The sequence below is a fragment of the Mya arenaria genome, chromosome 14, assembly GCF_026914265.1.
Source record: "Mya arenaria isolate MELC-2E11 chromosome 14, ASM2691426v1".
Lineage (NCBI taxonomy): Eukaryota > Metazoa > Mollusca > Bivalvia > Myida > Myidae > Mya > Mya arenaria.
The window spans coordinates 54,048,433-54,120,521 of NC_069135.1; the positions used below are offsets into that span (position 1 = coordinate 54,048,433).

The window sequence follows — 72,089 nt, forward strand, 5'->3', positions numbered from 1 at the left end:
CGAGATCATGTATTTGCTACAGAAGGCTACAAGGAGTACAACGTGAAGATGAGTTCAGACAGATGTAACTGTGATATTGAAGGGATATGTGGACTGCCTGGTGGAGAGGTTGTTATTACAGACGGCACCAACAAGAAAGTGAAACTCCTGGACCAGGAGTACAGGGTTGTCGACCACTGTGATGTTCCTAAGTATCCACTTGACGTGTGCCACATTGGCGGGAATGAGGTTGCCGTTTGTGTTAACAATAACGACGATAGATGTGAACTTCATTTCATTAACATTACAAAAGGAAAACTTGTGACTACGAGAAAGTTAAGTTTCACCCATAGATGTTACAGCGCAGCTTATCACGGGAGCAACCTTTACATTTCATCACGCACCGCGCTGTACGTCTATACGATGACGGGGAAGCTGATAGAGAAGCTCTATGAGGACAAGTCGATGACGAGAATTGCCATCAGTAACGAAGGGAAGATTATCTACATCACAAACTTCTCAAACAATCAACTTATCACCCTGGACAACCTCGGCAACAAGCTGGCCACATTCACTGATCCTGACTTGTTGAAACCTCGGGGAGTACACGTGACAGCTGCTGGACACGTGTTCGTCTGCTGCCATAACTCCCACACAGTACTGCAGGTTGACAAGGACGGGAAGACGAAGTTGGCCACACTGGCAAGGGAACAAGACGGAGTGTACAAACCTAGAGCTTTGTTCTTCAGCAGCCGCTCTTCCTCTCTGGTTGTCGGCGGAATGAAAGACACGCTTCTCGTTCTTAATGTACGATAAATAATAGATCCAATTACAAGTGACAAAAATACAATTATTTTAACTGATTGATTTTTACTTTAACCTTTCTGGTAAATATAAGCATGGATGGAAAAATGTATATAATACAAGAATCCTATTTGCTTAAACATACATATACCTTTAAATGTTACGTATTTTATTTGCGTTTAGCTACATAGTTATAAAGTTTATCGTGCGCATGTTATACAACTATATCACTGTTGATTTTAAAATGTTATTCACATATGTTATATATCTGGTATGAGTGTGTATGTATATGTATGAATTATTCTCTCTTTAATGTGCAAATAAATACATAGTATACGGGCCGTTTTGTCCATGTGCTTTTAAGAAGCTTCAATAGTTTTACTACTTCTACAAGAGAGTCAGTTGTATGATTACTACATTCACTGGACACCTAGATAAATCCTGTAAGCAAGGGTCTTCTTCATATGTGGAAGAATCAAGCAGAGATGCTATGAAGTACAAATAAAAACAGCAGTTACCTTGATAATACATGTAGTTTTTCGTGTGTTTTTTCAGTTAAAGGCGCACAATAAAGGTTGATGCAAAAATATTTTTTATTATCAAATGCTGAATTGTGTTGAAGTCATAAGACTTGATGATCAATACATGAACAAACAGCATGCGATACGTGTCCAGTTAAAATAATAATACTATTTATACTACTAATATATTTAATTAATAGCTACGTGGTCATTAAGCGCCAAAATGTCGTTTATGATCTGTACACGAATCAGATGTTTCCTTTTTGTTTTCATCATTAAACTTGATTATGCATTAATATAACAATGATATTGAACCAAGGATTTATTATATTAACATGATTATTATGATTCAAAAGAAAGTTTTGGAACTTTGATCTCTATACAAATGCATTTTAAAGGCAATAAACCTACAGTTATGTCGCCAATACAGGTCTGCTGATCTAAATGAAATCCTTAAGGGACACTCACATTTTGTGGGAAGGCATACACATAATAAGCATGTGTAATTGAAGTAAAGGTATATAAAGGTCGATAAAATAAATTAGCAAGAAGTCAACTCTGGATGAATTAGCAATGTGATCCGAAATAAAAATAATGGGGTCACCTGCCGCACAGCGTTTCCGCCCGGGTCGGAATTCATTATTCGAGTCGATGGGGGGGGGGGGGGGGGGGGGTGAGCTTAACATGCTGCAAGGATTGTCCACATGTCTTGAGAAGGCATCACTAAGGGGCGAATCCACTATTTGACGTTAGGTTGCATAACTTACCTTCGCAACCTTTTAAATTGCGCCCCTCCTTCAGAAGAGACGTTTATTTGGTTTGAAGTGTTGGCATGGTGGGGGTGGGGGTTTAGGGGTATTCCCCCAAGAAACAATGGTGTGTGTAAATAGAGCGGGTATTGTGGGCATTGTTCTAAAATGCCACTCTTGTTTCATAAGCAATGTTGTCCGGAAAAAAGCACTTGTGAGTTGGGTCACATCCATAAAGCGTGTCTGGGTCATAAATCAGTACCGTCGGAGACAATAATGTGCGTTTAATATTGCAGGTACTGTTCGCAATGCTGTTAAAGCAGTGTAATTAGGAATAAAAATGGGGTTGGGGTAAGCGGGGGCTGCAGGTACTGTTCGCAATGCTGTTAAAGCAGTGTAATTAGGAATAAAAATGGGGTTGGGGTAAGCGGGGGCTGCAGGTACTGTTCGCAATGCTGTTAAAGCAGTGTAATTAGGAATAAAAATGGGGTTGGGGTAAGCGGGGGCCTGCAGGTACTGTTCGCAATGCTGTTAAAGCAGTGTAATCAGGAATAAAAATGGGGTTTGGGTAAGCGGGGGCCTGCAGGTACTGTTCGCTTTGCTGTTAAAGCAGTGTAATCAGGAATAAAAATGGGGTTTGGGTAAGCGGGGGCCTGCAGGTTCTGTTCGCTTTGCAGTCAAAGCAGTGTAATCAGGAATAAAAATGGGGTTTGGGTAAGCGGGGGCGGCAGGTACTGTCCGCATTGCTGTTAAAGCAGTGTAATCAGGAATAAAAATGGGGATTGGGTAAGCGGGGGCTGCAGGTACTGTCCGCATTGCTGTTAAAGCAGTGTAATCAGGAATAAAAATGGGGTATCAATGCCCGTTGTTTTTGCTATGTATAAACGTATCTTTCCCCCATAGCCATTTCTTTATTCCAGATTACACATGGTCATTCTTTCTTATTCCCGATTATAACGCTCAGGCACATGTCGTCTGAACAGTTTTGCACGAACAATAAACCCTCATTTGTACTATTACCAGCCGCTCCCGCTCACCAGACGCCATTTATTGTTAACCGGATCACACAGATAACGCACCAATAGTAACAATTTCAAGCACTGTGCCTATTCGCCTGATCAGTTAAAACACAGAACCGTCAACGCGTATTGATTGACACCCTAATCTCCCAACATAAAACGAACACAAATAAACTGAATACTAAATTGAGATACGCTGTGTGGCTGGTGCCCCGACCCCGATTTTTTAATTCCGGATTTCTTTGCTCGTGCAGCCAGAGTTGCATTCTAAAGCAATGCGGACGGTACCCGCAATATTTTATGCACACCATTGGCCCGAAAACCGAATTGAGACCGAGATATGCGGTGCGACTGGTGAACCGACCTCGATTTTTTATTCGGGATTTCTTTGCTACTGCAGCCAGAGGTGCATTCTAAAGCAATGCGGATTGTACCCGCAACAATTTATATTACGTTTTATCAAACACTTCGACAAACCTGTTTCCAAAATAATGTTTTGACAATGCTCCGTCAGACGGCCGTTTTGTAAAAAGGTTTGTCGAAGTATTTTAAGAAATTAAACACTTACTCAAACTCTGGTCAAAGATCAAAGGCGGGGCTCCGTTTCATTTAAAGTGGTTAAGTATAAGAAAAGTCTTCATGTTAAGCAACATGTTGCCTTCCGACGTAGCATTTATGACGCAATTTATCACGTGGTATACACACACTGCATGTTCAGTATAGCGATTACAACACAAGATGAACACGCTGATGCGGAAGAAATTTATTCGTTTCCGGATATATCAAGATTTTAAGAGCTACTTAAGAACGTACACCTTTATTCGACGGCATTTCGAAAGTAGGGATTATCGTTTGAGATAATAAGAAATAAAGAAGCAGAGTGATTGCGTTGAACGACTAGTTTCAGATGATGAACCTCAGTGTTCATCCTCGGATGTTCCATGGAATATGTCACATGACACTTCCTCAATGTGTCAACTGGCGCCAGAAATATGTTTGATGTAGACCATATCTGCTTTTCCATCACGCAGTTTATGGGGTTGCCTTTATATGGAATCCATCAATGCCCTGTATATTTACACCATGTAATGCCAGCTGGTCAAAAAATTATATGAAGACGTTTCAGCAGGGACGTCAGTAGTTTACATAAGTGGTCCACGCTATGCAAGGACAACTGCTTAAAAAGATATATGAAGACGTTTCAGCAGGGACTTCAGTAGTTAACATATGTAGTCAACCCTATGCAAGGACAACTGGTTATAAAGATATATGAAGACGTTTCAGCTGGGACGTCAGTAGTTCACACAAGTAGTTCACGGTATGCAAGGACAACTATTCATAAAGATATATGAAGACCTTTCAGCAGGGACGACAGAAGTTCACATTATACAAGGACAAATGATTCTTAAGATATATGAAGATGTCTCAGCAGGGACGAGAATAGTTCACTTAAGTAGTCCACGCTATGCAAGGACCACTGATCATTTATATATATGATGACATTTTAGCAGGGACGTCATTAGTTGTCATAAGTAGTCCACGCTATGCAAGGACAACTGGTCATAAAGATATATAAAGGCAATTCAGGAGGGACGGTAGTCTATCATATGCAAAAACAACTGTCATGCATATCTATGGACAAGTTTCAGAAGGGACTACAGTCGTCACCTTACCTTACCTTATGCCAATATGGAAGGTAGCTATACATCCCAGATTTGTGCCGCAACAGGCCCATTACAAGTGAAATAAATGGAAACATTAACGGTCATACTGCAATACACAGACCAGTTCGTGTACATGTTTCTGAGGATAGTTCTCTTTAGAGTGGTGCAGGGTGACTTACAAAGGGAAGCGATGCTAGACATTTTGTCGAACGAGGGACATAATTTTGGCTGGACACTAATATGGCATTCTGCTGATGGAATTTTATCAGTGATACACTGGAAATACTAAACGAAATAAAGAGCACAGTACTGCCGATCGGATGTTCGTTTATATATAATTATATATATATACTTCTTCTTGGTTTAAAAAGCAACAGCAAAACGTTAAAGTGTGTGTTTATTCATTTTTTTACAATGACTTTCAATAAAACAAAAGACAAAACTTTGTACCTTAAGTAATTTCTCATGCAAAGATTTAACAATAAGTTGAGAATTTGAGTTATGAAAAACTATATCCCTGTCCATACCTTTGCTCTGCTTTCCCATATAAATCCTTATAATTAATAAATGCTTATGTGCGTGGTCAGTCCTGCCTGTATGTCACGATTTGCTCAAACTTGTCTGAAAACTATCTTTGCCTACATACTTAATGAATATTAAAACTTCAACGACGAACGCTTTCGAACAAGAATAGTTTGATTATAACGTGTTATGTTTTGCTCTGGTGGCCTTGTTATTTACTGGACCGGAACCATTTAAACGAAATTGGTCAGGCCGAAGTTTGGCAAATTATTTTTATAGAAAATGACGTTTAAATAAACTTGTCAACGACCATCAATTAACTAAACGAAATAAATATACTTTAAAACTTCAACGACGAACGCTTTGGTTTGGTTTAACAAGTATTTATTGCAGAAGATATTGAATATTTTTATCATGTGTAATTTACAGCTCTGGCGGCCATGTTATTTACTGAATTGGAACCATTTAAACAAATTTGGACAGTGCTTCGTGTCGAAGTTTGCTAAGTTAATGTTATAGAAGATAACGTTTAAATAAGCTTATCAATGGCTTCAATTTGCTAACGACGAAGAATGAAGCACGACGAACGACGAGTGATCACAATTTGAATAGCTAACCAAAAACAAACATCATTGCATATTCTGCATGTATATATATACAATGTCATCGAAGGCCAAAATACTAGAAATGAACACAAATAAACACAAAAATGCGAAGCACCGAACTATCAGGTAATATAATTATGACTTAATCACTATCTGCAAACTCAATAGTATCTGCATCTCTGGACGAAGGGCTTCGTTTATAAGTTACGCCTTTTACAAACCCATTGTTTGTTCCTTTTAGAGAGGCGACAGTTTGTGTAGCACCTTTTCCCTTTGTACGAGTTCTATTCTCATTTTCGTCATTCGTTGAGCGACTATCATCACTATTACTTGATATAATTTCGATTTCATCCAAGTGACTACTCTCTCGTACAAGTGCTAAACGTTTACTTCCCGGCTTGACGTCATTTTGATTAATGGAAGAACACTTTTTCAGATTTGTCAAGTTTTGAAAGTCACTATCTAAGTTGGAAGCACCTTCTACGAGTTTTGTTTGACAAGAATTATTACCCTCTACGTCACATACGACTAAAGCTGAAGTTACTTTGATATGGTTATCAGGCGGTTTGGCACATGCTTGACGTAAATTTTCAGTCACTAAATGTTCATCTTCAGGCATTATAACGCATGTGCCAGGTCCAGCACTAATTTCATCTATTTGTTCGACCAACATGCCGTCTTCTTCCTCACTGCTTGTGTATTCATCCGCAACACTGTGATACGGTGGTGGTGCTTCGTCCATACCAACGACAACCTCATACGAAGGGGGAGCATATAGGCGAGTTAGATTTTCGGTATTCCTCTGTTTGCCTCCCTTGGCGGACTTCTTTTTTGTCCGCTTCTTTCTGAACTCCACTGTGACGTTCGTTGTATTGATGATATATCTACAAAACAAAGAGGTTTTTCGTTTGTATAAACTCAACACCTGCTAACAAATATAATATGAATCCACCCATAGTGCTTTAAATATAATTGAGTTTTGCAGTACGTCGTCTTCGGGCTTTTAACTCATTCAAATAAATGTGTGAAATTGCATCTTCAAACTGATCATAAGCAAAAATACATTACAGACAAGTAACTCAAATTCAGTAATAATACGTTTTGAAATAATGTGCATAACTACAATAATGGAATAATGGAATAAATACTTTTTGTCTAAAGACTGAAAGAAGGGCTTATCTGCATTTTATTCCAAATGCAAATAGTTTACTTTATTTCATGTTTTTTGGTAATTCATAGAGATTTATCAGTAGAATAAAAATGATATTTCACTTTTTTTTTAATTTTAGCCCGCTCTCGTTTCCAAATCAAACGTCAGCGCCGTTCTGAATATCTACCATTTACTAATCGTGTCATATCCTTTTGAGGCTTATCATAACACAGAAAATTTTCTCAGTGTAAGATCGTTATTTATTCCACCTTGTGAACACCAAAATAAATGTTATGACTCGTGGCTAGACCACTCGTGAAGTATAGCTTTAGTGTTCACTCGGTGCATGTATAACAATCTTACACTGAAACAAACACTTAACCTTTGTCAAGCAATCGTTGGACGGACTATTAGGGGACCGAAATATCAATACTATAATAGAAAAGAAGTCTGAAAGGACATGCTTTACCTCTTGTTAACCCGCCTGACGGCTAGGATTATTACCCCAGTTACGAGAATAAGCGTTGTTATAGAAACGGAAGCCGCCACCACCGCTGCAACCTGGCCGTCTGTAAGAGAATCACACACAGGTCATAATGGTCCTGTAGAACATACTTATTCACTATGGCGTAAAAAAAGCGTTTGTCTCCGGTTTCCCGACATACTCTTTTGTTCCTCTTTTGCACACATGTTGGAATGGTTCTGTACAGCGTACTTATTTACTTAGGCGTAAAAAGGCGTTTTCCTCCGGTTTCCCGACCTACTCTTTTGTTACTATTTTGCACACATGTTATAATGGTTCTGTACAACGTACTCGTTTACATAGGCGTAAAAAAGCGTTTGACTCCGGTTTCCCGAATTACTCTTTTGACCATAGGTTATAATGGTTATGTACAACGTACGTATTCCCTTAGGCGAATAAAAACGTTTGTATCCGGTTTTCTGACCTACTCTTTTGCTTTTCCACGCGCCCAGGCGTTATTGCCTTGAGAATATTTTTTGTTTTATTTGTTTTATTTTAATCGATTTAATGTTAAAAAGGGAGTGTTTTAGCCTGCCTGCCTGCAAGCTGGTTTGCTTGCTGATTACAAACTAACCATCCAACCTACCAACCTACCAACCAACCAACCAACCAACCAACCAACTAACTTAATAATAAGATAAATAAACAACATACCGACAGGCTTCCACGTGTTTGCCAGCGCCCTGCTGCAGTGTTCTTCGTCACTGGTGTCGTCATTTCCGCAGTTCTGGTATCCGTCACACAGCGTGCTGACCGGGACACAGATTCCTTTCTTCCGACACCGGAAGTAGCTACGCCCACAGTCGCCCGCTGTGTCTGAAAAAGTATGTTGTAAGTGAGGTTTTTTTTAAGAAACAAAAGTCAGCGGTCTAGTGTCGTATAGGTGAAGCTCCTCACCTAAGAGATTGTTGGTTCGATCCCCACCAGGGTGAGAGTGATCTAGTGTTTTAGTGGTATACATGTCCGCCTTCCCCTAAGGGATTGTTGGTTGGATCCCACCAGGGTGAGAGTGGTCTAGTGTTTTAGTGGTATACATGTCCGCCTTCCCCTAAGAGATTGTTGGTTGGATCCCACCAGGGTGAGAGTGGTCTAGTGTTTTAGTGGTATACATGTCCGCCTTCCCCTAAGGGATTGTTGGTTGGATCCCACCAGGGTGAGAGTGGTCTAGTGTTTTAGTGGTATACATGTCCGCCTTCCCCTAAGAGATTGTTGGTTGGATCCCACCAGGGTGAGAGTGGTCTAGTGTTTTAGTGGTATACATGTCCGCCTTCCCCTAAGGGATTGTTGGTTGGATCCCACCAGGGTGAGAGTGGTCTAGTGTTTTAGTGGTATACATGTCCGCCTTCCCCTAAGAGATTGTTGGTTGGATCCCACCAGGGTGAGAGTGGTCTAGTGTTTTAGTGGTATACATGTCCGCCTTCCCCTAAGAGATTGTTGGTTGGATCCCACCAGGGTGAGAGTGGTCTAGTGTTTTAGTGGTATACATGTCCGCCTTCCCCTAAGAGATTGTTGGTTGGATCCCACCAGGGTGAGAGTGGTCTAGTGTTTTAGTGGTATACATGTCCGCCTTCCCCTAAGAGATTGTTGGTTGGATCCCACCAGGGTGAGAGTGGTCTAGTGTTTTAGTGGTAAACATGTCCGCCTTCCCCTAAGGGATTGTTGGTTGGATCCCACCAGGGTGAGAGTGATCTAGTGTTTTAGTGGTATACATGTCCGCCTTCCCCTAAGAGATTGTTGGTTGGATCCCACCAGGGTGAGAGTGGTCTAGTGTTTTAGTGGTATACATGCCCGCCTTCCCCTAAGAGATTGTTTGTTGGATCCCACCAGGGTGAGAGTGGTCTAGTGTTTTAGTGGTATACATGCCCGCCTTCCCCTAAGAGATTGTTGGTTGGATCCCACCAGGGTGAGAGTGGTCTAGTGTTTTAGTGGTATACATGCCCGCCTTCCCCTAAGAGATTGTTGGTTGGATCCCACCAGGGTGAGAGTGGTCTAGTGTTTTAGTGGTATACATGTCCGCCTCCCCCCTAAGAGATTGTTGGTTCGATCCCACCAGGGTGAGAGTGGTCCAGTGTTTAAGTGGTATACATGTCCGCCTTCCCCTAAGAGATTGTTGGTTGGATCCCACCAGGGTGAGAGTGATCTAGTGTTTTAGTGGTATACATGTCCGCCTCCCCCTAAGAGATTGTTGGTTCGATCCCACCAGGGTGAGAGTGGTCCAGTGTTTTAGTGGTATACATGTCCGCCTCCCCCTAAGAGATTGTTGGTTCGATCCCACCAGGGTGAGAGTGGTCCAGTGTTTTAGTGGTATACATGTCCGCCTCCCCCCTAAGAGATTGTTGGTTGGATCCCACCAGGGTGAGAGTGATCTAATGGTATAGATGTACGTCTCTCACCAGAGAAGTTATGGGTTCGATCCCCACACTAGGGTGACAGTTGTCTAGTGAAATAGATGTCCACCTCTCACTAAAGAGATTCGTGGTCCGAGTGGTGAGTGCTAAAAGATTTACTGTGATCTACTATCGTCTCATAAGGTATAATTACCTTGTTTTCTGCAACTTTCTTTCAAATTAAACTCGGTATCTTTCATTAGAACAATTGTTTTTGACATTCATTTGGTATGATTAAACAAATGTATTAATTGTGGTAAATCTTATTTGGGAGTAAGAGCGCATCTTTAAAGATAAACTTTTATAAAATAAGAATACCTCTAAATGACGTGATGAGAATTTTAAACCCGTCATAAACGAGAGTCGGTTTTCCCTGGTAGTCGAGCTTCAGTCTGTTTCCGGTGGATCTGTAGTCGCGGACGCCCCCCGCAAGTCCCCGGAAGTAGATGTCGTAAAGGCCGTACAAACCCTGGGCCGGTGAGAGGCGGACTGGTCGGCCGTCATGGTAGTCGTAGATATGAAGTCTGTGATAGTATGCATAAGAGGATAATTAACCAGTCGTGTAACATTTTGCTTGCCTTTAAAGGCAATGTCTTCTCGTTCTTGTTGGTTCTGAATTCTTCCAAACCGTGAAAATTGCATTTGCCTTTTTGTACAGGTTATTGTTATTAAAATTGCTATATAGATATCTGGTGTCGTTGCTGCTGTTGCTGCTATTGTTGTAACTATGATTTAATATTGTATTCACCTTCGAATGCCAAAGTCAAGGAATGCGGTAACATATGTTGATAATGGGTCTTCACTTCAACGCAGATATCCGTTTCGTAATAAATATATTAATATTATTCAATGTACAAGTTTAATTTACCAATGGATGCAGCGTACCCTGATAACAATAAATTCAGTGTCATATTGGTTCTGAATATTTTTGCGCTTTTATTGCCTTTTGATGAGAAATTGTGAAATCGATATATTGAAAACTATTTTAATTTATTCATTTTCCCACCATATGCTAAAATATTTATGAAAGACAGAGAGAGAGGGGGGGGGGAGGGGGGAGAAGGAGGAAGAGAGAGAGAAAAGAGAGAAATTTTAGAGAGAGATTGTGTTTGCGAACGAAAGAACACATTCCGAGAAGGACAGAAACAAAGAAGCATTTGTACCGTTTCAAGTACACCACAAAACATCCATAAAAGTGACATATATAACATAATTATTCTCCTAAATGGATGAAGTGACAACCTATTCTAATACGGCAAGAAGTCGAGAAAATGTGAACTTAAATATTTACTCTCGGTACAAAATTCACCCAGGTCTAAATAAACAAGCTTGTCTTGTTTAGTTATGCAAATTTAAGAGTAAGACAAACAGGGGTGGCAGAACTTGAGTGGAATTTTATCACTCAATGGCTTAAGGTGTCTTAGAGTCTCTCAAAAATTGGCGATAAAAGGTTAAAAAGGCTTCGATATGGCCATTGAAAATTATCTTAAGATTTTTACAACAATACTGTCCGTACTAGTAAATAAACGCGGCTTAGAAAACTAGTTGGTAATATTCTTTTTATTCAATCCATCTAGCTTACATAACGGTTAGGGAATGCTATGTGTATATTTAAAAACATATATGTAGACTTTGTATAAAAAATAGATAATTTCACAGTTACAGATTATTTTAACTTTAAAGCTGCATTCTCACATAATGAACGTTTTGACAACTTTTTTCATTTTTTTTTTGTCCTGGAACGAGTCAAGTTTTGCGAAAATCCATGGAAACCAGTTGTATAAGACTGCTGACAAAAAATAAGATCGCTGATTTTTATATTTAAGTTCAAAAATTGATGTTTTATGCATTTTTCTTAAACCGTTAGTAATGGTTTAAGCCATGAAGCATTAATTTTCAAACGGAAATATGAAAATATGCGATCTGATCTTTTGTCAGCAATCTTCCATCATTGGTTTACAGATATTTACGCAAAAATTTGCTCTTTCCAAGACAAAAAATAAAAAAGTTGTAAAAATGGTATATTTGTGAGAGTGCAGCTTTAAGACGAATTTGTATTTATAGATAGTATTTTTTAATATTAACCACGTACCTGTATTTAACTATTTTTATGTAGTATTCGACATGTTTAATTGTCAAAAGCACCCAAGCTATGAACAAAAATGCGAAAGAAAGTTTTTAAGCTGTGTATATTTTTTTTTAAATCGTAGCGTTCTCACCGAATTGGTATTACCCGCGCTAGTTAAATAAGCTTCCCCCGCCCCCCCCCCCCCCCCCCCTACATCCCCCACACCCGCCATCAGCGCATATGAAATTGTGGACTTCGGATTCCACCCATTTTGAACAGCCCCATTGCATACCATACCCCGATTAAATGCAACATGTCGAATTTTAATCCTTAAATATTTACACCTCAACTTCCATTCCTAAAATGAACTGGCTTTCGGTAATTGCGATTATCATCCGATAAACGCAACAGCTTCGGATATGTTCGGATCGCGAATCATCGCATAACAATATACATGAAAACTGAAGTGTTTATCTTGTTATGGTTTGTATCGTGTCAGCAGGCCCCGAAATACAACATTTTAGAATGTGTAAATTTATGATATGTTGAATGTATTGTTGTCATTAGTGTTTCAATTTTAGGTTTAAAATTAGTTCAAGTGGTTGATCTTTTCCCGCGTTATTGTGACGTCATTGATAAACTGTTTCCGGTTACGGTGGTTCTATTTACATAATGGGTGAAAATGAATTACTGAAAGGTTTTCTGAAATGAAATGAAGTATTTTTTTAACAATTCTTGGATGAAATAATGAACTATTGGTGTAAATATAAGTTGCGGGGTGAACGTCATTATCGGGGATATGAACGCATTTGGGCTGGTTAAAGTACGCCTGGAGTCCTTCGGACTCCACACAATTTCACCATCCCAACTGCATTCATACCACGATAATTACATCAACCCAGCAACTCATTAGTAAATTGCTTTAAATGCGCATACCAAGCTACTGTTTGCATATGCAAAGGTGTAGTTTCAGTGTCAATGCTGATATAAATGACGTCACAAAATCTTGTTGTGGGGGATGGGGTCATGCAGTAATTAACAGGTCTTTAATACAGGTGCATGGCATAATTTTTAAACCTGATGCAATTTATTAGATAATTTCTTCATGAATAAGAAACTACGGTCGCTTCGCTGCGCTCCGTTTCCTTGTGTTACTTATTCACAAAGTAAATTACTTAATAAACTCTAACATACACACACATGGCAGCACTTTCAAAAGGGTTAAGATGTTAGGGTTTTTTTGCACTCACCTGTCTATAGTATTCTCATCAGAGATTTCCAAAGACAGAAAGTGCACCATGAGCTTTCGGTCTTGTGACGTCACAACATTGACGTCACACGCCAGGTAGTGTTGATCAGGCTCATCAGGTAGGAACCGGTTTGTGAGTTCAAGAACGAGCGAATCGTTCACGTGCGCGGGTTGTCTGCTGAAGTAAAAATGCGTCATGTATCCATGCTTCGGCTCCGCACATGCGCAGTCTGAAAAAAAATATAAAAAACATATTCTAAATAAGCAAAGATTGAATGAGACACTCGTTCACCGATCATGGGCGTACCTGAAGCCAGGCGAGTAGCTGCCTATGTGTGAGTACGCGGCTGAAACCACATGATTCCGACAAAAATATTTTTTTAAAAATCAGCCAAAGTTGCAGTAAGCGTACTTGACTCCATAATTCTAACACTGTCCATTTTCCAGTAATAAATAACGCACCTCAGAACGCCCAGAATGCATCAGATTGCAGCACAGTTTTCAAAATTTTCCGGGTGTGGGAGGGCATGTCCCCGGAACCCCCTAGCTCAATTATGAATCCTAGAGAAAAGATGGCTAGCTACGCCCCTGGAAGAATGTTGAATTGTATGCCCTCGTTACTTGAGAGGCTCATTGAAGTGTGAGCATTTTTCATTAGTTCTAAAGAATACAGTTATCAAAGAACCATTTTCAAGCATTCTGAACGCCAACAATCAGCTCAATGAAAATAAACCTTAACCAGTTAAGGCGACTATAAATTAATTACTACACTTTCATCCCCGCCAGTCCCCTCTCTTTCCGCCTCCCCTTATATTTTATTGACTCAAATTAAAATGTTGAACTAAGGTCTAATGAAGTGATTAAATTTTCACCAATGTTATCATTACGTCATATGATAAAACTGTTTCCGGTTTGTCGTGTATATGAGAATTCAATTGGGCCGGTCACGTGAGGCATAATAATAAAAGCAAAAATTAACAATAACATTCTTAGTGTTTGGCGCGAATGTTCATACCAGGTAAGTCATTTTACATTTGTACGTAATACTAATATAGTTTAGTTCAAGTCGACACCAGTGTAAAAGGCATTAAATCACGCTCGTCATATGGTTTAAATATATTTATCATTGAAAAAAAAAAAAAACGATCAAAGTATGCAAGGTCGTATAAGAAATATCAAAATATAGGATTATTATATTGCTCGACATGTTATTTGTAAAATGAAATTATAACATATGACAATTATGCAGTTTCAATGCGGTCTCTATTAACCTCTGAAACGCAGGTGCAAAATTGTCAAGCATTGTCACATTTTCCATTCTTTGATACTTAAGTAAATATTATAAAACTCATTAGAGTCTGCGAATATTTTGAGTTATGAGAAGCGTCCGACATTTGACAACGTGAAACGCAGGTGCGGATCCAGGATTTGACGTTGGAGGTGGCATAAGTTAGGGGCGTAACCATTTGACTTGCGCCCCTCTCTCAGAAACAAAATTAATTTGCTTCAAAGTGCTGAAGAGGGGGAGAGGCAATCCCCCAAGAAATTTTAGTCCAAAATGGTGCATTTTGGGCGTATTTCTTTACTCCTTTTCTCATATATTTAAATAAAAAGTAAACTTTGGTGATTTAAGCGGGGGAGGGGGCGAGCGCCAGGGGCGCCACCCTTGGATCCGCGAGTGAAACGTGTCCTGTAATCTACATTATGTTTAAAGGGCCAAACTTGCTCTTCTTGGTATATATGACAGGTTTATGCCTTTCTAAGGAAATATTTTATAAACAATACAGTCGAAACCCGTTGGTTCGATTTCGCTTGGATCATTTTCCTCATTGCTTCGAACTGGACGTTGAGGGCCGATTTTGTTTTACTTTTTGTAAGGATGCGCGCTTGGCATTAGTGGGGTTCGAACCCACGCCGGTAAAGGCAAGTAAAAAAGTAAAATATGGCCGATAAGTCCTCACGGCAACCGGGACATTGACAAATGATGAGGATATGTTAACATCTTAAGGATACATTGATAACATCACGTGATAATGTAAATCAACCAACACCACAGCCGTAATTTGTTTTTGATCGCGTTACTAACGCAATTGAAAATTGTGGTCTTCAAAGACGATACATGTATTTGAGCAAATATAAGCATTTGCTGTAGAGTTCCAGCTTTTGGTAGTTTTGTTTTAACTTTTAACACTCCTCGTGATTTGCCACTTTATTTCGTAATGAAAATAAGTGAATTTACGAACCATGAGCGAGTCCCTTTAAAACAAGGGTTGGGCCTTTAAGTCTTATTATATTACTAGTATATTCATACTGAATTGTGATCTGTCTTTATGACAGGTATTGAAAAACATCTTTGCTTATAAATGATTTAAATTTAATGACTTTTAGACCTATCGATTCTAATAAGCCTGTCATCTTCAAAGACGTGACTCAAACACTAATATGGTTTTCTTCCAAACAATGTGTTAAAAGTCATGAGAAATTAAGCGTTAAATTCTATACAAGGCTGTCGATGCATTTTTTTTTAAGAAAAGATGTATGGATATGTTTTGAATATATTATGGCATTGAAAGGATATCGGAAAGATGTGGCTTGTTGATTTGAGTTACGTGTATAGATTTATGAATTTGTTTCATAAACAACGATTCAATACTTTGTACAAGAGAAATGATAGAAAACACAAAAAGTAAACGAAGACTACGACGACGACGACGACGACGACGACGACGACGACGACGATGATGATGATGATGATGATGATGATGATGATGATGATGATGATGATGATGATGATGACGACGATGACGATTACAACGACGACGACGACGAGGACAATGATATTGATGATGATGATGATGATGATGATGATGATGATGATGATGATGATGATGATGATGATGATGATGATGATGATACTGTTGTTGCAACTATTTCTATAGGGCTACTGCTGCTGTTGTTAATGTTGTTACTGATCATAACTCCGATACTGCTTTTCCACTATTGCTAGTGCTGCTGTAAGAATGATGATGTATTTTGTTTTATTTTGATATTTGACGTTTAACCTAATAATCATTATAATCACACCTGTATTTATTCAAACAAGAATCCTACATCAATATGGTAATAATTATTAAGAGCCGTTCAGTTTTAAGCGAACAAATAAATCATTATAAAATTAAACAAATTACCCCATCAACCTCAAGTAACATTTGATGATAGATCATCTTTGTTTTTACGAGTAATTTGTACCTAAACAAATGACATGCAAATTGGAAAAAAGTTACATCTCAGATTATTATATTTAAGTTAAAAAATTGATGTTTTATGCATTTATTTCAAAAAAAGTTAGTAACGCTATTAGCCATAAAACATTAATTTTTGAATGGAAATATGAAAATCTGCGATCTGATCTTTTGTCATCAGTCTTTTATCACTGGTTTGCAGACATTTACGCAAAAATTTAGTCGTTCCAATGCAAAAAATAAAACAGTTTTCAAAACGTTCAATCTGTGAGAGTGCAGTTGTTAGAAAGATGAGTGTTTTGGCATGTTAACAGTAAATTTGGAAACCTGCGATCTGATATTATGTCAGCAGTCTTATATCACTGATTTTCAGACATTAACGCAAAAATAAACTGATTCTAAGACAAAAGAAAAAAAGTTGTCAAAACGGTCAATCTGTGAGAGAGCAGCTTTAAACAAGATTGAAATTCATTTAAACGATATCTATACCAAAAAAGGGAAGCCGCATTTGCACCGTCTTAAACAATGAAATAATTGAATACTTCACTTTTTTCTTCAGCTTTTAAGATTGTACGCAATTTTCCATACTCTGTATTATTAGCTAGCGTTGTTTACTTAACATTTTGTAAAATTAATGTGAAATAGTCCTGCCCTTAACCAATTAGTCTTTTTGAGTTTAGCAATCTTTAAGCCTTTTAAATTTCTAAGAAAGGTTTCCAAGAAGAAAATTGCTCCATTTAAATCAGGCGAACTGATTCCGTATAATCTAAGTTATAAAACTATTGTTAAAATGCCGCTCAGCACAAGCACGCGACTTGTAAATCATGCTTTAATTGGAGAAATGTCTCGTGTCACGTTAGTTTAACTACGAGAGAGTTTTCCGGACTAGATGCTGCCCAAGAAACGCTAAGTGGTTTCCATAGCAACAAGACTCTCTAAACCGGAAGTTGTATATTGCAGACGACTTCCGGTGCACGCGCTCACGAGCAGTTATGGAAAAGACTTAATTGCGAAGTCTTTGATCAATCATGATATATGACTTAATATGGACCGTCAGACTACGTTGGAAAGCAATTGATTAGAACATTTTGATTAAGATTTTTAGTAAAAAAAAAATCCATGAAGGTTATAAAAAAGGCCGAAGTATTGAACCATAGATTTTTTAAAAAAGTTATTTTTTATGTCTTCTGGAAATTCTTACATACATAAAATTATTCTGTATCCTATCGATTTGTATTTGTTCAAGAAATTTTAAGATACAATTCATGTATGCCTTGAATTGTTTTTATTTTATTTTTTAAAGACATCTTTGCATGGGATTTTTATAAACTAGTAAAAGGTGTTCATTATTAGAAAAAGAATTCAGAATATCTAAGAATATTCACATGTCTATTTTAGAATCAATCCCACGCGCTTCCTTTAATGAATTTACATGACAGACTTTGCTATTTAAGAAAACGTTGAGCTAAACTCTTAATGGAAGCTTTTAAGTACAATTCCGGGCAATTAGATCTACACTCTCCTGGCACCAACTTCTTAGAAGGCCCCAAAAAATGTTTGTTTAGGGTAACCTTCCCAAAATTTCTAGGTAGGGTAGGTAGGGATTTTTTTATTATTTTTTTTTCAAAATCTGTCGTAAGTTCAGAGTGTTTTCTTGCACATGACAGTCTTTCCTACATTCCTGTCATTGCCTGACTTTGTTTTATCATATAAACAATAATTCTGATTGAAATCTGCATTTATCCGCCCTTCGTAACTCTCTGTTCGCTAACGAATATTTTTTTTTGCTCAGAAAAGGAAAAAAATAGTTAGGGTCGTGCATATTTATAGGTAGGGTCGGGTTACCCGAAGCAGACATATTTTTTTAGGCCTAAGGACATTATTTCCTAAAAAAGATAAGATACTTGCATGACACCTAAAATTGCTAATTTAAAGTGACACTCTTATTCAAAATCAATACATAATATATGTTAATTAAACATATATTTTGAGTACTAAACCTTTAACAATTTACTAAGTAATTCATTAATTTAACTAGTAATTACTGATTACACAATTGTAACCGTGTATTTTATAGCTGAACACCCAAAAATATTAAATGATTGGTGAATTCTAAAAGATTTACTGTGCTTTACTATCGTCTCACATGGTAGAAATACCGTGTTTTCTGCACCTTTATTTCAAATTAAACTCGATATCTCGGAACCATTGTTTTCGACATTGATTCATCCTTTTTGGTATATTAAAACCTTTGTATTAATTGTGGTAAATCTTATCTGGGAGTAAGAGTGCATCGTTAATGCATGCAAATTGGAATCTGACAACGATCAAAAAAGGCGCCAAATGAAGTATTCATGCAAAAATATACACGCAAAAACATGACGGTATGAAGAAAAATAAATTGCGAATTCTTGAAAGCCTTTCAAGAAAGATCCAATGTATTGGCACTTAAGTTCAGTATTTTACCATTTGCTGTCTGGACCTTGGGCTTGAAAGAGCTAATGATGCATTGTATAAATCAAAAGACATCGTTAATGTTCGCCCTACGACCGCTTAATGGAATTTCGCTGTAAACTGGCGGGTCGTTCAAATCCCATGGTAGTGATTATTAGTTTGTTTATATTCTGGCCTTTTATTGCAAACTAATACACAGAAACATTATGCTGTCAATTATACGAGGTGTTGGATCGATTACCGATAGGTCTCCTGGGTGTCTAACTGACTCCACTTTATACGCGAGCATACGATACATGTTGAATGCATCCAATGTAGAAAACTGTCGGACTTTTTTTACCGGCGGTCGATCGAACACCTCGGATCGCTCGAGAAAAAAATCGTCCTGGGTGTATATCTGACTCCACTCTAACGCGAGCATACGATACATGCTGAATGCATCCAACGTAGAAAACTGTCGGACTTTTTTTACCGGCGGTCGATCGAACACCTCGGATCGGTCGAGATAATCGTCAGGTGGCACTAACTCGCTCAACATTATATTCGATCAAATGATACGAGATGAATGCGTTAAAAGTAGCGAAAACTGTGAGATTTTTTCTACCGGCCGTAAACTAACACCCAGATCTCGCCGAACAACCCGGATCGGTCGAGGAGATCGTCAGGATGGATCTTACCGGTCCTAATTTATATGCGAGCATAATAAAAGTGTTGAATGTTTCGAATCCCTCAAACACCCGGATCGGCCAAACACCCCAGATCGGTCGAGAAAATCGACAGGTTGGCTCTATTACTGGCCTCAATTTATATGCAAACATATGATACATGAATGTTTTGAAAAACAGTAACCTGTCGGATTTTACACACCAGCGGTTGCTCGAACACCCTGGTTTGGTCGAACACCCCGGGTCGGTCGAGAAGAGCGACAGGTTCTGAATGTCTTTTCTTTCCTTTGTCTATTTAATATTTATATTAGTATAAGAAGTTTATAAAGTAGTTCCATTTCCTTACGCCCTTTTTGCATAAACGCACTATCCATGTTTTGCCCAATCGCGATAGGGGTGGGGGATAGTGCATGTGTGTGTGAGGAGGAGGTGGGGGTTGGAGATATGTTTTAAAATGATCAGATGTCCTGTCCTAGGTCCAAATCAAATTCACTTCTTTTCAAAGCCCGCGTAATTATATAAGCATGTATCTCTACAGATATCATAAAAATTGTATTAAAATGAATGATAATTTTAAAGTGATGCATTTATGGAAACTATTAATGACTGATAACAAGATTGTAACTGAGTATTTAATAGCAGAAAGCGCAATAATATTAAATGATTGGTGAATGCTGAAAGATTTACTATGGTCTACTATAGTCTCATAAGGTGGAAATACCGTGTTTTATGCTAATCTCCTTTAAATTTAACTTAGTGTCCTTCAGAAGAACCATTGTTTTCGACATTTATTCATCCGTTTTGGAATATTAAAACACTAATATTAACTGGTAAACTTTATTTGGGAGTAAGAGTGCATCTTTAAAGTTTACTAAAAATACTATATACAAGAGTATAAAATTTATTACTTTTAAGACAGTTTCGATCAAAATGATCAAGTATTTTAAATAGTGCACGGTTTTTGATAACAGAAACAAAATAAACAATGAACCAGTTATTCGACAGCTGCAAATGATACTCAAATATAACCTTGTTTGAATTAACCATTTTCAAAGACAATAATTCATTCAGAGCCACGATGCAGGGCATATATTTAATTCGTGAGAATGTAGATACATAATGTAAAGACAATGGTCCCATCTATCTTGAAGCAATATTGTTTATTATGAGTAATGAGAATCGTGCTTTGTATAAATCTGATTAAATTTCACAATTGTTTAATTATTATGAATGTACATTTTGGAAGGCGTTCCTATCTGAAATAAACACAATGAACGAGTGTAGTCAGTTAAAATACCGGAAGGCATTTATTTACTTTCAATTTGTAAAAATACCCTATTGAAAAGCGTTGATGCTCATGCTGCTGTGGTAGTGGTGCTGATGTTGCTGTTATGCTGTTTTAAGTACCTAAGAGCTCTAGTTTTAAAGATTAAACCATCCGATGCAATTTCCTATACATGAAAACATTATTGCTATTATTGTTGTTGCTAGTGCTGGTGTTATTTCTACTGATGTTGCTGTTGTGTAAAGAGTTGTTGTTGTTGTTTGTTTTGTTTTTTTGTCAATATTTGTTGTTGTTGTTGCCAATGTTGTGGTTGATGATGTTGCTGATGTATGTTACTGTTGTTGTTGCTACTCCTGCTGGTGCTGCTGCTTTTTCATATTTTAGAAAAATAAAATTACAGTACAGAGAAAAAAGTACACAGGGGGCTCTAAACCACCTGTACGGTACACAAAGAGAATACATTCGCCCACAATGAGAGCAACAACATTACGATGATTACGACTAAATTCGCAGCAGTTGTATATCCTTTAATATCCTCTAAAACTCAAATCCTAGCATGAAACAGTGGATTATATCATTGTATTGCACATTTTTGAGTAGTTAATATTGAATAGTACGTAATGTTATTCTATTGATTATAATATTGATAACATATATTTCACAACATTCAATAATTCAACTATGATGCTTATAAAAGGACTTAAAACGATTATAATTTTTAAATATTTCTTGTATAGAAAGGATAATGCTTCTACTATAGGATTATCCCGCATTAATTTAAAGAAAATTAACATGTTAAGCCCCAGACAGGATAACCTTTTTAAAACAATTACTTCGTACAATCTCTTTTCGACTTCTGACATTATTCATTAACTTACTGTAAGGCTGATTCAAGTAGGTGAAAGTTTGGTGTTCAACATTTCTAAGATTGATTTTCACTTAGAAAACCTATTGATGTGTTCATTGATTGATTGATTAAGTGAGTGAGTGAGTGAGTGAGTGAGTGAGTGAGTGAGTGAGTGAGTGAGTGAGTGAGTGAGTGAGTGAGTGAGTGAGTGAGTGAGTGAGTGAGTGAGTGAGTGAGTGAGTGAGTGAGTGAGTGAGTGAGTGAGTATGTGAGTGAGTATGTGAGTGAGTGAGTGAGTGAGTGAGTGAGTGAGTGAGTGAGTGAGTGAGTGAGTGAGTGAGTGAGTGAGTGAGTGAGTGAGTGAGTGAGTGAGTGAGTGAGTGAGTGAGTGAGTGAGTGAGTGAGTGAGTGAGTGAGTGAGTGAGTGAGTGAGCGAGCGAGTGAGTGAAGGAGTGAGTGAGTGAAGGAGTGAGTGAGTGAAGGAGTGAGTGAGTGAATGGTGATGATGATGATGATGACGAGGATGACGAGAATGATGATGACAATGACGAAACTAATGACGACGATGATCGTCATTATCATCATCATCATCATCATCATCATCATCATCATCATCATCATCATCATTTTAAAGGGATCATCGAAACAACCAATCAAATGTCTTGTACGTACGACGGATGTATAACGCCTGATGCACGAGGATTTTTTTTTAAAGACTTTGTAAACAAATATATCTTGGAGGTGAATTTCTGAGTTTTATGCCAACATTTTTTGTTTATGTTTTGTTTATTATTTACATTGCATCCATTTTGACATTAAAATCGAAAACTTCCGTGCCAAGAAAGCTGACGCGCTATGTTATTGTTTTATTGTAAATTTAGTTTGTTTCAGCCGCTTTGGCAAAAGTGATTTTTTCCTCAATTTATATTTAACCGCAATTATTTTAACTAAAGACTCTAGTAAATATACATATTAGTAATCAATAACAATTAATAACATTTTTTTATGATTCAGAGAGGAAATATGTATTATTATGATGAAGTAGTGTTTCTTATGTACTGGTAAGAGTTAAAATAAATATGGAAATATGGGAATTTTTAAGATGGAAGATGTGGGGTTGAATATAATTATCTGAATATACAGGCAACCTAATGGTAGCATAGCAGAATTGATTATGATTTCTCTTTTTCCAGTTTAATATAGGGTATGGTAAAGTCTTCTTAAAGTACATACCGTCACTATAAGAACATAATTAAATGTACAAACTTAAGAAATTAACGTGGGTTTCAACTTGAAACTTTATTCAAGACAGAATACCTCAGTAGGTCTTCCCCCCGCCTCTCTCTCACCCCCCGCCAATCTCTCCCCCTCTTGTGCCACTATACTCTTTACTACCAATATAGTAGGAATGAGAAATAAGTAAAATGATCCGGTGTGTTCCTATGATTTCTACAATACTATATTATATCAGAATATTGTTAAAGTGATACTCTTATTCAAAATCAGTACATACGCATGTATAACAAACATACTTTTTGAGTTATACACCTTTAATTATTTACTAAATACGCATTTATGGAAAATATCCATCACTTATAACAAGATTGTAACCGTGTATTTAATTTAAAAGCACAATATTAATAAATGATTGGTGAGTGCTTAAAGATTTACTGCGATCTACTGTCGACTCAAATGAGCAGAAATACCGTGGTTTCTGTACCTTTCTTTCAAATTAAACTCAGTATCCTTCATTAGAACCATTGTTTTCGCGTTTATTCATCCTTTGTGATAAATCTTATTTGGGAGTAAGAGTGCATCTTAAATGATATTTTAATGTGATTACACATATTCTCCGTTTAACAAAATGTCTATTTTAAAATTTAGGCCTTCATGCACTATTAACAAATATTAACATTCATATTATTTCTTTGCCTCAGACATACCATCGACTTTTTTCATGATTTATTTCAAAACAGAAGATTCGAATCACGAGGATTTATTTCAAACATAAGATTTAAGTCTGAGGGTTTAAATAGCAGAATGAAACATATCTACCTCAAATCAAATTATTTATATTACTTCATTGACGGTAGAGTCTATTATATCTACCGATTAAGAACAAAAGAATTATTATTTAAATACCACAAAACAATGCCATTTAAACAATAGAAAAGACACGTATATGAATGCATTTAATTACAAGAAATAAACAATAGATTTATAGCCAAAAATTTAAAAGTTACCTTGAATTCCATGAAGAAGAAGAATTCCTTTGACAACCATAAGTATTAAAGACATATTCAAAATTATAATTCACTTCTCGAACTCCAACTCTCTCTCTAATACTCAATATGATATTTAATGAATCAGTTTATCATTGATAAATTCTGTTTAACCCGACTCGAGTCTTTAGCCAATATGATTATATCTTAAAAGGATTAGTTAGCTTAACATAGTCACGTGCGGTAATCAATCATGGTCACGTGATTTCTAAAAATAGACGAAGAATTATTCCTAACAAGAAACAAAGATATTGTTTTCTTTAGAATAATTCATCTATGATCAAAAGGACATTTCTGTCCCACGAAAAGGGTATCCTATTCACTAAATAGGCTTCCGTATTGTGGCAGTCAATATTTGGCCAAAAATGCATTATTGAAATTATCCAATGATTGATTGTTTGGTTATAGCCCACTAACTATTGGATTACAGAGTAAATATGAACTCAATGTTAAGGACTAATGTCAAAATGTTGACTATACACATTTTATTTGATTAATATGTTTGATTTGGTCATAAAATGTTTGTTTTACGGAGATTATGTCGATCTTCTTCCTTCTTAACTTTCCATCAAGTGAAATTCAATCGTTCATTTTAATTTAGATCACAAGGCTCTCAATAAAAAAAGATTTAGCATCTTATGATATCTCTTGGTACCGGAATTAAACGTAAGCCGGGTATACCCAGGGTGTTCCCCAACCCCCTTTCTGCTAACAAAATCGCGTACCATTCGTTTTCTATATAGCCCTAAATAATATAGAGATCGTGTATGTCTGAAACACCACATGAAAACACCTGCGTGCCTTTTTACTGCACATTTAAATAAAACGTACTGCGTACCACTCGTTTGCGTACATAATATTCAATTAAACATTTGGATACCGCATAACGAAAATGTATGCACAATGCACCTAAATTCTGTGTGATCTAGTACGCAGATTAATGAAGGCTTTGGGGAAAACAGTATTTTAAAAGGTTTATTTTTTCTTCCTTATTTTTGTACGTTTATTTATTATCTAAATACAATTATATCCCTTTGCAAATAATTTCTTTTTTCAATGCGTTCGAACGAAACAAACACAAGGGCGTCTGCTTCCCGTCACATGCTTAAGGCGAGTGATATTTTTATAGGTTTGAACATGGATTTCCAATTAAAATTGCATTACCAGATGATGTCACTCGGCCTAAAGGGAAACTCATGTTCAACGATCATTTTACTATTCAACCGTTTCAAAATGAGCATCGATAAATGTGATATATTTCACAATTTTGCAATACCGGTGCGAATGCTTGATTTAAGAATTTAAGAATCGACGCTCGAATTAACTCGCAAGATTTAATCGATCAAACAAGCTCCGACAAGATTGGTTTTTGATTAATTGATTATCAGGTTAAACATAATCAAACCAAGAATTTGAAACTCCTTCATTAAATTGGTTCTGAAAAGATTTAATTATTGAATAACTTCTTTTTTAGTCAGGAAAATTAATCTTCAGTTAAACATGTTGGCATCTTTTGAGAAAAATCAAACGATAATTGGAAATTCAAACAGTCCTTTCAATACCTATTCTAAACGTATATCTTATCCATGTTTGTTTATGAACAAAACATTGATTATTCACAATAAAAAGGCAAAGATACTGTGGAAAAAAGGACGCAAAATATTGAAATAAATTGCTAAACGTATGCATGTAACTATATCTAAAATCCGCAAAAACTTGGTTCTTTGCATTCATGTACATGTATATACATCAAAACTAGAGCAACGCGGAGCGAATGTTAATGCTCGTCTGTTTTAAAATAATGTCGAAACCGGGGTTAAAAGAAGGCAAAACCTTTGAAATAAATTGCCAAAATTATACATGTAACTAAATATAAAATCGCCACAAAACCTTGGTACTTAGTTTTCTGGTATATGAAAAAAAGAACTCGGAGCAAACGAAAAGACTCGTCTGTTAATTAGAGCCGAAAAAGGCAGAAATGGACGCAATTACTTGAAATAAACGTCTACACGTATGAATGTAACTACAGTCGAACCTCGTTGGCTCGAACTCGCTTGGCTCGATTTCCTCGTTGGCTCGAGCTGGATCAAAAGGGCCGATTTTTTATACGGAATGTAAGCATTCCCGCATGGCTCGAACTCCCCGAGGCTCGAGTTATTTCAGCCGGTCCCTCGAGCGAACGGGGTTCGACTGTATATATCTAAAATTTGCAAAAAAACCCTTGTTTCTTAGCTTTCAGCCTTATACGTCAAAACAAGAGCAACGCGTCCAGCTAACAACAGCGCTCGTCAGTCAGTTTATGCACCAGTAATTGTAACCAAGCCCCCCCCCCCCCCCAGGTCCGGGGGTATACCGGAAATAGCCGGGAAAATGGGCCATGTTTTCACCTTCCAAGTGGCCCTGCAGTGCTGGGTGAATGCGGTGGTTTTGTCTTCGTGCCAAATATAGCGGGGAATGGGCCTTATCTAGGGTCCCTGGGGTGCGGGGGCATTTGGCGGGGATTTTACCATATGTTCGTCCCCTGCAGGGCGGGGATTTTACCCGGGCTTTGCTGGACCGCTACTTTCAAAACACAAGTCACCGCTATTCCTCTGACCTGGTGGTGGTGGTGGGGAAGGTGGGGGGGGGGGGCTGTTGTTACAACTGACTGGTGCATTATTAAGAGGATAAAAGAACGCAAAATCTTGAAATTCATTGCCAAACGTATTGAACTACATCTGAAATCCTATTTAATCTTGTTTCTTAGTAGTCCGGTATATGGAAATTAGACAAGAGCAACGCGGAGAGGACGACACCGCTCGTCTGTTACTTTAGGGTAAAAAAGGTGCATAACTCTACCATCATTGCCACAAATGTACGTACTGCGGCGTATCCGTGGTCTAGTGGTAACTCTCACAGATTTACCGTTTTTCCAACTTTTTTATCTTTTTGTCTTAGAATTAGCAATTTTTTGCGTAAATATCTGCAAACTAGCGGTGAAAGTCTGCTGACAAAAGATCATCGCAGAGTTTCATAAAAAAATTGTCAAAACGTTCAATCTGTGAGAGTGCAGCATTAAAATAAAGTATTTTAGAAAGCGTTCGTCTTTGACTGACGTGAAGGATAATAATAAACTGGCATTTCTACAACATGTTTGATGTTCAGAATTCCTGCCTTTGTTTGGAGCCAAAATTGTTTGCGGTTATCAAAACGGCTTGTATCAGTTATGCTTAAAGAATCTTAACAACAAAAAGATGTATCGTATTCAACCAAGAAAATAGTCTGGCGTTATATAAAAAAAACTTTATTAAATATTCAAGAGTAAACATATCAATTGGCTATTAAATCATAAAGTTTGTACTAAGTTTGCGCTAAATGTCATTTTCAAGGGAAGGAACGCGGAATAGCTGTTGCTCGGTCAATCACAGTTACCTTTCCTTCTAGTCAAATTATGTTATAAAAATATTGTACCGTTTAGGTGTTTTTCGTGTTCGTATATACATTGTCTTCCATATTAGAACAGTTAATGGCAGTAGGCGGAGCTTAAGCGTGCAATAAGGAGCTAGAGGATAAACTAGAACGTTAACCTTGTGCAGGTAGCCAACACACGAATGATAAGAACTATACACAACATAAATGCTTGTTGCACTTCGGTGACACATCCTCGGCACCCCAGCGTATCATAACCTTTTCGGCACCCCAGCGTATCATAACCTTTTTGGCACCCCACCGTATCATAACCTTTTTGGCACCCGGCGTATCATAACCTATATGATATCGTATACTTGTAGGTAATGATACGCCTGGGTGCCGAGAATGCGGTGAAAAGGCGCATCAGAAATTCTTACTCAGCAGGGGCGTAGCTAGGACCTAAAAACTTATAGGCTCGATGATTCTATGTGAGTTTTGGGACTTTTATATGCACACTACGCACACTCAAGTATACTCGCAATAATTACAATAAAACCAAGTTCATGTAATACACTCTGAACGTAGTTTGAATAAAATGTTTGAGTAGCTATTAGTTTTCATTGCATTTTTGGTTATTTAAAGCGACGCTCTCATTCAAAATCAAAGCTAAACAAGAGGGCCCTGTATCGCTCACCTGATCCAGTTCAATTACCTTACTGTAATAAGTACATTCTGACCAGGTTTCATATAGATGAAGTAGAAAATATGGCCTCAACAGTGTTTTAACAATGTTTTCTATGATTTGACTTTGTGACCTAGTTTTTGAACTCTGGTTACCCAGTTTCAAACTTGACATAGACTTCATAAACACATACATTCTGACATAGTTTCATGGTGATCAAAGAGAGAATGTAACCTCTACAGTGTTTACAAGGTGTTTCTATGATTTGACCTAGTGGCCTGGTTTTGACCTCTGATTACCCAGTTTCAAGCTCTTCCTAAAGATCATCAAGAATAACATTCTGATCAAGTTCCATGAACATACAGTCATAAATTTGACGTCTAGAGTGTTAACAAGCTTTTCCATCAATTTGACCTGATGACCTATTTTTTGACCGCACTTGACCCAGATTCGAACTTGACCTACAGATTATTAATATTAACATTTTGACCAAGTTACCTGAAGATACTGTCATAAATGTGACCTCTATAGTGTTAACAAGCTTTGCCTTTAATTTTGACCTGGTTAACCCTAGATGACCCAATATCGAACTCGTCCAAGATTTTATTGAGGGTAACAATCAAGTTTCATTAAGATTGTGCCCAAATTGTGACCTCTATAGAGTGTTAACAGTCAAATTTTTGACGACAAACGACGACGGACACAGGGCGATCACAATAGCTCACCTCGAGCACTTTGTGCTCAGGTGGGCTCAAAACTACCTTAGTATTGGCGGGAATGTCCATATACTAGATATCGTGCATGTGGACAGCTGAACAACCTACATTAAGAAGAAGCCCAAGAGGGCCTTTGCCTACTGGCATAAATAAGTTCTACACTGAACTTCCTTTCAAAGGGAAAGAACTACTACGATAACACACAACTCTCTGTACAAAGTTGTCTCCCTTAGAAAATATTGAACCATTTCAAACGTCAAAATCCAGTCATGCATTGGCGGATCTGACTCAGACTGGTTCAAATAAGGAAACAAACTCTCATTGTTGTCTAGCTACCGCATTATTTTTACCAAGATACTATAAAAAACTGTATCGCTTTCACATGCAATTGTTCAAAGACACAGAAAAGGACAGCTCTTCATGCCCTTGACCAGTAGAGCTTAAACACCAATGAATGACTAAATAACACTTGGGTCGTTTTCACATGAAGCATCTTAACAATCAGAAATTTTCTGGTGATCCAATTGGCTTACGCACGGGTGTAAACACTGGTTTTATGTGAAATGATTAACAAACAGCAATAATGGGGTTGTTAGTTGTCAGGTTAAAGCTGTCTCAGCCAGACGACCCGAGTTTGATTCTCGCGGCCTTGGGCATGGGAGTTTGGTTAAGGGCCAATAAGCCGGGTAAGTGGGTATTCTCCCGCTACTCCGTTTCCCCCACAACACAAAACCAACCTCAAGTTACCATAACTTTCTTCATAATCATTGTAAATCACATTACGTTTAGACATGTCAGTTTGTGCACCAGTCAATTGTAACCAAGCCCCCCCCCCCCCAGGTCCGGGGATATTCTGGGATACCTGGGAAAATGGGCCGTGCGAAAATGTATTTAACTACATCTTGTAATTTTCACAGGAGTGGATAAAAGAAAACAAGAATATAAGTAATATACATGTGAATGTATGTTTTGCATATATTTCAATAATAATAGCTTAAAAGTCAAGTATTACACCAATCAAATGCTTCAAAACTCATTCCATGCAAAAATCAATACAATTATAACCATTTTTACAAGAGTGGGGTATGTTCTGTAATAAAGAAAAAACAAACTGTGCCAACATAATGCAAGGCACTGTGCAGAATTGTTGACCCCTAAAGATGCAGTTTTATATTTAGCTCATTTACATATTGCCAGCCAATAATATGAAATTCTATATTTAGCACTTCTTCATATTGCCAGAAAATAACATGAATTTCTATATTTAGCTCATTTTCATATTGCCAGTAAATACCCCAAAATCAAATAAATATTGTGAGCATAGCTGTTTATTAATATTTCCATAAACGCTAATTCTTAAGGAGAAACATAAACACATTTAAAATTTAAAAGCCAAATAAATGCACCATATTGAAATATTAACACCGCTTATATTTGGGGTCGTTTCCCTGTATTTACAAAACTTTAATATCTGATGAAAAAATTATCGTACCTTCTAATTTGCAAAATCATAAACTAACGCTGCATAAAATTCATTAGTTACAAGATTGCTTTGATATCAACTAAACACAGTACTAATTCACATCAGTATGAATTATTTATAATGAACTACCGATATAACACTATCTATAAAATTCTTTTTTACATAGTTTATATTATGTAGAATTATAGAGTATTGAAAGTGACATCCTAAGGACACTCAAAAAAGGAGTAGAATAAAGAAATACAAATTGGTTTATTATATATTATTTTGGGCTTCTAAAATTCTAACTAAATCTACATTGCTTGTAAGAATAATATTAGTATAGGGAAAATCAAGTATTATTATAATGAAATTTGATATATTAATCGACGAAAAAAAGTTCAAATAAATTAACTTGAACTACACAATCATCTTGCAAAGTCACCTATTGAACAGAAATTAATTTTCTGCTAATTGACATTTGGCAGTCCCTAAAATAATGATTTACGAACTCCTAAAAAAAACCTCCTTATTTATCTTAGACAACGTGAATTAACCTTTTCTAAGACGTGTTCGGGACTCAGAGATGCAAAAATCATACAATAAAATATTAAAATTGACATTTTTCAGAAAATGAGTTTATTTGATTCTGCAAGTAAAATTTGTTCATTTAACTGAAATTCTCTCTCTTATGATATGATTACATTCAGATTTCTGCAGGGCCCTATAATGTTTTTAGTATTCATTAAACATTAGCCAGCACATTTATCAACATTTACAATGCCATCAAGTTTCATTGTAGCAATCAGAAAGTTTAAAACCCTGATCATCGTTTCTTATATAGGACAGTGTGTGTATACCACGTGATAAATTACATCATATATGCTACGTCAGAAGGCAACCTTTTGCTTAAAATGAAGACTTAAAACCAAGATAACTTTTCTTTTTCTTCACCATTTTAAATGAAATAAAGGGCTGTCTATTCCGCTTAAATAGCCCCGCCTTTGTTTCATTAGCGGAGTTTGATTAGTTTACTAAATTTTTTCGACAAACCTGTTTCCAAACTAATGTTTTGACAATCATTATGTTCCATGAGGCAGTGGTTTGTCAAAGTGTTTTCAGAAACTAAACTCTTAATCAAAGTCTGGTAAAAGACCGAAGGCGGGGCTCTGTACGTTTCATTTAAAATGGTAAAGAAATTGTTAAGTTATCTTTGTTTAAAGTGTTCATTCAGGGCAAATATTGCCTTCTGCCCTAGCATTTATGACGCAATTTATCATGTGGTATACACACACTGTAGGATTATGCCTATTCATTTGGCAAACATTATATTTCATGTTTGGCACAAGGCATGTTAATTTATTCATAAGACTTAATATCCATAGCAATCAGACATTTATTGGAATTCTTATGAAAAATTATGCTGCATTATAAACAAAGAGTTGTTTTACGACAGTTCAATCAAAATTAATGATCTTCCAACAGATATGAATTTCATTCACCTAATATAAGAATGTAAGTATCTTCCATGGCCGAGATTGTAAGACAGGTTCATGCCAACCCAAGCATACAGTGTTTTGCAGAAACAAGGTTTAAAGAACACAGTTTTGCAGAATACCTTGAGCAAGGGTTGGAATGAACCTATTCTACATGAGCAGCCATGGTAGATGTTATTTTTCCATCTAAGTTAAACAAAATATAGCAGGACTGTATTTTTTACATGGGTACTTTCTTCTCTTTGCCCCCAGTGTACATGATAAGGATTTCAGGAATGGCCAAATGTAAGGATCTACTTTTCTTGAGTGGAAGAATTTGTATTTCAGTAACTTATGTTCTGTTTGGAACCTACTGATGTCCTTTTTTCCCCTTTCAAAACAACACTTAACAAACGAAAATATTGTTTTTCATTAAAAAAAAAGAACCTGCAAAAAAATGCAAATTAACAAAAGTCCAAAAAACATATATTCCTTAAAGATCATTTACACGAAAGCTAACTTAAAATACAAGAAAAAGCCTACACAAAGATGGCAAGAATCATCTTGACAACAGAACAAAATACAGCTATCCTCCAAAATGCTCACAACAAAAATTGAAAACATAAATTATTGAGGAATGATGTTTGCCCGTTTCAGCGACTGTCAAAACCAGTCCAATGTATTTGTCTCTCATAAACCAGTCCAACAATTGAGTCTCTCAGAAACCAGTCCATTAAATGAGTCTCTCAGAAACCAGTCCAGTTAATATGTCTTTCAGAAACCATTTAAATGTTTTGTTTTCATATACCAGTCCAATAAATCGCTTTATGATTACTGGTACAGGTCAATTATTTTACGGCCCATAATTACTGGTAGGTTAATTATTTTACGGCCCATAATTACTGGTAGGTAAATTATTTTACGGCCCATAATTACTGGTAGGTTAATTATTTTACAGCCCCTTTTTAATATTAACTATCTTACTATCAATTAAAGTATAAAACTTAACCATTTTTAAACAAACATTCTTGATCCTTTTATTATGACAAGACCTTGTTGTAATGAAATCAGCCATTTTCTCTCTTAATGAGACAATGCTGAAATAAAGGTTCATTAAGTTATTTTGATCAATATTTTACAATCAAAAAATTTCTAACAAATTTACTCTTTTGCACCAATACCTTAGTGATGTATATGATTATTTGCCTATCAGTACATTGCCCAACTGGGAAGCTGCAGGAATATTTTGGTCTTTAGGCAGATGGCGATTCCCGATAGGTGAGATTTTGAAATGCCTGATAAGCCCTTCAGATTGGTCGGATTTTTTAAAACATGAACGCCTTCAACCTGGTATTTTGACAAATTTCCCTCCTTAAGGGGCAACAGTTGGACAACACCATTTGAAGTGAATATTAATCTCATGGTATGCCTCCCTTCCCCACCCCCAGTTGGGGAAAAACATATTTTTTATTGATAGGTTTTCACAGTTTGGTCCAGTATTTTTCCCTATAAAAGAAAGTATCACTTTTACCTTGCTCTCTCACTCTAACAGTCACACACTTAGTCTGACCATCACGAATAATAGTTAATAAACATATTAAACATCTATACTATTTTACAAGATACCAAAATTTACAGAATATGTCATGTCCACATACAAATCACTACTTATTTTGCGCAGATAGGGCTGTGCCCACTTTGTAACCTAGAATTTTGTTCCAGTCGATTTTCGAGCGGGTGACGGGTAATTGACGTCGTAGAGCCTTGAATGTCGTGTCTCGCATTGTGATGTAGTTTTCAGTGATGGCAGTCTAAAATTAGAATCGGATTATGAAATAAATGGCAAAATTTTAGTAACCTTAAAGGGGCTAGAAACCAGATGATACAACTGCAAGAAAAAAGAGAACTTTGTCAAAATCTAACATAAAATGGTTATCGATGGCAGATTGTAGTTAAAGTAATAGTATTGACAATTCTAGTCTTGTTTTGCGGAAATACTGTATCTGCCGATTTTGGTGTCTATCTGGAGTCTAGTACCTTTAACTTGAAAGATATTCCCTTTCCAGCAACAACAAAAATACCAAGAAGCATTATTAACAAACAAGGGACATAATTCTACAATTAATAAAGCCACAGTTACGGGCCTTGCTGTACATGTGATTATTGTCTTCAGCAACATCTGTACCAAGTTTAATACAAATGTCGAGAATGGTAATCAAGTTATGACCTAGGTTTAAGTTGTTGCCCGCTATTATCAATACCATGACCTTCTCTTCCAAGATGCACTCTTACTCCAAAATAAGATTTACCACAATTAATACAATTGTTTTAATATACTAAAAAGGATGTATAAATGTCGAAAACAACGGTTCTTCTGATGGATACCAAGTTTAATTTTAAAGATTTAGAAAATACTGTATTTCTACCTTATGAGACGATAGTAGATCACCGTAAATCTTTAAGCACTCACCAATCATTAAATATTTTTGCGTTTTCAGCTATTAAAAACACGGTTACAATCTTGTTATCAGTAAATAATATTTTTCATAAATGCATTATTTAGTATGTAGTTAAAGGTCTATCACTCAAAATTTATGTTTGTAATACATGTGTATGTATTGATTTTGAATAAGAAGGTCACTTACAGATGAGCTAAAAATGGTACGAGTACTTTTACTCATTACATTTGACCTAAGTAAGCCTAAGCTAACATAACCAATGCTACAACAACACCTCAATTTTTCCCTTGAAAAACAAGACAAGTTAATAAAACAAACCTGGTACTCCTTCTCAGCATTTTCTACAACTTTGACAAACTCCTTTGCAAACTGTTGTTCATTCTGAAAAGCAGATAAATTACTTAAGAAAAATTACACACCACTGAGGGTCATGAGACATTATAATAAAATTATGCCATATGGCTGAAGTGGTGTGCTATATTTCTTTTATTATACCGAACACTTTTCATTACAAGACAAAAAAAATTATGCAATTTGAATGTGTTTTATTTAACAAACCTGATAATGTTTACTTGCGACAAGTTTTTGCCGTTGTGAAACACTAACCAATATTTGGGCTAAGTTAACAAAGATCCAGTTAACAACGTTGATAGGTCATAACTTAAACAACGTTCTGAAAAATGGGCCCACTGTTTTGCAAAAAAGGTTGTTTAAAATAGTTGGAAAATAAATGTATTTTATTTTATAGCCAGTTGCTCTGACAGCTGGTTCTTATTTGATCTAGGTTTTTATAGCTAATAGCTTACGGTTAACAATATTATAATTGGTAACATATGCTATAAACCCAGTCTAGGAAAGTTAAGCCACGAGTCAACAAGAGGCACATCAGTGCCTGTGCTCCACTGGCCAAAAGGTTCAAGCAAAGACCACCTAACGAACATTTTCGTCAAGTTTCATAGAAATACAATCATCAATTTTTGAGGAGAAGTTATTTAAAAAAATTTTTTACTTTAATAGCTGCTGCCATGTTGTGCAGTGGACCGAAATGATTTGGGCAATTTGAGTAAAGGAGCACCAAACAAACATTTCTGTCAAGTTTTATCGAAAAAAGGTCATCGGTTTCAACGACAAGTCGTATAAAGTTTTTATTATTTTTTAGCTCTGGCAGCCATGGTGTGCAGTGGACTGGAACCATTTAACAAATTTTGGTTAATGACCACCCAAGGAACATTTCTGTCAAGTTTCATCAAAATCTTATCATCGGTTAACATTTAATCTGAATAGATTATGAAGCAAATATCTAACCTGAACAAGAACTGACGAGATAGAATCGACTTGGTGTTTCACTTACACTTTTCGGCCATTTAAGTTACTAAAAATAGCTGTTTCATAAACTTTCAGAATGTCACTTAAACGAAAATTAATGTTCAGTCTATATATACTTTCCTATGTATAAATGTAAGGTTTTTAAATTGATCTTTTTGTGAGAACTTTATGCTTATATGTTTACTCATAAATTATTATTGTTTAAAAATTATTTAAAGATGCTATACGTGAAAAATGAAGACATTATTTTTTTTTCTATTAAAGGGAGGTAATTCAGTAGTAAAATGTAATCAAAGCTATTAAAGCATGGCATTTCTTTTCTAACCATGTTGATATTATTACAGTCTATTCAAGCAAGATGCCTTTTGTTTTTACATAGCACCCATAGGTTCTGAAAAACAAGGAGCACTATTCCCAACAGAAGGATGTCACTCCCTATCATTGCATGAGCATCATAATAAAGAAATGTTTACTCAAACTGCAAGCTGCTCAACTGAAATAGGTATTTACCTCAAGCATACAGTTTTATAATGTGGCAAAATAGTCGGACTACTAGATTGTCATTCGGACTAGTAAAATATGCCATTATGCTAGTCCAACTGGCTAGTAGGTTAAAATGTTTTTCGTGAAGACTGCGGACGAGAAGTCCTTAAATGTTTTTCTATTTTTAACTCTCGCAGCCATGTTGTGCAGCGGACCGGAACCATTTGGGCAATTTTGGTTAAAGGGCATCCCGATGAACATTTATGTAAAGTTTCATCAAAATCTGATAATCGGTTTCTGAGAAGATGTAGTTTAACGTTTTTTTCTATTCTTAGCTCTGGTGCCCATGTTGTGCAGCAGACCAGAACGGTTTGGGCTATTTTGGTTAAGGACTACCCAAGTAACATTTCTGTCAAGTTTCATTGCAATACGATCATCGGTTTCTGAGGAGAAGTCGTTTAAAGGTTTTTCTATTTTTACCTCTGGGGGCCATCTTGTGCAGTGGACCGAAACCATTGAAGCAAATTTGATAAAGGACCATCCAAGGAACATTTCTGTTAAGTTTCATCAAAATCTGATCATCGGTTTCTGAGAAGATGTTCTTTAAAGGTTTTTCTATTTTTTTGCCCTGGCAGCCATGATGTGCAGCGGACCGGAACCATTTGAGCAATTTTGGTTAAGGACCACCCAAGGAACAATTCTGTCAAGTTTCATCAAAATCTGCCTATCCGTTTCAGAGGAGATGTCGTTTAAAGATTTTGCTATTTTTAGCTGTGGCTGCCATATTGTGCAATGGACCAGAACCATTTGAGCAATTTTAATAAAGGACCACCCAAGGAACATTACTGTCAAGTTTCATCAAAATCTGCCGAACCGTTTCAGAGGAGATGTCGTTTAAAGATTTTGCTATTTTTAGCTCTGGCGGCCATATTGTGCAATGGACCGGAACCATTTGAGCAATTTTGGTAAAGGACCACCAAAGGAACATTCCTGTGAGGTTTTGTCAAAATCCGCTTATCAGTTTCAGAGGAGATGTCGTTTAAAGTAAAAGTTTACGCACGCACGCACGCACGCACTCACGACGGACAATCTGTGACGACATAAGCTCCATGGCCTTCGGCCAGTGGAGCTAAAAACCTTTATAACAGCGTATAATACCCATTTCTAGCAGTTTAAGAAAAATGCATAAAACATCAATTTTTGAATTTAAATATAAAAATCTGCATTCTATTTTTGTCAGCAGTCTTATAAAGCTGGTTTCCATGGATTTTTGCAAAAATTGACTCCTTCCAAGACAAAAAAAGAGTTGGCAAAACATTCAATCTGTGAGAGTACAGCTTTAATAGTTTTTTCTGCATCCTTTACATTCAATCCAAATCTGATTTTGCAAGAATCGTTGATATCTCCTCTTCATTTTAACTGCCTAAATTAGCATAAAATTTGACTAATGGAAAACAGATTTTTTAAACATTTCATGCTGTGTGAATATCAAAATATACTTACTGATGTACTAATGGTCTGTTTTATGTCTTTTGAACTTACTAACTGCACATTGCCATCTTCGTAATAATGCACCTGCAAGATAAAAGTTTGACAATAATAACATAATGCTGTAACAAGGCCTTTCCCAGGCCTTTTTAGCGCCCTCATATCCTTGGGGCGGATGTTTCGGTATTTTAAAACAATTGTAGTAAATGTGTTAAATCTTATTTGGGAGTAATATTGCATCTTTAAATATTATATTGTATTAAGATCAAACTCCTGAGCGCATGTGCACATGCATATAGGAAGATTTTTCTAATTAGGCCAAACAAACAAAAAATGATTTGGTTAGGGTTTCATCCTTTTCTTTTTTTAATAAGGCTTTATCTAAGAACGTTATTTTCATCATTGGAGAATGGTGCTAAAGTAATCTTCTGTATGAAGGGTTAATAGTGTTAATCAACGTATTAAAAAAACACTTAAAGCTGCACTCTTAGTCCCAACTAAGATGTACATTACAAGAAATACAATTGTTTTAATTTACCGAAAAGGATGAATAAATATTGAAAACAATGGTTCTCATGAAGATGTCGTGTTTAATTTGAACGAAAGACGCAGTAAACATGGTTTTGCTACCTTATGAGACAATAGTATACCACAGTAGATCTTTTAGGACTAACCAGTCATTTAATGTACATGTATGTGCGTAGTCAGCTATTAAATACAAGGTTACAATTTTGTTATCAGTAATTAATATTTTCCATAAATGCCTTATTTTAGTAAGTATTTAAAGGTCTATTATTCAAAATGTTTGTGTTTGTAATACATGTGTATTTTTTTTACCAACTGACAATAAAAACAGTAGGGAAAAGCCTACCGACGACCCTACCGACGAAATAGGCGCTGTCCCTACCATTTTTATAGTCTGACAGTTGGTAAAGAAAATTTTATTTTTTTTATTATTTTTTTTAGTCTATTTCAATATGTGGATTAAAACCTTTAAAGCTTTATTCAGAATACTTTTAACACCATTCTAAAAAGATGACAACTTCGTTCTAATATAATTACATGTATAGCCTAATGAATTTTTTTTTATATCTAAAGCCTACCTGTTTTTCAAAAGAATGTAACCCAAACCAAACCATTTTTTTTGGCCTTACGATTGTTTGACGGTCATGGAAAACAAGACACATATAGCATATCATACCTGTACTTTAAGTAATCCTACAAGGTCAGTCTTGCCTCCTGATGTCGGAAAGGTTACAGTCCACTGTGAACGCCATCTACCATTCCTGAAGAATGATTGTAACTTTAATCATTGAATTTTGCCGGGAGGTTATAGCATTTTAATAATCAATGATTGTGCAAATGTAACATAACTGAATACAGTATCTTTTCGTTCATGAGCTTTCAAAACAAAGCAAAAACAAGCACTTAATTTGAATTTTGACAAGTCTTATAATTTGTGTCCTTAATAAAAAATATACTATAAATTGAAAAAAACCCATTCAATTTCCAATCCATATAATGCAGGCTATTTTTTGAAATCTCTTTTTAACTGTAAATAATGCAGATTTTAGATTTGAATTCAAACAATTTTTAAACCATTGAATTGCCCAAATTATTTACTGTACACAGATTTCAGATTATAATCCATGAACATATCAGGAGCACTGCAGACACCAGGTCTTGCCTGTTTCAACTTAATTAACGCAAGAGTTATGGGCCTTGCTTTACATGTCCTTACTGTCTTTGGCAACATGTAAACAAAGTTTTATGTGATAATCTTCAACCATTTAATCAGTCAAGGTCAAGATTCAAGTTTTATACATGAGTTTGTCTTTGGCAACATGTAAACCAAGTTTTATTTGATAATCTTGAAGAAAGAATCAGTTATGAACAAAGTTAGATTGTTTTGACAAGTTAAGTATATTATGTAATCTCTTTTTTGTGAACTGGAAAATGTGTCATACCACTGTCTTAACTAAAATAATAGTTATACAATCCAAAAGTGTGCTGTCATTTTCAACGAAGCTTATCCCGAAGCGTTCATGCAAAATATTTGACCCAATGAGGGGGAAAATCTAGATAAAAATTCTGAACCCATTACAAACCAGAAGTTTTTGGGCTGGAACTGGTGGCTCTCAATGCATGCAATGATTGTCACACTGCCTCCCGAGCTAGTTCCGTAGGTTGATGAGACACCATATTTATAAAAGGTTTTGTGGTAACTGGTCAGTTCAGATTCCACTGCGGCCCGCCAGGGTTCTGCTGAGTGATCAACGTCAGCGGGCTGGAAATCCAGGGCCTCCTTCTTTAAGTGGTCGTATCTGTCAGTAACAAATTATAAAAGAAAGTAAATATACAAACAAATATTGGAGAGAGGGGAGCATTGGAAACAGCAGTTTTAATCATCACAATACTGCAAGCCCTTTATTGGTGAATAGTTGGTTTGCTGGAATTTTTTTACAAAGCCAGACTTGTTCTTGTTATTTTGACCAAGAAGTATAAGGATGTCTTTCTATTTTGGGGCCGAATGCACTGTACCCCACCTTCAAATATAATTATTTTTCATCAATTTCCAGTTGTTAAAAATTCTCCTTGAGATACCCAGTTTATGTGGCAAACAAAATTATCAAAATCAGATAAAGTATAGACAAAATATATGCCTTTTTGCCCGCAAAATACTATCATTCGAATCCAGTCATCACTTATTAGTAATGTTATTGTCTACATGACACATGGATTCACATCCACTTCATTCGTAGTTAAGAAAAGGATTTTTTCATATCTAAATTAAATTCCCCTTTTCAAGCATAATTCCCCTTTCAGCTTTTGAAGGGCCTGTGCCCTAAATCCCAAAGAGCTGAGAGAGAAAGCCCTTTATTTTCATATAGTAAGAAGGAAGACAGGTTGGTCAATATATCTACCAGTGACTTGTTGTAAATTTTGATTTCTTAGATTTTTTATGGGGAGAGGGCGGGGTGACAAAAACAAAAGGTTTACCTAAATGTCTGTTTGGTTCGGGGATCTAGAAATCTGGACTCTCCCAAATCCCCATGCTCCGTTATCAAGCACTGCAGATGAAAAAGAAGAACTCAACCATGTACTCATTTTGTACAACTTTCAGTGTGCATAATTATTAGACCATTTAAATGGTTGTGGTGACCACTTTTTACATTGTTGAATTTATTGCAGGTATGCTGAGAAAAGAAGACATACAAAATCTTGCATGACTATGCAGATCAAGACCTACCATATTAGGATAATTTGTAAATAAGTATATAGATATATACATATATTCAATACATAGTACATTTTTAGTTGGATTTTAAACACACGTGAAACACTATTCCTGATATAAACATCTGACTGGTTACCTGTTCTTCGGAGCCATCCACTTTACAAGGTGTGAACTGGTCTCGATTGTACTGGGCAAAAGACCTAAAATAGAATTAGCGACATGTAACCCTCACAAAAGTTCAATATATGGCATGTAACCATCACAAATGATCAATTAGTGGCATGTAACCCTCACAAAAACTCAATTAGTGGCATGTAACCCACAAAAAAACAACAATTAGTGGCATTTAACCCACACAAAGGATCAAACTATAACATCTGTTAGCCATTACAAATGCCAACATATATATATATATTTTCAACTTCATTACTGTCTAAAATTACGGGAAATTTACTCAAATATGTTGTAAAATAATGAAAATATGACACTCATGACCAAAAATGGCAGTCCTTGACTATGCGGTTAATAAAGTACTTTTCATGCAGATTGGTAGTATCTTGAAAAATACCATTTATATCAACCAATTGGTCTTGAATCCTAGTACACTGATGGGAAATTTTGAAGAACTTTGTAGTGCAAGTCAAACTAAAAATATTTCAAAAATATTGCCGAAAGTGTTCCGGTTTACATGTAGGTACTAAACAAATATAACTGAACATTGATTGATATTATTTAATCATTCTTATGTGACTTAAAACAGCAGACCAGACTGCAGATTATAGGTTCAAACGGTTATTCATACAACATTTTTTGCTTAGTTTTTTTTAAGCTTTAAAAAAACTTTTCACAACTCTCTATTAAGAATTATTCTTTTCATATTTAACATTATGACTGAAACAAAATGATACAAATTGATTAATTTATCATAATGACAGGCAAATAATGCAGGCCATGACAGCATTTATCAATAAATAACTTCCTTAATTTCTCTCAAACATGTACACTTACCAGGATTTAAATTGAACTACATGTGTATAAGACACTTGCACTTTTACAAGTGGCTTTTGTGTATACTGGCAAAATCACAAGACAAACTTCAAGAGTCTGCTTTTACTTATCATAACATTAAACATAATTCCCATTCTTTTTCAATGGAAATGAAACTTGGTACATATGTTACCAATGTATAGAATGGTTTTGTGTTCTTGTTTATTAGATTTTCTGGACCTAGTTGGTTGTTCTGTGACCATCTTGCTTGTTTTCAAGTGGTCGAAATTAACACTTGCCTGCAAGCCCTGCGCTGGTAAAATGTCATCCAGGCATGCTAAATTTCTGAACTTTATATAGCAGGGGTTGTTCAAAAATTTGATGCTAAGCAATAGTATAACTATTCGGGCTTGTTCATCCAAAAGTCTAATTTCAATTAATGAGTTTCTAGTAATAAAAAAAATTGAAAGATTTATGTACTAATGCTTTGTCTTTTTAGTCAAACCTGGGACATAACACAATAATTGCAGTGCTCCAGCCAGGATTTGAAAAGGGCAGGGTGGAGTTTTGAAAAGGGCAAACTACATGAGTCGTGTAGGGGTGATTGAGGGTGGTTGTGGGAGGGGTCCACCCCGTCACAAGGTGTTTTTGTCTTTTTTGGGGGGGGGGGGGTCTCCACCTAGGATTTGTTTTGTTTTCATACTCAATTTAAATCATTTTCCATGATTTCCAGACTTGAATAAAGAAAGTTTGTTTTTTTCTCCAAATTTGGTAGGGTGTGTTTGAATATCAAAATTAAAATTTGTCTTTTTGTCTGTGGTAGTATGATTGTACTTGTTTGGAGTCTTCTTTAGTGTAATGGCACATATTTCTAAAAAAAAATCATGTAAAATGAAGAAAAAAACAAAGACAGTTAAACATTTGAAGCAATCAAATAAATAAATACACAAAAAACAAATATGTAGGGGACGAATCTTAGTTTGGTACGATCGGGATTGGGTACGAATGTTACATTCAGCCTGGCTGGTTTTTAATTGTCTTTGGTAAAATAATGTTTAATATGCTAATGTTTTAGAATAAAATGACAATAAAAATCACTGCCCTTGCTTTAAAAATCACTTATAAAACATAGAACATTGATAAAATAACTCCGAAATTCGTTCTGACAAAATGGCGGTTTCGGCGAATTTTGACACTACATAAAGCATCAACATATATTTGTGGGTTACAATGAAATTTTCATCATGAATATTTTACAAATAAACTTTAAAAAAATATTTACTGAAATAGTGATGTATTTGATTGTGTTAGCGCCACCTTTGTTATGTTTACAAATCGGCAGTGGCCGTCTGCTTCAAACAACAATGTTTAAATAGCGATTTTCGTCAGTACAATACAATTAACAATTATTTTAAAAGCTTCACATTTTCTATCGCGTTTTACGAACTTTTCATCATTAAATGAACGAATTCTCAATGTATATTCTGATTGGCTGTCATTCAATAGCTCCGCCTCCTGCCGATGTTTCCCTAGTTGTCTCTTCTTAATTATTGGATTAGAAGATGACCGATTATGAATACACAGGTCGTCTGCTCACTACACAAATACACAATTAGCTGTCATATGACTTGGACAAGGCACATGGGAAGATGAAAGGGCAGTACGGCATATTTTAAGCAGTCAATGGGGGCATGGTGACACCTAGCGGGAACACTATTATCATAAGTATTACGTAATTTGTCTAAATTATGACAGCGGATTAAGGGCTGTCGATCTTTTATAATGATTTCAATAGTAAAAAGGGCACTAACGGGATAATTGGTGCTTATAGAGCATGCACGGGCGCTGCGCCATTGAAAAACGGGCTAGCTGGAGCACTGAATTGTTAGAGTTGTTGACCATACTACCTATTGTTTTCTCTAGCAACATGATGATAAAGAGTTATGGGCCTTACTACCTATTTTCTTATTGTCTCTGGCAACATGATGATGTGGACTTAGTTTCATGAAAATACCCTAAAGGTTAATAGCCTAAATGTTTTTCAGCTATGGCAAATGTTATGTTTATGCAGTCATCACAATACCTCACTTTCAGCAAAATTTTGAACAATTGTGTACAAACTAATGAATTTGTAGCAGCTACTACATTGTAAACACTAGCAGCTTGCATATGCACCAACATTTTTTATAAGAACTTACCCAGAAGCACTTTTCAGCAGTTGGTCATCATTCAACAAGAGTCTCACATCTGAAAATATTACAGTGGTCAAAATTAGATTTATAAAATATTTTATGCGAAACAGTAATTTTAAAATTAAGGCTTGTTCATCCAAAAGTTTGACTTTGATGCTGAAAAGATCTGATAATCCATGACCATTGCTTAAATCTGGTTCTTACACACAAATCTTTATTGCGATTTTTTTTCTGACATTTGAATTAGGCCTAAGGGCGGGCTTAAATTACAGTGAACAGTGAAAAATATAGAATTTATATTTTTACAGTTAGAAACAGTGAAATATCTTTTTTTTTCAGCAAAGCATTTAAAAATGAAGTAAGATTTTTTTTTCTTGTCCAAGAGAGAAAGATTTTCTCTACTAAGCCTAAATGATAAACAATGATACACATTCATATAATCATAAGTTTATAGCCGACAAGCCTGAATATATAATCTAAATACCTATTAACAAAGCACTATCATTTTTACAAACTTGATGCACGTATTTTGCTGCCCATCCACCCCTCGCGCCCCACCCTTCCAGGGCAGCAGCCACTTGTATAGGAAAGTGCACTTTTATTATCTAAATCAAACACCCGGAATAAGACAAAAATCTCACCAAGACTATTTCCTGGTTGATTGTCTTTTTGTTTGTTTTTCTAAATCCTGTCTGTCAAGAACAACATGCTCTCTTGAGTTGCCTGTGTGCCCCCCTGCCCCGCATTAGAGCATAACATTGTTTCATGCTAGAAAGACATCTAGTTAACGTTGTAAAAGTAAGAGTACTATACCGAGACAGATGTGTAAAAATTTAACCTACCTGTGAAAACCTCATTAAATTCTCCTGGTGGTGCATGTAAGATGAAGTCACTTGCAATTTTGGTCTACAAAGAGATATATTATATATACAAATGGAAATGAGTCACTCCTATAGAATTCATGTTCACAAAATGACAAACCACAATTTATCATCATACAAATGTTGCTTTTTGTATAACATGAAACAAGTTTTCATGTTTTCATGACAAACCAATGCGTATCTACTTCAGGTTCCGTAGGATAGGATAACTTCTTAAAATTCAAAGTCGGTTTTCATTCAATAAATCATAATAGCTACACAATATTTCAAAAGCCGGAAGTGATTTATTTCTCCGATCAGGCAACATTTAATGAGAAAATTATCGTTAAACACGTCAGAGACAGACAAGACATCTAATTAATAATCATGAAAACAGTAAGTTTAATTGAACGCAATATTCATATTGATTAATTTCTACACAGAATTATAGAAAACGACGAATTTACCTTCTCTCCGTCAGAAATTACTTCGCCGTCCGACATCTTGGATTTTCGTCACGCCTTTGCGTAGACTGGTTTTCCTATAACTAACACGAAGAAAATGGTTAGAAACAACTGATTTTTTTATTCGGGAAGTTTATAATTTCCCCATGGTATTTTGGTCATAAAATGTAGCCTGTGGAATTCTTAAAATGCCTTTATGAACCAGAATTCAAGTGCACACGGGTGTTCGCTGTGCATTAGTTAAGCATGCCACGTTTTCTATATTTTCTATTAGACTCTTTGCCATCTTTTTTATTATCTTTCATCCCCATGTGGGCCATTAAGTTTAAACACAACGCAAAACTTAAAAATTAGTATGTAGCGTCGACCGCCCGGCTTTTTCTTATAACCTATTTAGCCTCTGTGCGTACTATATTTACGTTTCAACATATTGCATTATGAGTCGCATCGCGAGGTTTGGGCCGCAGTTTCGGACATATATTTGCTTTTATTATCATTTGGGGTATTTGAATTAAAACATTTCAGGAAGTAATTGTAGAAAAAATGATGATATCAGATATATTGAGTAATTTACGTGTTTAAAGGTGAGACTGTATTGCGCATTTTTAATTCTGAATTCGATGTCATTCACATACAGCTAGTACATCACTTACAAAATTACATTATTCAAATGACATGAACATTTAACGCATCAATAATACAACTATCTTAAAAAAATGATTTGTTTAACACAGATTTTTATGGAACATAAATAAAAAAAATGATGATTGATTTTTTGTATTTTAATACGATTGGCCGTTTTAAACACAGACTATGAATGCCGTCAAAGTAAGCCGGGACGAAGTCCGTGGTTGCTATGGAAATCAATGGTCAAAGTCGTTGAAAAATGACGCATCAATGACAAACCTTTAACAGAAATGAGTTTGGAAATAATATATACATAGGAAAAAAACAGTATTTTTTGGCATTTTTATTAATCATTATTTCATTTCTAATAAAAATGTCCGTCGGCCCAAAATCGCGCGATGCGGCTACTATGGTAGCTTATGCTTTAACAGCATCAGCGACAAAGAAAAATGGCGTGTTTTCAAACTGTTTTTATAAAACTTGGAGTTTTAAAATAACTCTGAATTATGTAAGATACCAATGATATACACAAAGATACACTAGCAACTCCTTAAACCAGGGAGATCTTGAAATATCACATGCAAGTTGTCGAACCCTCACTGCAAGGGTGTGGTCCCCAAAAGAGGACACCAGACCCAGAAATACACAACTCCCTAAACTAGGAAGATCTGGAAACATCACATGCAATTTATCGAACCCTCACTGCCAGGGTGCGATCCCCACTGGAAGGCAACAGACGCAGAGATACACAGCACCCCATACCAGGGAGATCTGGAAAAATCACATGTAATTTATCGAACCCTCACTGCCAGGGTGTTGTTCCCACTGGAAGGCAACAGACGTAGAGATACACTAGCAACTCCCTAAACCAGGAAGATCTCGAAACATCACATGCATTTTGCTGAACACTAACTGCCAGGGTGCGGTCCGCCATGAAGAGTAACAGACCGAGATATACACAACATTCCAAACCAGGGAGATATTGAAACATCACATTCAATCAACGCTGCAAAGGTGTGGTCCCCAATGGAGCACAGTATTGGCCAGAGCCTTGCAATTATGTATGTCAAGCCATTTTGCAGCCGATGGGCACTGGAAGACTTGACTACTCTAAACAAAACAATAACAACGGTCATTGTCACTTGACTAATGGCTTCTTGTTGACGCAAAGTGTTCCTTTCGAACTATGAAATGGTCAAACGAACTTATAAAACAAAATCTAACCACTCTTAATTCATGACGACGTCAATATCGAATTTTGACATTGGTTCCCATGTGGGTTTCATTTGCCGATGCCTTAAAGCTAAGTGAACTATTAATTGCAATTGTCTTAACGAAGTACAGCGCCTGTTGACTTTCCAAGCACTAATAATTAATGAGATTAATTGAAATGACCATTCCATCGAAACACGCAATATCTTCATTAGTGATAAATTGTCTGGTCCACTTTTGAAGTATCATTCACGTATAAATTAGTGTAACGGAGTGGATGTGAATATAATATTCATTTTCTCAAAATGTTTCAAGTTGTAGTGTATATCTCTTCGATGTGTATAGCACGTAAGTTTAAATTGAAATATACATTTAATATAAAGTTACTAGTATGTTAAATATTTAGATTACATGACTTAGGTTGCTAAATAGAATTTGTTCTTCTTCTTCGACTTCTTCTTCTTCTTAATTAATTATTCGTCTCCTTCATTTTGTGGCTGATGATATTCTTCTTCTTCTTCTTCTTCTTCTTCTTCTTCTTCTTCTTCTTCTTCTTCTTCTTCTTCTTCTTCTTATTATTATTCTTATTATTATTATTATTCCAAACCGGCTGTATTAAAACCGATTTCCTTTATTTTTACTAGTCGTTGCGTCGGCACCGATTGACGCCGGGTTATGTGACCTGTCGGAGGCACAGAAATGTATTGGAACAGCAACGGAACTCATTCCGACAATCTACTTTAACCCACTCAATAGGGAGCTTCTTACCACCATCAAGGACCAGTTCTGTGGCATAGGGTGAGTTTTTAAATTGAAGGAGGGGCGTGTTTGGTGTTGGCAACTGCATAATTTGTTGGTTAGTCCGCGGCGGAGTTTTTAAAATTGTATATGTTTACCTCTATTTGCTAAATGGTGAGCTGCTTTCCGATAGCATGGAATAGTTCTCTTGTACACTGTCTGTTTTTCCTTTATTGTAAACATGAGCATAGTCAATGGTGTTAATAATAATAATAATAATAATAATAATAATAATAATAATAATAATAAAAACACTTATAAACCGGTTATTTCACAATTTAGACTCAACCCGCAAAGAATGTAACGCGCTTAGGGCTGTGCTATATATCATATTTGTTTTTATAAGAATTTACTATTTTATTTCTCATGCCTGAAAACTTCTCCCAGTCGATTCAACTGTCCAACTGTAGTCAGACATCTGTCGCTCATATATAAAAGTCATAAACACCGTCCGCTTTGTTTTCCATATAGCAATTTGCATTTATAAACAAGAAACAATTTGAATATGTTTTCTTTCCAAGCCTTGAAAATTGTATCCAGTCTATGGATGTGTCTAACTGTAGCAAGACCTCTGTAGCCCCATACCTCACAGTGCTAAACACCATCAGCTTCGTCTGCCACACTGGTAGGAGAAATAATCCGCTTGAACATATTTTCGTTTTCAAAACTTTATCAGCACGTATTTAATATTTAATAATAAAGCAGTAAATTTAAATTATTTCGTTGATACATTTTTAATTTTGTATTTACATCAAAGTGCTATTTTGATTACATTACATTTACCGGAATATTTATCCTCGTTGTCTTAAACGTAAAGATGTTTATTTTGTGACTGTTTAGACTGTACTTAAGGTAAAACAATTACATTACAATAAAACATCCCCCAGAGATGATCCATTGCAATAACAACTTTTATGCTTTAAAATATTAATCAGGTTTGACAGTTGAGTCATCTTGCCTTGGTTCAAACGCCCTCCAGAGATGGTCCAAATTCTGCTCTCAGATGTTTAAAGTCGTTGTCGACAATACAATTGGGGATCCAACACTTTCTCTTGCATCGGTGAACAAGGGGCTTTGCGGGTAAGATACTCTAATAATGCTCTGAACGTCGAAGAAAGCTTCAATATACACAAACAAAAACTGGATAATCGAGACCTTGAAAAAGGCGTTCTGTCAGAAACCACACCTGATTTTTGCAGTGGGAGACAGTCTTTTTACATGTTTACGGCAACACGTTCGTGTTCTTTTCAAATGATTTCAAAACTATTTATGTAAATAATTTCTTATTTACGCATTAAGAATTATTAAGGAAAAGTTACTTTTGAACAACCCTCGTACTACAATATCAGACCTCTATTGACCGATAATAATTCAAACTGCACAATCACAGATTGACGGTTTTTATATTTAAAAAAGAAAAGTCTCAGAATTTTTGCATCAATGCCTTCAATTTACTCATGCAAAATAACTTGCAACGGAAGATAATTCAATTGTTTGAAAAACTGTCGAAATGTTCATTTTTCTTAAAGCGTTAGTCCATAAAAACATCAATTTTGTAACACAAATATGAAAAACAGCGATCTGATCTTTTGTCAACAGTCTCATATCACTTGTTTTTTTGTTTACACATTTACACAAAATGGCCCATTCTACGATAAAAAATAAAAAAAGCTGTTAAAACGGCCAATATGTGAGGGTGCAGCTTTAAACAAATTCTATATTAGAACTTTATCATCAAACTTGTTTTTACATCACCTAAACCTTTATTTAATTTTTTTCAATATGTCTGCGATTTGCACTTCTTTTCGTTAACTGTTGTCTGCTGCATAAATTCGGTAAGGCAGGTGCTACTTAAAAATAAGCAGAAATCTGAAGTGCAAATAAACATTATTACTTGACAACATATAATGTTCTATGACGTATTCCAGTGCCTACGACGACGCCAAGTCCTGCACGATGAACAACGTGCGGGAGATATGTGATGTCAGAGGACAAGCGTTCGTCGGAAGTCTTCTTGACGTCTCTTCGCGCGCCAGTAGAGATGCGCTCGGCTGTTGAATCGCAATCGAACAATGGAACTCCAAACATTTATGACTATTTTGGGACGTATATATGTATGTAACGTACGTGGTACACATATTCATTTTCGCCTTTAAATAATTTATTTCCTATTTTTTGTTGTTATAATAGTAAGGCACATTTTTGAAATTGTCATCTGATAAATAACCAGGCTTTCATAATCTTTTAAATGACTTTCATATATCTGTTTTAAAATTTACAACATATACGTCAAACTTGGAAACCAAATAAACATTTTTAATATAAAGTTTTCATTTTGTTTTATTTTCCTAAGCTAAGCATCAATAAAGAGGTATAAAACCTGAAATCTCTGAACTTATACTAAGCACACCAATATATAATGAAAAGTTAACGAGTAACTCTACGTTCGGTAAGTAAAAAAGTCAATCGGAACACCTCGGCTATCTCCGCCATACGACGATCCTCGTTACCAGTCAATCGGAACATCTCGGCTATCTCCGCCATACGACGATCCTCGTTACCAGTCAATCGGAACACCTCGGCTATCTCCGCCATACGACGATCCTCGTTACCAGTTAATCGGAACACCTCGGCTATCTCCGCCATACGACGATCCTCGTTACCAGTCAATCGGAACACCTCGGCTATCTCCGCCATACGACGATCCTCGTTACCAGTCAATCGGAACACCTCGGCTATCTCCGCCATACGACGATACTCGGTACCAGTCAATCGGAACACCTCGGCTATCTCCGCCATACGACAATCCTCGGTACCAGTCAAGCGAAACACCTCGGCTATCTCCGCCATACGACAATCCTCGGTACCAGTCAATCGGAAACTATCTCCGCCATACGGCGAGCCTAAGTACCAGTCAATCGGAACACCTCGGCTATCTCTGCCATACGACGAGTCTCGGTACAAGTCAATCGGGAGACCTAGGCTATCTCCGCCATACGACGAGCCTCGGTACAAGTCAATCGGAACACCTCGGCTATCTCCGCCATACGACGAGCCTCGGTACAAGTCAATCGGAACACCTCGGCTATCTCCGCCATACGACGAGCCTCGGTACAAGTCAATCGGGACACCTCGGCTATCTCCGCCATACGACGAGCCTCGGTACAAGTCAATCGGGACACCTAGGCTATCACCGCCATACGACGAGCCTCGGTACAAGTCAATCGGGACACCTCGGCTATCTCCGCCATACGACGAGCCTCGGTACCAGTCAAGCGAAACACCTTGGCTATCTCCGACATACGACGATCCTCGGTACCAGTCAATCGGAACACCTCGGCTATCTCCGCCATACGACGAGCCTCGGTACCAGTCAAGCGAAACACCTAGGCTATCTCCGCCATACGACGATCCTCGGTACCAGTCAAGCGAAATACCTCGGCTATCTCCGCCATACGACGATCCTCGGTACCAGTCAATCGGAACACCTCGGCTATCTCCGCCATACGGCGAGTCTCGGTACCAGTACATCGGAACACCTCGGCTATCTCCGCCATACGGCGAGTCTCGGTACCAGTACATCGGAACACCTCGGCTATCTCCCCCATACTACTAGCATCGGATGTATGCCAGTGCATTGAGCACTAGTCAACTGTAACCAGGACCCTCATGATCCAGGGATATACCGGGGATAGCGGGGGAAATGAGCTGTATTTTAACCTTCCAGGTTGCCCTGCAGTACCGAGTGAATACGGTGGTTTTGTTTTCACTCCGAAAATAGCGTTGAATGGGCCTTGCAATTTAGGTATCCCGTGTTCGGGGGCATGTGACGGAGATTTTACCAGCAGTTTGTACCCGCAGGGCGAGTATTTTACCCGGGATTGGCTGGACAGAAAGTAAAAGTCCCCGCTATTTCTCGGACCTGGGGTGGGCGTGGCAACAGTTGACTGGTGCATTAGTAAAAGTAGTTCGTTAAATACAAATGACGGCTAAACTATTGGTGTATGCCTGTTCTTAATGTTTATTGTCAGAAAGGCGACATCTTTGCCAGCAAAAATAAAACAAAATACAGCAACACATAGTCAGGGGCTTTCTAAAATTGAATTACTGCGCGGTCTACTTGCAGCGTAGTTAAATGTCAAGAATTCCTGACATTGTAAACCGCCAAAAACCTCCGTAAATGTCACGTAAGTCGGGAGCCTTTAGACAGGATCTTGGTTAAATTTCAAGTTACTCGGCTTGAGCCTGTAGTTTCCATTGTTTTCCACAAGGACAATAATCCTTGAACTAGCGCCACCTCAGGTGTACCTTGGACATAATTAGAAAAGGGCGTAATTGGCCGCTGACAGAAATATATCCATAAAAGGTCTATAGGTATGTAGTTGAAACACTTACATTCCACTATAAGATAAGTATGTTAGTGCATATTTTACTTGTACTAAATGAGGCACATCTTTTTAAAAATGGGTATTTTTCATTTTGTGGCGGCAATCTTAAATTTAAAGCATCGTTGATATTTTTTTTCTGGGAACATCAAATTAAATTAACTTCAGACATCACTTATTCAGTTTATGCATCAAACAAAGTGGTGTTCTTCGGGGACACGGGTCCCCTCTTGCCTACTAAACTAATACCAATACGTTGGAATAGATTGTACTTGATAATGCACTAGTCAATCGTAACCACGGCCGCAGGTGCGGTAAATATCGGGGACTTTGATTTACGGTCCAGCCAATCCCGGATGAAATCCCAGCCCAGAGGGGATACACTGCTGGTCAAATCACCAAATGCCGCCGCGACTCTCGGACATCCTAGATAAGGCCCATTTCCCGCTATTTTCGGCGCAAAAACAAAGCCACCGCATTCACTCGGCACTGCAGGGCCACCTGGAAAATAAAACACGGCCCATTTCCCCCGCTATCTCCGGTATACCACCGGAACTGGTAGGGGTCGTGGTAACAATTGACTGGTGCATAACTGTGGGCGGAATTTTAATATTCCGGCATTTTCATTTCAATATTCGAGTGGCGACCGTATATCTTCTAATTCTGGCACTGGGTCGCAAAGGCCAACACGGCTTGAAATGAACACTTTAAGGGAATAAAACCCGAACATAATTGGATGATATATGGACACAGCCACAAATGTCACAATGACACAATACATGGCAGCGGTTAGCGGGTTTATAATGACACTGTGTGAACAGGACTAGTGTAATCTGGAATAAATACACTGGCTGTGGGGGAAAAAGACGTTTATACATAGCAAAAAGAACGGGCATTGATTTGCTTCCTAACCTGCAGCCCCCCCCCCCCTTACCCCAACCCCATTTTTATTCCTGAGTACACTGCTTTAACAGCAATGCGGACAGTACGTGCAGCCCGCGCTTACCCCAACCCCATTTTTGTTCTTGATTACACTGCTTTAACAGCAATGCGGACAGTAGTGCAGCACCCGCTTACCCAACCCCATTTTTATTCCTGATTACACTGCTTTAACAGCAATGCGGACAGTCCTGCATCACCCGCTCACACCAACCTGATTTTTATTCCTTATAACACTGCTTTAACAGCAATGCGAACAGTATCTGCAGCCTCCGCTCACCCCAACCCCATTTTTATTCCTGATTACACTGCTTTAACAGCAATGCGAACAGTACCTGCAGCCTCCGCTCACCCCAACCCCATTTTTATTCCTGATTACACTGCTTTAACAGCAATGCGGACAGTACCTGCAGCACCCGCTCACCCCAACCTCATTTTTATTCCTGATTACACTGCTCTAACAGCAATGCGAACAGTATCTGCAGTCCCCGCCTCCCCAACCCATTTTTATTCCTGAAGACACTGCTTTAACAGCAAAGCAAACAATACATGCAACCCCGCTTACCCCAACCCCATTTTTATTCCAAATGACACCCCCCCATCGACTCGGATAATGAATTCCGACCCGGGCGGATACGCTGTGCGGCTGGTGACAAACCCCCATTATTTTTTATTTCGGATCACATTGCTAATTCATCCAGAGTTGACTTCTTGCTAATTTATTTTATCGACCTTTATATACCTTTACTTCAATTACACATGCTTATTATGTGTATGCCTGCGCACAAAATGTGAGAGTCCCTTAAGGATTTCATTTAGATCAGCAGAGTTGTTTTAGCGACATAACTGTAGGTGTATTGCCTTTAAAATGCCTTTGTAAAGGGATCAAAGTTCCCAAACTTTCGTTTAAATCATAATAATCGTGTTATATAATAAATCCTTGATTCAATATCATTGTTATATTTATGCATAATTATGTTTAATAAATTATTGCCTTAATTGATTAAAACTAAGAGTACACATCTGATTCGTGTACAGATCATAAACGACATTTTGGCGCTTTTTAATGGCCACGTAGCTATTAATCAAAAATATATTATGTGTTTAAGAAATATAATTGTTTTAAGTGGACACGTATCACATGCTGGTTGTTTATGTATTGATCATCAAGTCTTATGACTTCAACACAATTCAGCATTTGATTATAAAAAAACTGTTTTTGCATCAACCTTTATTGTGCGCCTTTAACTGAAAAAACACACAAAAAACTATATGTATTATCAAGGTAATTGGTGTTTTTGTTTGTACTTCATAGCGTCTCTGCTTGATTCTTCCACATATGAAGAAGACCCTTGCTTACAGGGTTTATCTAGGTGTCCAGTGAATGTAGTAATCATATAACTGACTCTTTTGAAGTTGTAGTAAAACTATTGAAGCTTCTTAAAGGCACATGGATAAAACGGCCCGTATTATATTTATTTATTTCCACATTAAAGAGAGAATAATTCATACATATACATACACACTCATACCAGATATATAACATATGTGAATAACATTTTGAAATCAAGACTGATATAGTTGAATAAAATGCGCACGATCAACATTATAACGTTGTAGCAAAAAGCAAGCGTAATACGTAACATATAAATGTATATGTATGTTAAAGCAAATATGACTCGTGTGTTAAAGTGAACAATCTTTATCCGTGTTAACTTATACTAACACAAAATGTTTAAGTTAAAAAAAACAGTTATAATAATGATCTCTTTCGTTACTTGTAAGTGAATCTATTGTTATTGTTTATCGTACGTTGATAACGAGAAGCGTGTCATTGCATCCGCCGACAACCAGGGAGGAAGAGCGGCTGCTGAAGAACAAAGCTGTAGGTCTGTACACTCCGTCTTGTTTCCTTGCCAGTGTGGCCAACTTCGTCTTCCCGTCCTTGTCAACCTGCAGCACTGTGTCGGAAGTCCAGCAGCAGACGAACACGTGTCCAGCAGTTGTCGCGTGTACTCCGGTAGGTCCCCTCAAGTCAGGATCAGTGAATGTGACCAGCTTGTTGCCGAGGTTGTCCAGAGTGATAAGTTGATGGTTTGAGTTGTTTGCGATGTAGATAGTCTTCCCGTCGTTACTGATGGCAATTCTCATCACCGTGTTATGACCGGACTTCAGCTTCTTTACAAGCTTCCCCGTCATCGTATGGACGTACAGCGCGGTGTGTGATGAAATGTAAAGGTTGTTCCCGTGATGAGTCGCGCTGTTACATTCATGGGAGAAACTTAACTTTCTCGTAGTCACAAGTTTCCCTTTTGTAATGTTAATGAAATGAAGTTCATGTCTATCATCATTGTTGTCAACACAAACGGCAACCTCATTTCCGCCTATATGGCACACGTCAAGTGGAAACATGGGAACATCACAGTGGTCGACAACCCTGTACTTCTGGTCCAGGAGTTTCACTGTCATGTTGTGGTAATCTGAAATAACAATCTCTTCACCAGGCAGCTCACACATCCCTTGAATATCACAGTTATATTTGTCTGAACTCATCTTCACGTTGTACTCCTTGTAGCCTTCTGTAGCAAATACATGATCTCGCGGGAATAGCGATGTACATGGTTGTGCACCAAAAACATTCGATTCATTTAACTCTCCAAATGTCTTCATCGAAGACAAGTTATCTTCTATTCCATTATGTTTACGAAAAGTTAAATCGTATTTGACAACACTTGACATGTTTTGCAGAATTTCTTTTGCTTGTTTGATTTTTTCTTCACATTTTTTGAAACCAATATATAGGGGTGGTTCGCCTGATGAGTCTTTGCTTTGTATGTCATCTATGATGTTCTTTAATTCATCGTGCATCTGTGTGCAGGATTCCATATCTTTCTTAATGGACATTTCCTGATCAGCTACCAGACGGTCTAATTCTTGAACGGTTGTTTTCTCCATCTTGTCAAGCATGCCGTTGATCATTTTACGAATTGCTTTGATTTCATCAACAATGGCTGTTCGAGTCTTCCTCAATGAGGAACTATTTTTCTTTCGGTCGTTTTTCATATCTTCTATCTGCTTCCTAAGAACAGCAACCTGTTGAGGTAGTTGGCGAAACCCGGGATCTTTGCGGATGTCCCTTGCAACGTCTGGAATGTGCTGTATTGATGAACATAGTCTGCAATGAAAGAAGGAAAACTTGTTTTTCATGAAGACGCTTGTTTATAACATTTTTCTAAAATCACTTTAATTTAAATACTTATATTTCGTCGTCGTTTTCGTCGTCTTGCAAACAGACAGACAGAAAGACAGACAGACAGGCACAAACACAGACAGACAAACAGGCAGACCTACATAAACACATATATAAACACAGCAAAATAGACATACAGACAGACACGCAATCACATAGACAGACAGAAACACAGACAAACGGACACATATACAGACATACGCACAGGCAGGCAGACGGACAGACACACAGACAGTAAAAACCACAGGCAAACACAGACACACGGGCAGACAAAATACAGACAGACGGACAAACATACACACACAGAAACAGACAGACACGCACACAGACATACACATAGTTCGGCAGACAGACAGGCAGACATACAAACAGACACACTGATATACAGAAATAAAGACACACACAGACAAACAGACCGACACAAAGACAGACCGACACAAAAACAGGTGGACACACAAATAGACATAAACACAGGCAGGCAGTCAGGTAGACAGTAAGAAATACCGACAGACAAACAGACATACAGACATACAGACAGATAGAAACACAGAAGGACACTCACTCACAGACAGTCATACACACAGTTAGGCAGGCAGGCAGACAGACACACAGTTAGGCAGGTAAGCGAGCAGACACAAAGATAAAAGATACACATATATAGAAATACACACAGACAAACACATACAGACAGGCAGACACACCTACAGACAAACAGACAGACACAGGCAAAGACACAAACAAACACACTCACACACACACAACCTCACACACACGCAAACACACACACACAGACACACTCACGCACGCGCATTAACACGCAAACGTGCTCGCACACACAAACACGCACACACACTCAGGCAGACAGACAGAGGGAGACACACACACACACACACACAGACACAAAAAAATACACAAACACAGACAGACAGATAGACAGACAGAAAGACAGACGGACACATATACAGACATACGCACAGGCAAGCAGTCAGGCAGACAGACGAACAGACACACAGACAGAAACAAACTCAGACAAACACAAACACATAGTCAGACAGAAACATACACAGAAACAGACGGACACGCACACAGACATATACACAGTTAGGCAGGCAAACAGACAGACGGACATACAAACAGACACACTGAAATACAGAAAGAAAGACACAGAGGCAGACCGACGCAAAGATAGACGGGCATACAGAGAGACATAAACACAGGCAGGCAGGCAGACAGACAGAAATACTGACAGACATACAGACAGATAGACACACAGAAAGACACACACTAACAGACAGCCATACACACAGACAGGCAGAGAGACACACATTTAGGCAGGTAAGAGAGCAGACACAAAGATATACGATACACATATAGAAATACACACAGACAGGCACACAGACAGACCGACACATATATAGACAGACGCACAGACAGACGGACGCACAGACAGACATACACACAGGCAGTAAAGCAGGCAGGCAGGCAGGCAGGCAGGCACCGCGCACACACAAATACTCACATACACATAGAAAGAAACAGACAATCACAGATACACGGACAGACAGAATCACAGTAAAACGTACAAACAGATAGACATAAACACAGGCAGGCAGACAGGCAGGAAGGAAGAGAGATTGAAATAAAAACAGACACCGTGATATACAGAAAGAAAGACAAACACACAAACACAGACAAACATACACACAGACAGACCGACACAAAGACAGACGGACACACAGATAGACATAAACACAGGCAGCCAGGCAGACAGACAGACATACTGACAGACAAACAAAACAGACAAACACACATACAGAAAGACACACAGACAGACACTCACCCACTCACGCACAGACAGACATACACACAGTTAGGCAGGCAGGCAGACAGACACACAGATACACATATATAAAGACACACAGACAAACACAGGCATACACACAGACAGACAGACACATAGACAGACAGACACACAGACAGACGGACACACAGACAGACATACACACAGGCATGCAGGCAGGCAGACAGTCACGCACACGCACGCACGCACGCACGCACACGCACACACACACACACACACACACAAAGAAACACAGACAAACATTAACTCAGGCAGGGTGGCAGGCAGACATACTTTCAGACAGACAAGCACACAAAAAGAAAGTCACACATGCCAAGAAATACCACTTTTCATTTCTAAACAAGAGTTAACTTCAGCTACACATTAACCCCTAATTGACCGAGAATCTTCAGGTCAAATTCTCATGATATCATGTTTTGGGAATTGCTGTTGTTTGGGTCAGATTTGGTAGAATGTATTAAATTTGGCAATAAAAACATGAAGAAGTATTCGGTGTTTTACATAATTATTGACAAGTTAAACTTATTACAAACTTATATATATATATATAATTTGTTGTTTTATAATGAGTAACATGAACTGCTAACAACCGTTTTATTTGGAATGTAAATGTTACCTATATTGCAATATTATACCTTACATAAATGTGTCTCTTCTTTGTGTATATAAAGTTGATCGGTCCTTATAACAATGTATTTTAATAAAAAAACTAGTTTTTATGATGTCAGCGGTCCATATCATGTTTTTGGCCGATCCGGACCTCGCCAAAAAAATAATATGGACCGCTGACGTCATACAATATGGACCGCTGACGTCATAAAACTGGTGAGTGCTGCTTGTAATTTTCTCAAGGGCATTTTTTCGCAAGTAAACATTATTAGATTTGTTCAATAAAACACATTAAAGGTACTTTAAAAATTTTAAGTGGTAAAAAAGTGTTCGGTTTAATATAAGAAATAAAACACACCGCCTCGGTCCATAAACACCTTCTGGGGCTGACTGGCCGGTCCTTATAATGTCATATGACCCTCAGTGGAGTGTAATATTTCTTAATTATATATGAATCTTGTTGTTTCATAGGTCGAATTGTATTAAGGGGAATGCTTTACTAAGCGTATAGATGTTGATTTTACAATGGCAGATTTATTGATTTCGCATTTTATGAAAAAACAAATGCTCTTTTATTTATTCATTTTAAAAGCTTTGTTTTTCAGTTCAGTTGAACCCCGTTGGCTCGAACTCCTAGGGACCGGCGAAAATACCTCGAGTCTCGGGAAATTCGAACCAAGCGGTAGTTTTTATCTCCAGTATAATGAAACATGCCCATAACATCCAGTTCGTGCCAAGGAGGAATTCGAGCCAAACGAATTCGAGTCAACGGGGTTCGACTGTATACGTAAACAAAATGGAAAATTCAATCGAAACTTGTTGAAAATACATCATATGTGAAACTGAACCTCCGAATGTAACATTAACTTGAATTATGTTTACATCATCATGAACACATTCTGGGGCATTGCAAATTCATTTTCTTAAAAAAAGATTTGTTTTGCAAATGATTCAATCAAGAAAATTGCTTTGTTTTGTGTGTATCTTGCATTGTCTTCATACCATGACCAATGTAAAAACTTACTCCCCCCATCCTCCCCTACACCTCCCCCAAACAAATAATAAAATGATTCCCCACGATCTTGTCTGTAAAAATGTATACAACCCCGAACAGAACCGACTATGTTCTATTGAAGTTTAAATAAATATATAAGGTCAACATGTTTGGTCATTTAAAACTGTGCTCTCAAATCTTAGTAATAATGCTGGTAATGCTGCGGCTTTTGCTGTTAATACTTCCACTACTGCTACTGCTACTGCCACTGTCACCGCCAGCACCACAATACCTCCTCCACCACCACCACAACCAGTACCACCACCGATAAAGTGATGTTGCATCCCCTGAAACAACTGTCGCTGCTGCTGATACTGTTGTTGTTGTTGTTGTTGTTGTTGCCCCTTCAACAGCACCAGCTACTTCTACAACTACAAACTATCCAATACCTAATACTACTGATGCTAATCTCGCGATAATTAACTATATGCAGTTGTGGACGAAGGGACTACGTTTTTGTCTCAATGCAAGACCCTTCATTTATGTATTTATAATGATGAAGGTTCGAAGAAAAAAAAACATTATTTCCGCAGATTTTTACATTAAAAAAAAAACGACTCCCCGAATCATTTTTCTTCGTGTACAGGAGTCAAAATATAAGTTTAAACATATTTATTTTATATATATATATTATTTATTCATATACAACGATTGTGTAAAAAAAAATGTTATTTCAACATTTTATTATTTACTCTCGTTGACACGATTTCACGCGAGAGTGGGGTCTTGTGTTGTGGTGGGAACCGGAGAACCCGGAGAAAACCCACATGTCCGATTTCGTGACCACAAACCAAATTCACATGCGACCAAGCCGGGAATCAAGCCCGGGTCGCCTAGGTGAGAAGCGAGTGCGCTAACCACTGCGCTAACCGGACAACTAACCCGGAAGTCGATAAAGTTTTGCACCAGTCAATTGTAACCACGCCCCCCCCCCCCCCAAGGTCCGGCGAATAGCGGGGACTTTCGGTCCAGCCAACTACGGATAAAATCCCCGCCCTGCGGGGATATACTGCTGGTAAAATCCCCGACAAATGCCCTCGACCCCAGGGACTCTAGGTAAGGGCTATCCCCGGCCCGGCCCGGACCGGGGGGGGGGGTCGCATGGATACAACTGATTGGTGCATTTGGCTCGTAAAGAATTATGACTGGGTCGTGATTTGGGTTAAAATACATCCTCACGAAGGCCAAATCCTTATAGCCCCTTAAACAACAATACCATAATCAAAGTGTTAAATTAATCGACACAATCAAAGCTAAAGGCGCTACTTGTATTAATACATTTAGATGTTGCGAGTTCAAGAAATATAATAACTAATTAGTTACACTTGTACTTGATGTTTTCAATCTTTAAACATAACTCAAGGGTGTGGCTTAGAGAGTTAAATACCTTTGCCCAGGAGATTATAAACACTATCAAAGATTTAATTCTCAGCTTAGTTATAGTTCAGAAAAAAATGTCTATATTCAGTAAAAAACTATTGTTGAAATATTTGTTTTAGTTTTGAAAAGTATCAAAATATACAAATTGAGATGAAGCGTTAATTAAACCTAAGAAACTTAGACTTTTTCAAAAAGTGACCAAAATAAGAACTCCCATGCAAATAATGCTGGACATAATGGCCATTAAATTTCAATGATTTAGCTGTTGTTTGCAATTTACTAATAAAATTTGACTGGAGAAGCGCAAAACCACTGACTGGAATATTCTGTATACACACAGACAAACCCAGACAGACAGACACAAACACACACACGCACGCACGCACGCACGCACGCACGCACGCACGCACACAAATACACACAGACAGACACACACACTGACAGACACGCTCACTGACAGACAGACAAACAGACAGACACGCACGCACGCAGACACGCACGCACGCACGCACGCAGACACAAACGCACACACATACAGACAGACACACAAACAGACACACACATAGTCAAACACACACATACAGACACACGCAGACACGCACGCACGCACTCACACACTAACACACACAGAAACACGCACGCACGCACGTGCGATACACACACAGACACACACAGACAGAAGGACACACAGTCAGACATACACACAGACAGACAGACATACATACAGACATATATTCATAAAGACACACAAACAGACAGAAAGACAGACCGAGAGACACACAGACAAATACACAGACAGACAAACAGACAGACCGAGACACAGACAGAGAGACACACAGACAAACACACAGACAAACACACCGGCAAAGAGACAGACAGAAAGACAGACGGCCATACAGACAGCCATATAGAATGCCATAAAGACAGCGATACAGACAGACAGACAGACACAATGAAATATGGCATATTAAAAGTAAAAAAAAACAAAGACAAGTAAAGACAAATAAAAGCATAGCATATGTTTAAAGAATACCAGATGATTAATATCTAAATTGAAAGGTAAATGGTACATGTATAGGAATGTTGGGAGGCTAATAGCATAAATTACTTTATAGTCTAAGTCTTGGTATTTATAATAACATTTCATAGAAGAAAGGCTTGGTTTAAAAATAACTTAGATTTATTGTTATGACGATGTTTTGCGAATTCATCCATTAAACGAAATACAGTTTGTATTCAGTATTCTATAAGTCGCAGAGAGTTTATATTCAGTATACCATAAGTCGCATACAGTTCAAATTCGGTATACCATAAGTCGCATAGAGTTTAAATTCAGTATACCATAAGTCGCATAGAGTTTAAATTCAGTATACCATAAGTCGCATAGAGTTTATATTCAGTACCATTATCGCCAAACAACAGTGGCAGTATGTGTAGTAAGGCTCATAACTCTTAGAATGTGTCGAGTTATGTCCCTTGACTATCTGAGAAATAATGAAGAGCATTAGATCCATTCGGAACTCCTCGCCCATTTTTCCGTCGAAAACAAACTCGGATGTATGTCGGTACATCAGTAGAAGTAGATCGTAAAAAATAAATAATAGTAAAAAATGAATCGTTGTGTTTAGCGTGTATTTTGAATCACTAAGTTTTTTTTATTTGATTGTCAGTGAAGCGTATTATTGCAAAGACAATTAAGATTCCCAACAGTAAAGTCATTAAGTGTAATTTCTGAATTGAAAATACTACACAATCTACTTGCAAATGACTTAAATGTAAAGAATTCTGTCATTGTAAACCATCCATATACATCCGAGATTGTTTTTGATGGAAAATGGCCGAGGAGTTCCGAATGCGTTGGAACATAATTATTACGCATTATTATGTTATTTACAGCGTCATGTTATGTACGTGCACGACATATTCATCTTGTCAAACCGCACAGCTAGACATTTTGCCCAAATCATCGTGAGTTAATAGGGAGTACTTAGTTTAAGTGTTTCTCAATATTTCTCCATTCGAATAAAGGTCTTATAATATAGGATCTGACGCGAATAACGAGTCTATATATCATGGTGTACAGGGCCGGTTCCAGGATTAAACGTTAGATGGTGCGTTACTTAGGGGCGTAACCTTTTTAATTGCCCATTTCACTCAGAACCGAAATCTGTTTTTTTTGTAAGTGCTGGCAGGGGGGAGTTTGGGGTACCCCCCCCCCCCAAAAAAAAAGAAAAAAAAGAAAAAAAAAGACAATTTTAGTTCAAATTGTGCACTTTGGGGGTGTTTTATTATTTCAACTATTGAAATGTAAAGAAAAAAATCTTGGACGATTTCAGAGGGGGTGGGTTTGCTCCCCCCTCCCCCTCCCCGATCCGCAAGTGATTTTTAATCAACGAGTTCAAAAAATGTGTTAGTAGGCAAGGCTTTGTTGTCAGTGTTGACCAATAAAAAATAAAGCATAGTCTAATAATAAACATAGGTAAAATACAATTTTGTTATGATTGTTTAAACCGGAGAAAATGTTAAGCATGCTTAAACTATTTTTGATCAGTATTAATACTGTGATTGTGTTATTTTAACTTAAATCGTCTTTGAAACATACCTATGATCCACGGCAACGCACACATGGCAACACAGCTGGTCATGGTCACCACAGACCAGCTTGAGCGCCTCCCCGGGGTGCCTCTCGCATCTCTCAAGAACGTCCACCGTCCCTGGCGCTACTGCCCATTTCTTAACGTCCTTCCGGTCGAGTACCGTGTGTCTCTTGTATAAGCCATAATGTTTTATAACACAAATGTCGCAGTAATATTTCGTGCACTGCTGACAGAAATGTTGAGCTTCCGTGTTCAGTCCATCTTCTTCACAAGCCGAACAGGCAAAATCATGGATGAAATCACAGCCCCTCTGAATGGAGGATTCAAAATTTGATGCCATAGTCCTGCCACAAATAGGGTTAAAACTAAACAAATGTCCTTTCCCTGGCATTCACTACCAACAAGGAAGTAAAATAAACAGCTTATCTCTCGCCTACGTAGGTCACGTGACTGGTTTTTATTGATTGACTTCTTAAACGCAGATTTGTATTGAGTATGTTTAAGTTTCGATATGATTGAATTACATTTGTTGAAATACATAAATACTTTATAAATAGCGTAGCAATCAATCAAACTGTAACACAATAGAAGTTAACAGCGTCAGCTATGTACGACAGTTTAACAGTTTATTTCCTCTAGTTTATTTCGTATTTTTTAGCGGTAATTGATATGCAATTTAAGTTATGTAGTATTTTTGGTAATAAGCTGTTCCATTTAAGGTATAACCTACTCACACAGAATTTAGTATAAGCCCCCCCCCCCCCGCGCAATAATGCATATGATAGAGAAAATGAAAGTGTTCTACTATTTAGATAAAGCATTATAAAAGGCCTTTTTCTGGCCCTCTACTTGTCCATACCCCCCCCCCGACCCCCCATCACCACACACGGCAAATCCCTCAAACAGTATAGTACGAACACAAACATCCTCGACCCCAGTCTTCCATACAATATAGCTCCCATCCCCTTCTCCCCTTCTCCCTTTATTTTCCCTTCTCTTCTCTCCCCTCCTCTCATCCTCTCCCTTCCTCTCCACTCCCCTCCCCTCCGCTTCTCTCCTCTCCTCTCCCCTCTCCTCCCATCATCTTCCCCCTCCCCCTCTCCCCTTCCCTCTCTACTCTCCTCAACTCGCCTCAACTCCTCTCAACTCCTCTCCTCTCCCCTCCCCTCCTCTTATCCCCTCCCCTCCCCTCCCCTCCTCTCCTCTCCCTTCCTCTTCTCCGCCCCCTTCCCCTGTCCCCCCTCCTCTCTTCTCCTCCCCTCCCCTCCCCTCGCTCCTCTACCCACCTATCCTCCCCTCCCCTCCTTTTTTCTCCTCCCATCCCCTCCCCTCCTCCCCTCCTCTGCTCTCTTCTCCTCTTTCCACCTCTCCCTATCTCTCCTCTCCCTTCCTCTTCTCCGCTCCCTTCCCCTGTCCCCCCTCCTCTCTTCTCCTCCCCTCCCCTCCCCTCGCTCCTCTACCCACCTATCCTCCCCTCCCCTCCTTTTTTCTCCTCCCATCCCCTCCCCTCCTCCCCTCCTCTGCTCTCTTCTCCTCTTTCCACCTCTCCCTATCTCTCCACTCCTCTCCCCACCTCTTCCCTCCTCTCTTCCCCTCCTCTACTCTTCCCTCCTTTCCCCACTCCTCATCTCCTCTCCCTACCTTTCCCCACCTCTCATCTCCTCTCCCTACCTCTCCCCTCCTCTCCCCTTTTCTCTTCCCCTCTTCTTCCCACCTCTCCTCTCCTGTCTCTCCTCTCCTGCCCTCCCCTCCCTTCATCTCCCCACCTCTCATCTCCTCTTCTCGCCTCCCGTCTCCTCGCCTCCCCTCCTAACATCTCCCCACCTCTGCCCACCTCTCCTTTCCTCTCCTCGCCTACAGTCTCCTTGCCTCTCCTCGCCTCCCCTCCTAACATCTCCTCTCCTCTCCCCACCTCTCCCCTTCTCTCCGAATCCCCTCCTTTCAGTACCAATGCATTGTCGGCAAATGACAATTATAATTATATTATAATTGCATATATATTGTATGGGTAGTTTGGAATGCTCGTGTACAAAGATCATAATTAACTATGGCTATTTTGAATTTTGAATTTTGCGTGCTCAATGTTTAATATTAATTATTGCAATAACTTATATGTCTAATTTTAATAGAAATAGTGGGATCATTGATAAATAACTGAATTTTGAAATATAAAGGACACATATACTTTGTTCGGAGCGCTTTGATCTGGTGTCAAATTGGGTAAAAACTGCAAAACAATTTTTATTCGTTTTAGCATTGCTTACATTTCCTGTCATTGATGGAATCCATGGATTAATACATAATCATATAAAATAAACAATCATTAACATGTTAGCATATAGTTTGAAAATAGATTGAAAAAAAAATAATTTTCAAAATATCTATTTTACAATTTCTTATCAAATGGCAATAAACGCGCAATAATAATTAGAACCAAAATGGCGCTGAACTTATGGTGATCAGGGTACGCTGTATCCATTTAATAGTAAAGTTAACTTGTGCATTGAATAATATTATTTTATTTATTACGAAACGGATATTTACCTAAAAGTGAAGAACCATTATCAACATCATGCTACCGTATTCACTGACTTTGGTATTCTAAGGTATATACAATATTAAATCATACAATCAACAGAGCAGCATCACCAGCAACAGCAGCAACGATACAAAATATCTATATAGCAATTTTAATGACAATAACCCGGTAATGGTGAGAAGGGCTGTACAAAAAAGGTAAATGCAATTGTTCACGGTTTGGAAGAATTCAGATCCAACAAGAACGAGGCATTGTTTTTAAAGGCAAGCAAAATGTTAGTCGACTGGTTAATTATCCTCTTATACATACTTTCACAGACTCCATATGGAGGACTACCATGACGGCCGACCGGTCCGCCTCTCATCGGTCCAGGGTTTGTACGGCCTTTACGACATCTTCCGGGGACTTACGGGGTAGCGCCCGCGACAACAGTTCCACCGGAAACAGACTGAAGCTTGTCTGACGAGATTTGTTAGGATATTGTTTTCATACTTAAAACAGGAGTATACTGTCGACAAATAATTGATGCAAACGATACTTGTACCAAGGTTGAGAGTTTTTTCTTTGTATTTGTCTACCAACTTACCAACTTACGTACTAGATACATACGCAAAATAATATCAAATCCAGCATACTCCGAGTCTATTTCTAAAATCTGATATTGTTATAATAAAAGTGTTGCATGTTTTACATCGTTCATTCTTGTCCATACCGAATCGAATATTAAATACTGTAAAATCATGCCATCTATCAATATATGTCATTGGTATATTTCAGCATTACATCAAACTATTAAACTGCGAATGAAAGACAACATTTGAATATTTCAAAAACACACTAAAACCAAACAGATAATTAATAAAAATAATTTATACTGAATGTAATGGTCTTGTAATAACAACACTAAATATTGAAATTATTGCGACATAATTAATAAAAACATATCAAATATTTAAAAAAAAACATTAACCAAATGAAGCACAAAAATAAAACAATTTTTTAAAGAACAAACTCGTAATGAGCCACCGTATTTAAACGGTGAGTACCAGACCCAACCTCGCAATGAGCTACCGTATTTAAACGGTAAGTACCAGACCCAACCTCGCAATGAGCTACCGTAATTAAACGGTAAGTACCAGACCCAACCTCGTAAAGAGCTATCGTATTTAAACGGTGAGTACCAGACCCAGACGAAAACCTTTTTTTTTTGTCGACTTTGAGCCAATTATGGCCCATTCTTGAGAATGCTTTAAACCAATTTTCCCTAGTAACCTATATGGGGAGGTAGGTGGGCGTGTCATATTCAGCACTACTTGTTGATGCTTCTCCTACTTTACGAGTGCGTACCAGTCGTAGGATATTCCTACAATTATACAGGGCTACTTTTGGATTGCTTTGAATAATAAAATGAAATTTTCCAGACTGGTGACCTATATGGCATGGTAGGCGGGCGTATCCACTAGTGAGAACACGACTTTGAATTCTGCCACAACTTCTGTTAACAAAGTTATCATAGTGGTGTATGCATTCCAATGTTTATATTGTTCATAAAATACCACGGCATTATTTTTTGCTTTATTATATGTAGTTTTCGGAATAAAAATAAGAAGAGTTTATTTTATAATTCATATAATATTATATTTTGATTGCTTTTGATCGATATTAGAAACAATAAAGCAAACATATATTAGAAAAACATAAATTGCAAGAATGAGCTGGCCATGATATCGTCAGAAATTTCAGCGAACGCCATCAAGTAAAATCGATTAATATACCATACAGTCATTTATGTGTAGTACAACATCATAAAATCAAACCCTGAATGCATGAACGGTCTGATGCGTTTCTGCAATAATACAACTTCCTACGATTGGTACATGTAATTAAAAAGAGGATGTAAATATATGAGAGGTTTGTTTTGGTCTGCAACCACAGATCCTCTTAACACTTGAACAACAACGAAAAACATTAAAAACATTGTTATTGAAGTAAACCTTTCTAAGATGATTTACCTAACGATATGTGCGCTGTTTTGACTTTCAAATGAAAAGGCAAAAGCTATTAAATGCAGTCTGTTTAAGTTAATAAGATTAAACATCAACTATCGTGCAGATACATTACAACGCTTAGAACTTTGAACAAACGCAAGTTATTGAACGTTATGCTTGACAACATTGTACAAAACACAACAAACTAGGCCACAACCCTTGTTATTGAACGTTGTGCTTGACAAAATATAACTAAGAGTTTATTTTTTTTAAGGCTGAACAACAATAGTGAAAAATAAATCGATTAGCAGTTACTTTCTATAGTTCAATAAAAAGAGGAAACTACTAGGACAACTCAAAGTAAAACTCAAGTAGTTAAACATTTAAGGCGAAAACTATGTTTAAAGGCACAACATTAGTGTACGCAGTACTTTGAAATAGAGTATACCCTTATTCTTGTTGTTCAATTTACACCAGTGTTTGTATTTGGTTCATATGAAAGCCCATATTTTAAATACGATGTTTATAGAATTACATATATATATATGTACATGCGTTGCGTTTATAAGTCGCCTGTATAAAACGTAGTCTCTTGTCTGCATTGGAGATATCGAATCGTGATTCATCAATAAATATCACGATACCCCATCGACAAGCACGATTGTCGACCGCCCACTGACGTCAAACTTGACGGTGACGCCATGTGAGAATCACGTCACGATAGTTCTCCTTCAGCGTATGCCCCTCTATAGAAGCCGATTTCTCGCTGTATAGTGGTTGATAACCCTTCCTCTACAGCCTCCAATAAGGTTTGGCGTTGAACGCGCTGTAACAAAACGATCGCGGAGATGACGTGTACGTATGATATTGTTCTGACGTGCTGACGTCATGCGTGGCGCACCTGATCTTGGCCTGTCAAGTCAAGTCAATATTCAAGTCAAGAGTTGATTTTGTAAATAAAGGCTCTGGCCTAAAATGCATTTCAAAATAGTAAACATCATACGTAGTACAATAAGTTGTGTCATAGTACATTTACACATGAGATGAAAAAATGTTCAAAAAGTATAATTATCCTCATTCCTTGATACAATTCATTAGATGAAATATGTACATCATTCCTCACTAGAAATACTAGAGTCAATAGCTTTAATGGGTTTACTCTTCTTTAGAACTTTCCAAAACGAACTGGGATTATCACTACTATTTACTAACGCCAATCTATTCCAATGTTGATACTCGTATAGTTTTCTGTCACAACAATTCTTAAAACATTTCGCCTGTCTTTATAAAACCGGAGATCAGATGCTAATTTAGTAACTCTGAATATACGTAGAGCAGCATATTTTATTGATTTTAATCGGTCACTCTCATCGTCCCACCATGCGGGCTGAGAAGAAACATATCGAAACTTCTGCAACATGCAGCTGCCCGCTTCCTGATATAAGGAAGTATTACAATCTACAGCAGAGTTTACATTCGTGCCTATGGATCCAATCAGTAATTAATACTGATTTTCTAACAAGTCTCTAAATTTCAATAAAAAATCACCCTTTACAGAACTGCGCCAACGGAACTTCTTAATTGAGCCCTGCAAATTTACATAATTTTTCTGTTTATTATCATGTTAAATAATTGGAAACTCTAAAACACATGAAAAATGTCTGAACCATCTCTATCTAAGACCTTAAAATCTTTGTTATACTGAAATAACGAAGAAGACGCGATCATATAATCAACAACCCTAGCACCATCATTTGAAAAAATATGTACAATCGCAACCTTTATCACCAGGAAAGCGACCGTTTAAAAAATGAATATCAAAGATGCAACACAAATTAACGAGATATTTCTCATAGTAATTGCCTCGTAAAATATCATATTTATTACGATGATTATCAAATGTACAACCACCATAATCAGCCTTACACACTCCCTGTTTCATTTATCCGCTGTACTTAGCGTGAATTTTTCGAACTAGCCACGTAAAACGTCCAGCGACAGATTTGTGTGTACGTCAACACTATAGCATTGTCAAAATCCTAGCACGGTTTTCACTTCTTAATCTAGGCATCGTAAATTGATAAAGGAATCGCAACTTTTGTCCGAAAATCGTTTTGAAAATCATTTACTGGGTATACATGTGTCATTTGAGTGATCAAAAACTTCATAGTATAGTTGAATAAGTAGCACGTGCAAAACGTGCGCTGATCCACGCCTGACTCCAGTTATGTGTATTGGAGCATGAATTTGTTGTGTGCATGTACCAGAATCATGAAATAAATACCTCATTGACTCTAACTTCACAATTAAAAGAAACATCCTCTCCTAAACTTCTTCATCAATGTTGTGAAAACTTTACGGTAATGATCCTCCAGTCATTGTTTTATTTCAATTAACTTATTTGTATACATACTTGCAGTTACAATTCCACCTTAAAACTGTTTCTTACTAAAGTAGAAACCCGTTGGCTCGATATCCCAGTGACCGGCCAAAATACTTCGAGCCTCGCGAATATCGAGCCAAGCGGGAATGATTGCAAATAGTAAAACAAAAGCGGTTCTTAACATCCAGTTCGTGCCAACGAGAAAATCGAGCCAAGCGATATCGAGCCAACAAGATTCGACTGTATACGGTTGAAGAATATTTTTACTTAATTATGTTAATGATAGTTAAGCGTTGTCATGACGTCATATTTGTCTTTCGCTGAACGTAAAAAAATCGGCTTGATTCGCAAAGGAAATTCGCTTTTTTATTTTTTCTACGATACCAGGCCCCAATATCACGAAAATACTGAAGTCAAACTCATTCTCAACTCATTTAACCATATACATGTACTTAATTCCATTCGTATGATCTTCGATTCTTGTAGCTCATTATTTAACATTTTGAAAATCAGCGTAACTAAGCCAAATGCCGCGTATAATGTGATTTTTATTTTTTTTACTTGTTTTGAGTTCTGCAAATCAGAGATTACTTATGGTGATGATTACAAGATGGTTTTATTAGTAACATATTGTGATAAGCTGTGATTGACAGTACTTTTATGTTTTAGGTGCATTTGACAGTACATGCATGTATTGGGCTTGTTTCTGAACTTGACTTCACTCAAATTTTCAATGTGTTAAGCTGCTTTCTGAACTTGACTTCACTCAAATTTTCAATGTGTTAAGCTGCTTTCTGAACTTGACTTCACTCAAATTTTCAATGTGTTAAGTTGCTTTCTGAACTTGACTTCACTCAAATTTTCAATGGGTTAAGCTGCTTTCTGAACTTGACTTCACTCAAATTTTCAATGGGTTAAGTTGTTTTCTGAACTTGACTTCACTCAAATTTTCAATGTGTTAAGCTGCTTTCTGAACTTGACTTCACTCAAATTTTCAATGTGTTAAGCTGCTTTCTGAACTTGACTTCACTCAAATTTTCAATGTGTTAAGCTGCTTTCTGAACTTGACTTCACTCAAATTTTCAATGGGTTAAGTTGCTTTCTGAACTTGACTTCACTCAAATTTTCAATGGGTTAAGCTGCTTTCTGAACTTGACTTCACTCAAAATTTCAATGTGTTAAGCTGCTTTCTGAACTTGACTTCACTCAAATTTTCAATGTGTTAAGCTG

General features: G+C 37.4%; 5 protein-coding genes across 5 annotated transcripts in view; 1 reads left to right on the top strand and 4 right to left on the bottom strand.

The window, feature by feature from the left end:
• Positions 1 to 1,119, top strand: part of LOC128217828 (uncharacterized) — a 7,354-nt gene extending 6,235 nt beyond the window's left edge. Inside the window, exon 2 of the mRNA XM_052925231.1 lies at positions 1 to 1,119. This exon is cut by the window's left edge and continues 574 nt beyond it. Within this exon, the coding sequence (XP_052781191.1) occupies positions 1 to 795 (795 nt within the window). The 3' untranslated portion in view covers positions 796 to 1,119.
• A 4,018-nt stretch (positions 1,120 to 5,137) lies between these two features.
• On the bottom strand, positions 5,138 to 24,154 carry LOC128217791 (uncharacterized). The gene is made up of 6 exons (XM_052925178.1): positions 23,977 to 24,154; positions 13,242 to 13,470; positions 10,242 to 10,447; positions 8,191 to 8,352; positions 7,483 to 7,582; positions 5,138 to 6,747 (listed from the first exon to the last, which is right to left on the bottom strand). The coding sequence occupies exons 1-6, from the start codon at positions 24,029 to 24,031 to the stop codon at positions 6,006 to 6,008; spliced, it is 1,494 nt and encodes a 497-aa protein (XP_052781138.1). The 5' UTR covers positions 24,032 to 24,154; the 3' UTR covers positions 5,138 to 6,005.
• Positions 24,155 to 29,749: 5,595 nt separating this feature from the next.
• Positions 29,750 to 45,315, bottom strand: LOC128217312 (F-actin-capping protein subunit alpha-like). Its single transcript, XM_052924389.1, has 10 exons — positions 45,241 to 45,315; positions 44,756 to 44,819; positions 43,920 to 43,968; positions 40,871 to 40,934; positions 40,497 to 40,567; positions 39,605 to 39,820; positions 38,698 to 38,782; positions 37,512 to 37,583; positions 34,518 to 34,580; positions 29,750 to 33,551 (listed from the first exon to the last, which is right to left on the bottom strand). The coding sequence occupies exons 1-10, from the start codon at positions 45,274 to 45,276 to the stop codon at positions 33,405 to 33,407; spliced, it is 867 nt and encodes a 288-aa protein (XP_052780349.1). The 5' UTR covers positions 45,277 to 45,315; the 3' UTR covers positions 29,750 to 33,404.
• A 9,348-nt stretch (positions 45,316 to 54,663) lies between these two features.
• LOC128217826 (uncharacterized) lies at positions 54,664 to 64,372 on the bottom strand. The gene is made up of 2 exons (XM_052925229.1): positions 63,955 to 64,372; positions 54,664 to 56,373 (listed from the first exon to the last, which is right to left on the bottom strand). Exons 1-2 carry the CDS (start codon positions 64,338 to 64,340, stop codon positions 55,002 to 55,004), a joined length of 1,758 nt encoding a protein of 585 aa, XP_052781189.1. The 5' UTR covers positions 64,341 to 64,372; the 3' UTR covers positions 54,664 to 55,001.
• Positions 64,373 to 65,413: 1,041 nt separating this feature from the next.
• Positions 65,414 to 65,722, bottom strand: LOC128216253 (high mobility group nucleosome-binding domain-containing protein 5-like). The gene has a single exon (XM_052922823.1). It carries the CDS (start codon positions 65,720 to 65,722, stop codon positions 65,414 to 65,416), a length of 309 nt encoding a protein of 102 aa, XP_052778783.1.
• Positions 65,723 to 72,089: the final 6,367 nt, after the last annotated feature.

Excerpts from the sequence above, each read along its gene's own strand:
- LOC128217791 (XM_052925178.1), bottom strand. The coding sequence starts at position 24,031 with ATGTCTTTAATACTTATGGTTGTCAAAGGAATTCTTCTTCTTCATGGA. Across the intron at positions 13,471-23,976 it reads TCTTCTTCATGGAATTCAAG|ACTGCGCATGTGCGGAGCCG; the intron begins GTAACTTTTAAA and ends ATTTTTTTTCAG. Across the intron at positions 10,448-13,241 it reads GATGAGAATACTATAGACAG|ACTTCATATCTACGACTACC; the intron begins GTGAGTGCAAAA and ends ATACTATCACAG.
- LOC128217312 (XM_052924389.1), bottom strand. The coding sequence starts at position 45,276 with ATGTCGGACGGCGAAGTAATTTCTGACGGAGAGAAG. Across the intron at positions 44,820-45,240 it reads TAATTTCTGACGGAGAGAAG|ACCAAAATTGCAAGTGACTT; the intron begins GTAAATTCGTCG and ends ATCTCTTTGTAG. Across the intron at positions 43,969-44,755 it reads ATTTAATGAGGTTTTCACAG|ATGTGAGACTCTTGTTGAAT; the intron begins GTAGGTTAAATT and ends TAATATTTTCAG.
- LOC128217826 (XM_052925229.1), bottom strand. The coding sequence starts at position 64,340 with ATGCCAGGGAAAGGACATTTGTTTAGTTTTAACCCTATTTGTGGCAGG. Across the intron at positions 56,374-63,954 it reads TGCGTTGCCGTGGATCATAG|ACTATGTTCATCAATACAGC; the intron begins GTATGTTTCAAA and ends CTTTCATTGCAG.
- LOC128216253 (XM_052922823.1), bottom strand. The coding sequence starts at position 65,722 with ATGAGAGGTGGGGAGATGAAGGGAGGGGAGGGCAGGAGAGGAGAGACA.